Source organism: Epinephelus moara, chromosome 22, assembly GCF_006386435.1.
Source record: "Epinephelus moara isolate mb chromosome 22, YSFRI_EMoa_1.0, whole genome shotgun sequence".
Classification (NCBI taxonomy): Eukaryota; Metazoa; Chordata; class Actinopteri; order Perciformes; family Serranidae; genus Epinephelus; species Epinephelus moara.
This window is the reverse complement of record NC_065527.1, coordinates 9,930,120-10,001,311: the sequence shown is the minus strand read 5'-3', so window position 1 is coordinate 10,001,311 and position 71,192 is coordinate 9,930,120. Positions and strand designations below refer to the sequence as shown.

Below are 71,192 nucleotides of genomic sequence, written 5' to 3'. Positions count from 1 at the left end.
CGGATGGGTTGAGGCTGTGGATTTGACCAAGTTTGACCACTTTATCACTATTCCCTCTCACTTGTAGCTGTTTTTTCGTTATCTTTTGAATTTAATATGAATTATGGAACCGTTTTTGTTCACGTTTGTTTCCCCCGTTTCGTAAAATAAATTATTGAAAGTTGCTTTTGAAGTGCGTGACAGAAGTGCGTTTTGAGAACGACCGCAGACTGTCACCTGTTCAACGCATCAATATCTTCGGATGCCATTAAAGTAATAATGATTATAATAATAATGTCAAAATATTATTTACAGACTGATTTAACAGACGATCACTGCTGCCACGATCACTGGAAAGTCTGGGCGAGAGGCTTCCACAGAGGAGCGCCCAGTTTGCACCAGCTTTCTAAAGACATTATTTGCTTCACTCAAACTGCGTATGGCTATTAGCGCTGGTGTTAGTGAATTAGACGTTGTTTATCAATGAGGCTCATTTGCATAGAAAGGGGCAATGTTTGTGCCAAATATATGCATATTACCTCATTTCAATACGTGCAAATAACACCGGAGCACCGAGACACAATCTGCTTGGCAGCGCCGTTAGTGGAGCATTTCACCCTCTGCGCATGCTTTGTGAATTAGACCGTATCTGTTTGTTCCATTTTTTACCGGTTTAGCAGCCGCAAAAGCCACGCAATCCTTTTCATGAATTCGGCCCTGAGTGTTATCATACTGTCACAATGTTGAGCAAACTGATAAGTTCAAACCTCTGTGCAAACAAACTTACAATGTATGTGCAGCGTGGACTGAAGGCAAATGTTCCACAGGCATAGATGTGGGTGGTGTTCAAGAACTGCAGTACACGGATAAAATTGGGACAGTCGGCCTAGGAAAAAAAACACAAAAAGGACAGCAAGTTAGACGTTTCAGTAAAACCAAAAAAGTACAGCGAGCAGTGTGTGCCTAAAGCAGAGCTTTTGGATTTTTACAGATCATCAAGATCTCCTGTCAAAGTAAGTTTCACCCACTGAGAGCTCCCACTAAATAAAAGATTATGAGACACTTTGCTCCCAAACATAAACAGTCATTGTGTTTCTCCTGCTCATTAAAGGAAATGGAAACGTTAGCTTCATGTTAATGATAGACTTGTCGTGTTTGGGTTGGTATGCTGAGTCAAGAGGAGACATTTTGAACTGTGGACTTTAATCAGCTCACAGTATTTGTACATCAGTACAAACCAACTACTTGCCATTTTTTTGCCTTTCATGGAACATTGTTGAAGGTCTTTCTCTGAGGGGCTCCAGTCCAGCTGAAAGAAGAGGAGAGCAGCTGAGATTCACATCCATCTCAACTTCAAGATGCAGCTGAACAATAAAATACATCAAAACACATTGCAAACTTTACATTTATTGTGCAGGAGTGGGGAAATCAATTCAGAGAAGATGGCAGCTAAATGTAGCGGGTATTAATTTTATTAATTCATTTTTGATACTGCTGTGAATTACATTGAGAGGGATGCTACCCACTTTATGTGTGCCTTACTGTTCTTAGGGCTGCACGATATACAAAATAAAAATCATATTGCGATTATTTTGACAGATATTCCTACTGCAATATCAGTTGTATTTTAGTGGGAACGGTAATTTTGCATTTTATTGTCACTGAAAACAAATACATATATAGCTAACAATGATGATAATGTGATTTGTGCTGTGGTCTGTGCCAAACAAACATGTTCCCTTACATCTGAAATATTATTTGTAGGCCGGGGCATCTCTATAGTACCACAATGCCACACCTATGTCGTGCTATACCTTGCACGAGACTCTTGTCCATGAGTAGATGCCCGCTTCCTTCTACACAGTGATATGGTTAGTGGTTGTAGTTTGGTAGAAAGAAAATAGTTCCTACATGAAACTGCTCACAGCAAAGTCAATATATTATCTTCAGTAACCGGGTCGTGATTTCTGGAAGGAGTCATTGCTGTTGAGTTTTTCCAATGTATTTTTTTGGTACTTCAAGCACCACAAGCTGAGTATCATCTCGTTCCATTATATTCCAGAGAATGCAGACATCTCTTTGGCTGGTATCTCCAACACTGTGCAACTCACACCAAAACAATCTACATTGATAAACAGCACTACAGGTACGAGGAAAATATGTATTTTTGATTTTGGGTTGAACTGTCCCTTTAACTATGATGATTCTCAATTTAGGTTGGGCCTGCAGCTCCACCAGCAGTCGCTCCCTCACCTTACTCCTCAGTACGATGGCGTCCCTCTGGCTAACATCCAGCGCTAACACAGCATCCCGGGCTCCAACGTACAGCATGTCTCCATCCTCGCTGAGCAGCAGTGTAGTGGTGTTGCTGACATCATGGCTGCTGAAGCGGGTGAGATGTCTCCCAGGACTACCTGTTGTTTCACAGCAGTTAACACTGGGATTAGGCATTTTCATCCAATTACCAGAGACAATCAAAAGCATCCTGATGTACGCAGGCTGCAGTCCGCTAATTTCCACAGAGCATTCAACACCCAGATGTCAAACATAGTGACTTCCCTGAGCAGGGATTCAGGGAGAACGCCACCCCTTTTTATGCATAGTGCTATTGTCAGTGTAAAAATGACAAACCAAAATGCGCTGTCTACAACATAAAAAATTACCACAGCCTTTTATCATTTATAAAACCCACACTGTTAATGATTTGCAACTTCCATCATCTCATCCTTAGCTGCCACATTGCTACTTTTAAATACTTTCGAGTTCACCAGCAGCATAAAGGAAAACAATGTCTTTACTAACCTATAGGGAAGGAGACTCTGGGAGTCAGCCTAGTCAGACATGGGCTCAGAAAACCCAGCAAGGCCACGATGAAGGACAGCAGGCTGGGATTCTCCATTACAGCAGGAATCAGGGAGTCTGACCTTAATTACATTTAAGGTCAGAGGGCGAGCGGTAGGTCTGATGGTCATCCAGAGTGTCAAAGATTTGTTATAAGAGGTGGAGATCGTAGCTGAAGCCACATAATCTGGTTTCTACAGCAGACCATCACTGCATCTGAGACAGAAACACAGACAGAGAGATCATCAGGTTGGTTATGCATTCTGTGCTCCACCACAGATTTCTTTTACAAAGGATTTAGATTCAGATGGGACATTTTTGTAGCAGCATTCCCTGGGTACGTTTCCATCATAACTGCATCAATTACGCAGTGGTGATCATAGTGAACACATTTGTACACCAACAACTTAATGCAACCTAAATCACATGTAATCCTACTTTTGTCTCTAAAATTCTGAGATGTCATTTGTGTCAATAAAACTAAGCATTAAAGCCGATGTTTTCAGAGCATAAGTGTACTTTCCATGACAAAAACACAAAAATCTCAAGCTGTGAGCTTAAAGAACATCACAACATGCCTGGACGTAGGGGGGAGCAACAAAAAGAGTAAAAGCATAAGGATTTGTAGCAGACATGTTGAAGTCGTGGGACTTAATGTTTTTTAATGCTCCAAATATATCTTGCTCGTTGCTTATTTACCATTGCCGCCTACGTGTGTTCTGTCAGACACTAAGCGTGCTACAGAGGACTCTGTCCCAGTTGTTCATGCAAATCAATAACAGGCAGACATGGACCCAGGGGAGTCCGAGTATTCACAAAACAAACAGCTAATTTCTTAAGCAAAATGCAAATCATCCATAAAAGTTATGTATTGATGGACCACCAGAAATTTGAAATTTTAAGAATAATTTTAATTTCTACAGTTTCTGGCTATGATTAATAGTGTGGTTTTTAGGATTTATACAGACGGCATGCCTTTTAAACCCACCAGCAGGACTCTGGGTTTAAAGGGTATTCAAAATAAATACAAAATAAACCTTTTAAAGTTGTATGTCCATCCCCTAAGCCAAAATAAAAAAAACACAAGTCCCTCCCCAGTGCTTAATTTATTTTTTTTGACATGTCTCCCCCATTTTGCATCACCCCTTTCCGGCCCTTATAAATAACAAACAGTCCCTAAGCCAAAGCCATCAGTTGTGTATTAGACAACAAGTGTCCAATACTGATTTGCCCCTTAAAGTGTTTATATATACCTATATTTACTTAATTAGTTAGTTAGTTAATGCAATACGTTGGACCTCTTGTAATTGTTAAAAAATGCCAATATATAAGCTGTCATGACAATTTGTGCTTGAGGAAGGCAAGATCCAAATGGATTAAGGTAAACTGTGCCATTGTTGACTACAGGGTGCTTTTTAAGACTTTTTCAGGACCTTTTCTATCCAAAATTAAGAATTATTTATGGACAAATCCTCTTTTTCTTATTCAACCATTGCATGTAGGTATAAATATAAGTCCGGTGCAGAGGTAGGTTATATGTAGGATTACGGTTATTGGAGTAAATTGGGTTAATCTACATTTTGCAAACAGGTAAGTACAAGTATGCAGTAAAAAGACACTATTAGGTTCAGTGGAAGGTTTAAAGATTTGTGACATCAGAAATGTGGACTTTCACACAAAATTGAGCTTAACACATTTAGAGCTGCAACTAATTATTTTCTCCATTAATAAATTAATAGTTAATAAGTCAATAAAATGTCAGAAAACAGTGAAACAAACCCAATGTTGCATATTGAAACGGTTTTGTTTTATCTGACCAGCTGTCCAAAAATCACCCAGTCTGCTGATGTAGGCTGCTGACATGTGCCACTTGCAGATACAGTACTCACTGGCATGTTTAAACTGCTGACCTCTTCTTCTGGTGGTCATATAAATGCCACACATCAACAACACGTGCATGCATGTTCTGACAGACATCAGCTCCTACAGGTACCATTTCGCCATGTTTTGCCCACACTGCTGAGATTCATTAGGGGGGAAATACTTGAAACGCCTTTCAGTATGATGTAGTTGAGTAAATCACTACTGACTAAAAACAAATAAGCAACAAACATAGTTACATTCACATATATGTGTGTTGTCTGTTTGTGTTATTCATCTTAGCTTTGTTGTCTTTGTTTGGCTGCATGTCACTGATCTGTTGCAGCACTGTGTGTTAGGCACACTGCGCGCACACAATGTTGGGAAAGATTACTGCGCAGCAAACATTAGCTGCACAGCTGTTTCCTTTCGGCTAAAACACAGAGGCAGTTAACAGTTAACTGTGAACTAAACACGTGGTATCCGAAGTTCAGCTCCACAGTCAAATCCTGCTGCTAACACTGTTACAACCAACGCGTTAACATGCAGTATTAAAGAGACGTGCTGTGGTGGTTTATGTGCTGTAACTTACTGTTACTTCATCTTGATGGAGCCTGTGCTCAGATAGAGTCGCATTTCTTATCTGTGCAACAGGACGCTGTAACACTAAAGCCAGCCGTCATTTTAGTAAATCTTAGAGACAAACAGCACTCATCCAGCTGATATAGAGTTAAAGTGATCTTACATCCCTGCGGCTGGTTTCCTCCACCGATTCGTTTCCTCTCACGCTCGTTAAGAAAATCCGCAGTTTTCTGTCTTTGCACCGGTGGAAACTGGACAGAAGAAACGTGACCCGGTGAGGAAAACGCTGACCGCGGTTGAGCCTTTACTATAACAACAAAGCCTCAGAGCCTCCTCCCATCTGAAGGTCCAGCAGGCTCCAGCCTCCACCTACAGGGCGCCCACACACATTACAGCCAGATAAACACATAGGACAGGAGATCCATCCACATACAGCACGGTAGGGGCGGGAAGAGGAGCCACGATATGATATTATCACGATACTTAAGTCACGATACAATATTATTGCGATAAAATATGAGGCGATATGTTACCTTTTTTCAACTGTAAATTATGTCCCCAAATGAAAACTTTCTCTACATCTGATTTATCTAATAAGTTTTCATGCCATTTTCTTTGCAGCACCAAAATGTATAGTGGACTGAAAAAGTGATTGATTATATTTGTCGGTGAAGATTCTCAGTCATCCAGGTCATGGTAATCGTAAGTGCTATATCGTAGGCAACTGGACTTACTTGCATTTCTTGAAGCGGTTTCACGGGTCACGTGACCCCTACAACTCTGCAAGGGTTCTCACCCACACAGGGTTCATAGCCTTCAACTTTGTACCAGTCATTTAGAACTGAAGAAGCTTCTTGGATGAGAGGCGAAACGTCCTCAAGAAACGCAAGCAAGTCCAGTTGCCTACGATATAGCACTTACGATTGATTATATTAGTCTAATAGGCTACCTAAAGTTTAATTTATATCTGTCGTATTAATAATTTCTATAATCGGCCTATCATTCGATATGTAGCACCGTGTCATGATATGATATTGCTACAGAAAAGTATTGCGATACAGTGCTGTATTGATTTTTTAAAGCCCTACAGCACAGCACATAGATCAGGTGTGTCCAAACCTTTTTTGAATGGGGGCCAGATTAAATACGGTGGAAAAAAAACCTGAGTAGTGTGAGCTGCTTCTCACATTATATGGCTTATTTAAAAAAATACAAATTATACAAATGCAACTGTTTTGTTTTCCATTGTAGAAGTTGAATACTTTCCTCTGCTCCTGAAAGCAGTGGCTGTCACCGTCGACTTTACGCTTTTTTCTTTGTTTGCTTGTTTATCGTCTCCTTTTGAAAACACACCGTGTAGCTCCTACTTGATGCTTGTCTAACAACTGTACGATAGTCCTGCCATGAGTGGGAAAAACTGAAAAAATGCAACGTGTTTTTGATTTATTAACCGATATTGTGTGGTGGGCCACAGATAGTATATTTTCAAATCCAATTTGAGGCTGTTTTAAGTCTGTCTGAGGGCCATAATTTGCTCCCAGGCTGGACTTTGGACATGCCTAACATTTACATCTTCTACTGCTCACAGTGCAAAGTGATTCAAGCAGTTAATGTTTTTTTATTTTTACTTACTGTTGTTTCATTGCTGCACTTGTCCCCTCTTTGACCACAATTAGTCATAAGTATTGATTGGAAAGCATAGATTTTCCTTAGGTCAACTGTCATTTCTTTCATGTTATCAACATTAAGAGACATGAGGTCAACAACAGGGCTGGTATCAAGCCTTTCTCAGGCCACCAAGAGCAATCCTCAGTGTATTAAAGGTCCAGTGTGCAGGCTTAAGGGGCATCTATTGGTAGAAATGGTATATAATCTTCATACCTGTTTCATTAGTTTATAATCACCTGAAAATAAGTTTTTATTACCTTAGAATGAAATGTTAGTATCTACATGACTTAGGAAACCCTCCATCAGAGAATTAAATGACTACAGGCCCGTTGCCCTGATGTCTATGGTCATAGGTCACAGACTGGTGTTGGCTCTCCTGAGAGGAAATCACAGGCTGGACCCACTTACAGTTTGGGATTTGTGATCTCTCCACTGCTCCTCTCCTTCTACGCCAACAACTGCACCTAAGAAGACTGTTTAACTCCTTAAATTTGCAACACAACAGACATCTGCCTCATCTGGGACAGTGACAAGTATGCATATAGACGGGAGCTTAAACAGCTGGCCCTCTGGTGCAGTGACAACAACCTGGAGCTCAGTTCACAACTGCCCCTATTACCCTACTGAACCACTTTGTGTCGGCTGGGACCCATGTCTCCCAGGACACACAGTGGGCATCCAACATTAACTCCATCAGGATTAAGGTCCAGCAGAAGCTGTACTTCCTGCACCGGCTCAGGATGTTCAACCTGCCTCAGAAGCTGCTGATTCACGTTTACATTGAGACTACTCAGTCTGTTCTCTGCACATCCATCACTGTCAACAGACTGCAGTGGACAGTCAGGACTACAGAAATAATCACAATTGCTCTTGGACCTTTTCTCCTGTTTCCACTTTCCTTATCAGCCCTGCAGTTACTGCTCAGTTCATACAGCCCAGCTCCATTCACTGCTAGACCATCAAAGTTGCCAAGTGCTTCTTGCCTTTTCCTTGTAACTTCTGCTTTCTGCTATCTGTTACCTGGAATCTTTAATTTGTCACCTGCCTGTGTTGAACCTCTGCCTAGTTTCCCTGCCTGGCCCTTTGGATTTGTTTGCCTGTTTTGACTGCCTTCTCAGTTTGGCCCTTTGCCTGCCTCATGATTCCTGTACTGCCAGTAAACCCATATGCCTTCACCGAATCACTAAAGTCATCCCGTCTGCCTGATTTGTCAGTGTTTGGGTCCAGTCCCTCTTTCCTGTATTCAGCACGTTGTGACAGAAAGATACTGTCCCATTCCATTATGGGTGTATCATGTTTTTTGGAGCTAGAGCCATACTAGGGACTGTAAGTCTTTCAATATCTCAGTCTCTGCTGCACAGAGTTTGACCATTCTGTAGCATATCTATAATATATCTTTTGCAAGTCCACCAACTTTATGGAGTTGCAATACTAAATGGTGGAGTACTCCTCTGGTAAGCATGGTAACAGTAGAAGTCCAGTTGTGATTGTGTATATGGATAATCAAAAAACCTGCAGTTTTATTCTATATTTTATCTCTTCTTTATCTCTTCTTATCCCCACAAACGTAACAATGGTCCTTTTTTCATTTTGAGTGGACACAAATGTAGCCTGACATCACCTGACCAAATCCCAAATGTGAGTTAGCCTGGAACCTCTCAATTCATTTTTGGTTTCCACGCTGTAAGCCAGAATGCCTCTGAACACAATTAAACCAACAACCAATCAGAACAACAGAGCACTGAGCAACAGAAAAAATGTAAACAGACTACAGCATGCAGAGATGGGCTGTGATGGTGTAGCATCAATATGTCTGCGAACGAGTGTATCTATTTTTGCCATCAGAACTTGAAGATAAAGGGTGTTTTTACTCACTCGACTATAATACCTGAAACAATAGGAAAGGCCCAAACCATTAATTGACTTGTTGATCTTCGAAAATTCCTCAATGGCACTTCTCTATACAGTCATTGTCTCAAACACTCTCCGTATTAGATTAACGGTTGTGATTGGCTCGTCACATCTCAAGTTCTCTGGAAATCTGTCCAAAGCGGGGGCGGACCAGACGCATCTGCCAGAGCTAATAAAACACAAGCTCACAGATTCGTATGCTTCCCGGGCAAACACAAACCCACAGTCACACGATTTCAACATATATCCTACATCAGCTGACCAACACATCTGAAACATTTCTATTTGATTGAATTTGTCACTCACTAAAAACAGCTGCAATAAGATATTGGTACAATATAGCATGCAAAACTATCATACAGCAAGGAAAGTCTTTTTAAAGAGAGAAAGGTAGTAAACCAACATCTTAAGCCAGAAATCTGTGCATCTACCTGTTTGGTATCCGTCCTGATGTTTTACTGAAGAATCTTCTGATGTTCGGCTTCACAATCTCCACCAGGTTATCTCATCTGCACAGACTCCTTCACTTATAAAAATGCTATTGCTGCATCATTGGTCAAACCATACTGCACACTACATGCACAACAACTTTATGCACAGTAAGGATTTTGCTCGTTGAGACGGTCCATTTTTGGCTCTTCTTAAAGCCACCGCTATTTATCCTCCATCCAGCTTTAGCTTCCAGTTCCACTGTTGATCAAAATTCCTGTTTTACCTGTCATGTCACACCATTACAGATTAGTATAAAGCAGTAATTCCAGTACCAAATTTAGGTTTTAACTATGGCGTGTAAAATTAGACTACAGAATTAGTCATAGGTAGGTTTCATTGTGAGTGCAGTGGAGAAAGGAGCGGGTAAGATGGCTAATGAGGAGAAAAGAAGATTGGAGAGGATTAGCAGTGACCTGGAAACAGCCATGTGATAACAGGCTGTACGCCTCCCAGCGTCAAACATGAAGCTGCTGGCACACAGGTTGCTGTTGAGCAATGAGCATGTCATAAGACAAGGAAAACATGGCAGTGGCATTTTCAGAGGGTGATGTTATGAAGCTCTGAGGGCAACAGATGTTAAAGTAAGAGTGACTGGCCAATCTTGGTCTGACTGCAAGGCCATAGAGGCAATTCATTGAGTGCAACCACTACCTAATAAATGTGTCTGGGTGTTCACAGTAACTGATAGAATACTTCAACCTCCAGATGAAAATTTGTATATCAATTTCTCACCCCATGTTATGTTGAATTTGTAAGGAAAAATTAGTTTTTCTCAGTGCCTCTGGTAAACAAAGAATCCAAAAAATGAATTAAGAATTCTTGATAAATTGGAGTCATAGACATCAGTCTAGTTTTTGGTGTTTGACATTCTCCCATTAACAATGCTCATTAACTTCTTGCTTCTTCCCTGCATGTTTTGTATGCCCCCTGGTGTTTCAGAAAATACTGCAACTCTCTGGGTGCTTGTAGCTCATGTCATGGCCATCTGTAGAAGCCCGTGCCATGGTATCTTGTGCAGGCACAATCAAAGCTAAAGCCTCCTGGGGATGTAATTGAGAACTGTTCATGCCCATGGATTTCGAAAGAACAACAGCAAATGAGGAAACAGACCTCTAGAGGTTAAATTGGGGAAGGAGGATGTTGACTGTGAAACCCCTGGGTGGATGAGATGGGATGTGTTCATTTAATGTGTGAGTGTGGGCTTGGGGTTGTCTTTGCTGGCTTTTGATGTTTCCACAGTTCTTGTTGTACAGTCTGTATTCTGCAGTGTACACTGTACCTCATGGTCAGTAGGGTCCAAAAAGTTAACTTGTGCCCAGAGTACCCTCTTGGTTGAATCTCGTCCCGCGTAGAGAATCTCCTTCATCTTACTATAAAAGAGGTTTTTCCTTTAAGGGATGTGGGAAAGAAAGCCCTGGAACTAATTTTCACTGAACCGCAGCTCTGGTCCTGGACACACCTTAGATACTGTAACGTCCAACAATGAAAATTTGCAGCCCATGTTTTTGAGTGTTGTCATAATACTCTTAAAGGGATATGAATGAAACATAGGCAGTCTAATACAGTCAAAAGGTCCTGCAAGTTCTGCCCTCATGAAACTTATATTCATTCTTTGTTGATGCTATCAGATAAGTCTTAAGTTCTATGGACTTCTGACCAGGAGTAAGTCACAGATGTGCAAGTCACAAGCAAATCTCACGCAAGCAAGTCCACAGTGACTGTATTGAAAATACAGCAAGTTGAGTCCCAGTTGTAAGTCAAGTAAGACAAGTCAAGTTATTGCTTAGTTTAAGCAAGTCACATGTCAAGTCATATGAAATTCTGATGACCAAAGTGTTGCTGTTTAGGGTGAGCTTTCTAGCTAATGTTCAACTATCCAATAAGCTAATAAGATAGCTAAAAAGACACAATCACACACCTTTCTTTGTGGGTTTTATAATGACAGATGAGGTTGGATGTTTTGGTGGTCATGTCACTGATTTTTTGGGTTGCAGACCTTGTGACTTGTGTGCTGCTGTTCTCTTCCTACTGCCATCACCAACAACATAATCCTTGAATCCACATTGTATTATTTTTTGACAAGCTGCATACATGATGGCTGCCTTGTGCGTTGGCCTCTGCTCATCTGCCACGTCCTAGGAGGTTGCCAGGCTTGCTCGTATTGTACTAGAAACTACCCAATCATACTTCAAAACAGGAAGTCAATATTTAGAAAAACACAAATATTTAATTTTAAAAAAAGTCAAGTCCTTTCGAGTCATGTGTCTCAAGTCTAAGTCTCAAATCATGAATACCAAGTGAAAGTCGAGTCTTTTGTCACTGTTAGTCAAACAAGTCTAACGTCCCCAAATTTGCAACTCAGGTCACATCAAGTGGCTCAAGTCTCCCACCTCTGGTTTGAGGTAAGTGTCTGTCCATTTTTACATACTGTATGTTTAATTTAATTAGACTTTTAAATGTACCTAGTAAACAATTTAGTCAGTGTGGCTTTGCTGCTCTGCAACTTGGAGCACTGTGATAGAGCTGTCATTTTAATATTCCGTGACACACTTGCACCTAAAACACTTGGATGTGTGCGTACCTTTCTGTAATATTCAGTCAAACTGTGGACAACAATAATTCACAGTCCAAACAGAAAGAAAGCATGCTAATCTACATGTTTTACACATGAACCTAAAGTGGAGCAGTTAGACTAAGATGTTCACAGCCTGCAGTTCTGTAATGTTTAACCGATGAACTGTGCAGTCATAAACGTTATTTAGTCATTTTCATTCTTATCTAACCAAATGTGGATTAAGATATGACATGAAACTCCTGCCCGGTGACTTCACAGTGATCTTCACTTGACCAGAGAAACCATGTTGAAACCTTGTGGATTTTGTGTTGTTATCGTTCAGCTGTCTTTGACAGCAGGAATGAATGCTGGTAAGAACATTACACTTCTTTAAAAAGACACTAAAATAAGCTTTAGTTTAAAATAGACACAAATGCTCCTGTTTAGTCTCTTCTTATATGTGGCATTTTAGAGAAGGCTGTAGAAAAACCATGTGAGTCACATTTATGATGCCAATATATCAAAGTTGCCGGCAGAAAATGTTGGCATTGTGCATTTCTGCAAACTATATGTAACAGTTATGTTGCGTATGTAGCACATGAATATGAGCTGAATTTGTCATTGGGAGGTGAAGGGGATGGTGGCTGGTGTGAAACCTAGGTAAGACTGCTCCTAAGCAGCAAACTACTGTAGAGCATTTTTTGAGATCAACAAACAACAACCCAGAGTGTTTTTTTACCAAAACACTGGGGACTTTCCAGCTGCAATTGTGGCATCAAAACTGGGTGTTTTTTTTAAAGTGAGACATTAAGGCATTTCCATTAGTGGTTGTGATGACAAAACGGAGTACTTTAAGCCAAAACATGATCTTTCCCTAACTCTAACCAAGTGGTTTGTGTGCCTAAACATAACCACATGTGAACCACAGTATTGTTGAAATGTAGGGTTTCAACATATCCGCTCTATACGAAACAAACAAATGTTGCAGAAACATACAACTGCTAACATTTATTCTGGTGAGTAGGTTGCATATGCATACTAAGTGAGCTAAAGACTTAATCATATTCAGGCAGATGTGATGGTTACTGTGACCATCAGACAAGCAGCATTTTACACTAACTGCATGAAAACCAGTGGAGTGTCAGATAATGGCTGTCATCTATTAAGTTTGCATGTCATTACAGATTGGAGTGTTCTGAGGACTCCATTCAGCTCTGATGTAGGAAACAGGTGAGACACCACATGATGCAACAGACCGCTGCTTTTATGGGATAAACCTGACATGACTATGCAAATTATCTCTCAAAGGAAACAGCTGTAATATGCAACATTGCAATAATGCATTTTTTTTCTGCAAAATTGTCAATACTAACATAACTCAAACAGAGTAAAGATAAGTAGCACCAATTTCTATCAGTCACCTCTGACAAGTCAAATCAGGCACATCTTAGGACCCTGTCCTATGTGTGTTGCTAAACTGTTCCACAGTAATATGATGTTAGCCACTCCAGACTAAAATATCTCACCGACTATTGGATGAACTGCCATGGCATTTGGTACATTTCCCCACAGCATAATGTAAAAGCTTAAGTAATCCTCTGACTTGTTATCGCCATTATCAGGTCAAAATTTGTCCAGTATTTTGGAAAATGTAATAGTAGGATGGACGCTTATAAACATAAACTGCTTAACATTTAGTATGTTAGCATTGCCATTTTGAGCATGTTAGCATTTAGCTCAAAGTGCTAGTGTATCAAAGCACAGCCTGAGAGAGGTGCTAACATGGCTGTAGTGTCTAAGGGGGGAGGAGAAGCCATGATGGGTCCTGTAAGAGGCTCCTTTTTACACTGTACATTTTACATACAATTTATTCTACTATAGCCTATATTCTATTTACTGTGTACAAAGAAAACTATGTCAACTGGCAACAAAGAACAGCACTCAGTGTTAAAATCTACAATGGGCTGTCAACTTTTTAATTTAGTTTGGAGCAAGATTCTGTATTGCTGAATTCAGTGCATTTTATGAATAGGCCTTTTGTCGGGGTTGGGGTCATCAAAAGCATTTACAGATGAAAATCTTTGTCAGTAATCCTGGTCGATGATGAATAAGTATGGTTGATCAGCATACTTTCCAACCTCCAGACATCATAGCCTAAATTAGAAGACCAAACCAGCGTATCTGTGGATCTTCCCCTAGGAAACTGTCTATTCCCTGCATTCTAGTAAATTTATGGAGTCATGTTGTTGTTACAGTGTGAAGAAAGGCGGACAGGGGTAAGGTGGCATTAAAAGACAGGACAGTCAGGAGAATTCGGAGTGTCATCAAGTAACTACACCTATAGTAGCACTGTATGAAAAGTAAATGAAGGAGAATAACACTGTTCAAAGACAGCAGGTACTGCAGAATCATTTTGTTTTTTCAGACAACAAAGTAAATTTGATTAAACAAGAAAGCCAGCTGAGTGATAGAAGAAAGGGGAAAACCCCTTAGCTGAATTATTTGTAATGGTTTTCTTATTGATTATTTCAGAAGTGTTTTCAAACTAATAAGACTTGAGGTAATTCATCTTCTGACACATTACCAAAAGTTATGTCTGATAAATAAGTGCTAAGATAAAAATCAATAATGCTTTCATTAGATGATGGGCTGTGTAGCATATCTGCTAGACTTTAACTAGCCTAAATGGCTGTTTAGATGTCAGTAGACATCAGATCCACGCAAGATCATTATTGTCGTTAAAAGGTGTATGCAGAGACTATCAGCGCACTGAGTGTTTCTTCTCCTTCTGACATTGGACAGTCAACCCATTATATGAAGATACTACGTAATGCATTTGCATTACATAGTTTTTTAAGTGTTGCTGTTGTCTGTGTGTCAGCTTTTTGGATGTTATCAGTTATGAATTTGTTTTACCCTGCCTGACAAAATGGAACTGTGGCCTGAGAGCGTGAAAAGCATCAATTGTGTGATTCTTACAGTCAATGCCTGACAGTCCTGGTGTACAAACTCTCATCGGCACATTTGACTCCAAAAGACTGTAACTGAAAGGTCAACACAATAACACCTAAAGAATGTTCTTATCAAAGAGCATGCTACAATTCTTCCTATTTTTTTTCAAGTGAAACACTGTTATATTCAGGCATCGGCAACCTTTTAATCCACTGGCTCATTATTTATCCATCACCTATCTATTTCCAGGGCAAATCTTCATCCTGGAGATGCTGGAAAGTGGCCATCTGATTCTTACAGAGACACCAAGCCCAAACTAATTACTGGAATCAATAAACGTGTGGATATGTGGCAGGCAGAACGTTTGATATTCAGCTGTAATGACACATTTGAGACAGAAATGATGTCTAACCAACAACATATGATGGATAGGGAAGGAGGTGATACTATAAACAGCCACCAGACTATAGTTATCATGGAAGAGGACCCAGCAGTGATTGAGGCAGCCACTAACCTCTTTGAGAAGCGTCTCACTCTATCAACTTTGTTCAGGTACCACAAGGGGGTGCTACATATTCTCAGGGGAAGTCATGTCTTTTCTACTAGAAATCATGATGTCATACTGGTCGGCCATGGTAGTAATGGTTCCAATGGAACAGGTCAGTTAGCTGGTTATGGCCCAGAGGAACTTGCCAGATTTGTGTCAAGCCTAAAAACTGAAGGCGTCTTTGGTCATCTTGGCACAATCACCCTCATCGGCTGCAACCTTGGAAAGTATCAGCACTTTGTGTTGCAGCTGCTACAAAATCTCCGGTCTCTCAGAGTGGAAACAAAGCTACACCTACACAAGTCCTTCCTGTCTGTTAGTTCTGGCGGAGAGATAATGACTAGGACTGACGGAGTCTGGAGGTCCCATGACCACAGAGGAAGAGTCACTGCTGAGCTGGACCAAAGAGGAGGCCTGCTTACGAAAGTGGAACTTGGCTGCGCCGGGCCGGTGATTTCTGATTATAAAGGAAACGTTTTATATCTCCAGACACTGGAGTGGCCAAGCCAACCTCAAATGTTTGTTCCAGTGGAGCTGCGCAAGAAGTACCCTTCCATTGATTGCCTGGAGGGGCTTACTTGGAGCTTGTTCTATGAGGAGAATGAAAGAAGGCGTGCTCCTGATTATGTCTCAGACAAAAGACTCTTGACAGCAATTTGGCTTACAGAGCCAGGACCAGAAGAGGACAACATTGTCTTCAAGCATATCACTAACATTCAGGATCTGCTTGTAGAGATACGATACAATGCCAAAGAGGAAGTTGGATCAGACCTTTACTATGTTCTCAATGAATGCATTTACAAAGTACATGGGAAAAATCTAAGTGTGAGTCTGGTGGGCAAGTTCATGAGTCCTAGTAATCAAGCTGAAGTAGAAAATTTCCGTCAGAACTTCAGAGACCAGCAGGGTGAGTCCTCCCTGCAGGAGCTGAGACAGGGTCTCAAAGCATCCAAATTCAATGACTTCTGTCGCCAGACTTTCCAGTACCAGCAGTGTAACTACAACTGTGAGAGATGGGGTCGTTACTTCATGGCTGCGGTGTTTTCCGCATCTGTTTATAACTTCAGAACCTTCTCGCTTTTCCTCATGAGTGTCATAGGTTGTGAAGTAGGCCGCTCACGAGGGACTGACGGCCCCCTGTGCACAGCGTTTGTTGGAGCTGACCATCCCATGATGACTGAACAACCCTGGCCTGAGCATCTGCGACGAGGATTCTACGGCTGCACTGTTGACAACTATGAAATGGCACCGAAGGACAGACAGATTTGGTTGGATGAAGTTGTTGCAAAGGAAAATGCCCTGTACATCAAATCGAAGCAAATAATGAATGCTGTTGACCATGATGAGCAAACAGAGCTGGACATCTTCGGGAAGGTCAAAGTCATGAATAGGTATGTGTTCTCATCTTATCTAGAATTCTTTCGAGGTACACCTGAGGGAAGGAAACTCAAGAGAGGATGCACTCCCTCTTTCCATGAGAACTTAAATCCATAATGCTGGCATAATATGTGATTAGAGTTCATCTCATTTGTGTATTCATTGCATAGCTGGTGCTAGTATTCTTCTTAGCAGAAGGGTCTGACACATGTTGTATTCTGCCAGATACTGATATGATACTGCTATAAAGTGCTGCATAATCTACTGCTTCAGCTTGTTGGCTCGGCTATGTATTTGATTAATTGGCTAGAAGAATAGGAATGATCCAGATAATGTACTAAATTAAAGCAATAAAACAAAACTGTTACAGCAGATCTGTCACATTTTAAACTATTTTTTCTCAAGAAATCAATAAATGATTAAACATTAATTTACTGAAGTTCTGGTGGTTTCTTTGTATGTTTATTACATCATGTTTCTTATGGTGTCACACAGGTCAGAATACAGAGAATTACAAAATATAAATACATAGAAAATGCAGGTTCGCAGAGGGTAAAGCATTACAGGTAGAAACTTATAATGGGACTATAAAGTACACAATTCGTGTTTTATCAAATGATTGCAAAGTCAAACATAAAGACAGAAATTTAGCATTCTGTTGCTGACACGTGAATTCAAATTGAGATGATTACTGCCACATTTTTAAAGATCCAGACGTTGCTTACACTTGTAATGGCTGTAAACTGTCAACACAATAACACATACTGTGAATTGGAGTCAGCACAAAATAAGAAATTCTATATGTTTCAAAGCTTCTCAAACTCATTTTTCCTCAGTGTTTCTGAGGATCAACTCTGATGATACATGCTCTCATACTGATGTTTTCAAATGGTACTCGTGAGTTAGCATTTTTGTCATGCGAAGTTGGCTACACTATATTACAGTATAGGAACTATATTCTTAGCATTTATGTAGTTAACTAGTGAGATGACCATAAGAACAAGTCCTTGTTCCCTTTTATAAAATAGTGAATAATGCTGTCTCTTATCCAGAAGGCCATGCTTCCATTTGATACTATTTTCACAACTGTCACCCCTCCGCTTTGACCTATTAGGAAATATCCTTATGAAGTTTTGAATACCACAGCGGAGGGCCATTCATCCTCCTATTATCAGTGAAGTAAACATAAGTGGTTTGAAGGCACCACAAATCACTATTATACATGGAATAAAAATTGGAGCACATAAGGGAAAGTGACTATGGTAATGGCTATGACTGTGATAATGCCCAGTGCCTTTTGCACCGATAAAATTCAAAATGAGTACTAGTGCCTCTGCTTGTTGGATCACCTAATAGTGTCTGAAGGGTATAACATGCATCGTACTAATACTTTTATTTGTACAACCTCTGAAAGCAGAAGCATTAACAGCTGTTTTAAATGTCCCCACTTAGAAGCCTGCCAAGACAGAAAGTTGATGAAGCCGGTTTTCGACGCTGTTAGACAATCCAACAGGCACTGCTTTCGGAACAAACTGACACCTTTATATTGATGACACATTGTACGACTCTGTACATTTCAAACATACTGAAGCCTTTAGAGAGTAAATTTTGAATGCTGAAGCTGTGCATTTGTTTAGCTCCACCTCTACTCCCCAAATCTCCTCCCAGCTCATAGGTGATGTTTTAAACTCTGCCATGAATCAATCTTGAGTGTAATCTGGGAAGACATTTTGGGATGTGTGTTTTTCTTTTACTAATACAGCACAGAAGGATCACTAACATTCTGTGGCTAATAACATGCTAGACAAAATCAGATTGTCCTTTCAGGAACCTGAGCCAATATCAACATGTGCAATATGTAAAATAAAATGACATACTGCATGTAACTTAACTCATGATCACCAAATGGCTATGAATCAGTTACATTTTACTCAGTGTGAGGTTGAGTAGATGATTTCATCGTAAGATAGTTAAAAAATAGCACAAAGTAATGACAGCACAAGGCACAATGAAATGAAAGCTAGACTGAATTTGAACTTAAAATGGTGCAAAGGATTCTGGGCAGTTAACTGGCAGAAGCGGGATGTAGAAAACTGTCTAATAAGAGATCACAGCATTTAAAAAATGTAAAATTTTAGTCAGAAATGTTGGGAACCGCCAACTGTGTGCAGAGTAGACTTTGTACCTTTGTATTCTGTCTGACACCTGATTATGAGAGTGATGTGCATATGGTTACTCTGTTAAGTGAAACTCCAGGGTGGAAACAGGGTGGAGCTGATGTATTGGGCTGAGGGCTTGCTCTTCACAGGAGGATGCAGCTGCATGAGGAACCCCCAAACTGGTCTTTGAGGAGGCCATGCTGACTGGTGGCTACTTGCTGGATTAAGCTCCAGAAATGCTTGAAAGAGATGCCCTCGCCCTCACCTACGCCCATCTTCGACAGGATGTCACCAAGTCCCTGGTCTGAGCCAAACTGTTTTGTAATAAGGAGCAAAGAAAAAAAAGTGAGAAATGATTTGTGTGTTCAGTGAGAAAGTGAAGGTGCTGGCCTCTGAGAAAAAACTCACTTTAAAGGATCACTCTGGGTCTAACACTGTATTCATCAAAGTTGTGAAGAAATACCAAATCCATTACATTTAAATACAATCAAGAAATAAATAGATAATATATCAGAGTCAGCCTAAAAAACCCCACTGTGTGTAGTTTATGTGTACTTGTGGAATGGACACATTGTCTATGGGTTATGCAAAGGTGGTGGTGGTGACCTAAAGGTTAGAGAAGCTTGTTTGTGACCAGAAGGTTGCTGGTCTGATCCCCCGACAGGTTAGGTGAGATATAATAATGATTATATTAATATATGGACAAACAGTTTGTTTCCTCTTCTAAATCACTTTATTTCATCTGTTGGATTGTTTGCAACAAGTCACACCTCTTGTGTTTCCTTACCTGCCACACTTTTTTTTAGTGATGTCACCATGTCAAGTTATTACAGTGGTCAGTACAATGTTATCATCAAATAAACTAAAAAAATAAGACCTAACTTGTAATAAACAAGAAGGATCTTTCATACACTTCAAGTTTTCATATTTGCAATGTATTAGATTTACTGAAATGTCTCTTCACATTAAATTATTACTTTGCAGGAAATTACCTTGCACATAATTAACTAATAAAATCATGCCATATGTCAGGGTGTCTTCTGCAACAAATAACAAATTGATACAAGGACAGAGAAAATCAGCAAATCCTCACTCTGGAGTATGTGGAATATTGGTCTGTGGATTAAACAAGTCCTGCACAAGATGTGCTGCTGATGAGGTACGGGACTCCCTAAAAAACTTGGTATTTCACCCAGGGGCAGTGCCTAACATCCTGTGTCAAACAGAATATCGTGTGCCTGATGTGTGCTCTTGTTGGCTCGCATCAGGTTGTCTCATCACTTTTCGCAAGTGCTGTAACCTTAAACTTGTTTATTAACCTGATGTTTGCTTCAACCCCAAGATTAAACCTACAGGAGACCTCAAGCCTACCTGTAACTTCAAACAGAGATTTTTTTTGTGATGATTGATTTACGAAGATACACTTCGATTTTTGCTCCTTGTACTGCTAGCTCTAACTAACATTAGACCTCCCTGCAGGTTTCTAAATAAACTTTTACCTGACTAATGATAAATTCTCAAATTGACTATCATGACGTTCCACTGGAAAATATGTACACCCAAATAGTGCTAAAATATACTGATATTTAAATGGGCTAAATTATGTCCAACAACAGAAATCTACTCTAATAGGGGGTCTTTATTCTGATATAAATGTAGTACTTTGCGTAAATAGATACCCAGCCCAGACTTACAGGCAGACTATCAATTTCCATGTACATAGGTGAGACCAAATATACAAGTTATAGGAAAACATGAGTAGTATATTCTGTAGGCCATAATACTTGACACAAATCAAATCAAATTACCAATAACAATTAAAACTAGCCCGTAATTTGCCACTAACTCAACTCATTTTCATCAAACCAAAATAATCCATGGTTTTTGTCCTGAATTCTTACAAAGGTGCACACAGGTCATAGTGGAAAACTCATGGACGTGCCGTCAGAGCTCAGGCTAAGATTGTCACGGAGCTCGCTCACTGCTACGTCCTGCAAAACCACGCCCAACAGTCTGAAATACCAAGTCTTTAGGGAGTCCCATTGAGGCATGTCTGGTTTAGACAAATAGTTCTAGCCTCCTGCATATGTCAGTTTTATGTAGATAGCCTGATATCATAACTCACAGATTCGCCTCGTCTGTACAGCATGTGTCTGTCCCTGTAAATGACCAGTTAAAGGATAACTTCGGTATTTTTCAACCTGGGCCCTATTTCCCCATGTGTATGTGTGCGTATGATTCATAGGTACAACTCGTTTTAAAATTGGTTCAGTGTTGAGAGAGGCGGATGCAACCGGGAGCCGTGAAACGAGCTAAAACGGTAACGGGGGCAAATGCGTCCCGTATAAGTTTGCACGTGCTTTTTTTCGCCACTGACGGTTCAGATCGCCAGTGCTATCTCTGTAAATAGCATACTAAACGTTTCCCTTACCTCTGGGCTGTGTGACGTCATCTCGCGAGAGCTTTGCTCCACTGTGTCTGTAGCTCTCTCTACTTGTGGGACAGCCGTTTTCTTGAGGAAGAGGTGTTTCGGGATTGGATGTCTTCTCTTCTTCGGCTGGCAGTAGTCATCTTGGGAGAAGTGAGCACTGCAGACCCGGTGGTCTGCAGGGCGCAGTGTCTGGACAGGAGTGTTAGCATCCATTTGTAGCACAACTAGCCACAACTTCAACATCTCGCCGTCCGACAAAGGCAGCCTATGAAAGCTGTACGGGGTGTTGCGCGACATCCTGTTCTTGCAATTCGGATAAGCACAAACACGAACCATTGTTTTCAATCGATGCAGTAAAACTCTCAACTGTACTTCGGGACAACCAGCTCCACTCTGAACGGCGCTCAGCATGGCTCTGTTTTCTTGAGGCAACAAGCAAAGCTCTCGCGAGATGACGTCACACAGCCCAGAGGTAAGGGAAACGCTTAGTATGCTATTTACAGATATAGCACTGGCAATCTGAACCGGTCAGTGGCGAAATAAAGCACTTTTAATGCGCAAACTTATATGGGACGCATTTGCCCCCGTTACCGTTTTAGCTTGTTTCGCGGCTGCCGGCTGCATCCGCCTCCCTCAATACTGAACCAATTTTAAAGAGTTGTATCTATGAATCATACGCACACATACACATGGGGAAATAGGGCCCAGGCTGAAAAATACCGAATTTATCCTTTAAGATAGCAAGGTGCAACTTAAAGGTAAACATGCCGATTTTCAACCAGCTTGGTGTCATCGCAGTGTGCGCAGATGAACAGTGTATGCCTTCCCCCTGTATTGCTGGTGCCTGGAGCTCACCCCTCTATCTGTTGGCAGACTTTTGCCCACAATGCGACGACACACAGCTGGTTGAAAATCAGCAAATTTTTCTTTTAACTCTGCAGTCTCAACTCCAATCAGAATTTTCCAGGGACGTACTGGACTCGTTCACCCCTGGGAAAAACTATTCCTTTAAAAGAATACTCCACTGAAAATGCAAGTTTTGAGTATCAAACACTCATCTGTGGGCTGAAGTGTGGCTCTGAAAAGTTTGTATCTGGCTCTTTTCAAAGGATGGCAGCTGAAGTCCTCTGACCCAGTGACCCAGTTTCATGGCAGAGGAAAAAATCAAAACATCTATTCACAACATAATCAAGTTCTCTGCCTCTTCCTTGTAATTGGTGTGAATACATAGGTCGTGATTCCTGCTGTTTCACTTGCAACCAACATACATAAGCAATACATAAATAGTTATACATGCCACAAATATTACAGCCATCTTTCAAACCTTAAGAGATGTCGACATTCAAAGAACAGATTTTCAGTGGTATAGTCCTTTAAAATAAACATTACCCGCCTTAAATGTCAGTTAAACAAAGCTTAGATGATGGATTTCCCAACAGTCATCTGAGCCTGTGTAACCTTTAGGTCTGTGATGACTGATATGTGCATGAGCCCTGTGTGACTCTGCTGCTGAGTGCGTCTCTGACTGTCTTTGTGTGAGGTGAGTAAGGTGAGGTGTGCTGCCACACCCAAGTGTGACAGGAGTTTTACCTTGACCAGGTTTGGCATCTGGGAGCCCAAAAGATTTTTGAATTCATCAACTTTCAGCGTTCCACTTTTGTCACCTGAAGCAGAGTGGAACTGGGTGACCATCGTGTTGATTGCTTTCTCGAGGTCTGAATACTGGGGAGAAGGAAGACAACAGAAAAAGGATGGTCATACCTGGATCTAATTTCATGCTATGATTAGGGGCATTGCCCAAAGGTTCTGCACAGACAACAAATGCAGCTACTGGCCAATCAGCAGGGGAATTGCAAAAAATCTTCCAACCTAAAGGACAAAAATAAAATCTATCATTGCCTTCAAAAACATCCTATATGAGCATTCTGATATGCTCCCTCTGTGGTTACGGCTGCGTTACGTTTAGGCAACTAAAACTACTTAGTTAAAGCAGCTATAATCAATATTTTCTTATATCTATGTATCAAATGATGACATGACATGTGTTGCTCCTGGTGATGAACCTACAGAGAATGATCAGCTGAACCTGCAGCTCCCCTCTGCATGGCAGAGCTTTATAAAGACTTCTGTTGTTTAGCTGTCCAGCTGCAACTTTAAAGTTCTGTTTCACTTTTGGCAGCAACCTCCGGGGCTGAAAAATGATGCCAACGCATAAGTCCTAAAGACTGCAATTCCTTGAATGACTGCTTGAGGCTGGCTCCAAAAATGTCCTCACAGACACCAATTTTAAAATGCCCACCTCTACAGCAGAAATAAGGGTTACAACCTGGTACAAACACCAGTTTTGGTCTTTATCACTAATTTCAACATTTATCACAACTGTACAGGAGTGAATTTTTGTAAATCTGGCCCATTTACATTTTATTAAGACTTAAGAGTTATGCATAATTAAGGCCGTGGTCACTTTGAGTGACAGCCACCCCTCGCTCATCAACAGCTTCACCCACTTTTCCAAATAAGAACATTTCAGGCTAAAAAAAAAAGAAAAAAAGAAAAGGCCAAACGTAGGTCTACAAACCAATGGGTGACGTCACAATGGCTGCATCCACTACTTTTTTTACAGTCTGTTGTTCACTCTCACCGCTCTCACAGTGTTGATATCAGCAGCAGCTGCTTTCAATGAATAAGGACTTAGCACCGACTGCATACTCCCTGCTCAGCTGCCAGGCACAGTTAGAGCCTAGCTAGTGAACATAGTTAGCAACACAAGAGACAGATCTGTCCCTCACGAGTTGGTAGAGCCCAAAATCAGAGCTTCAAGAGAGTGTCAACTTAAAAGGTGATCAGTGTAGATGTATTCATAACTTGTGTCCACTACCCCCAAGTGGCCAGAAAAAAAAAAACACTTACTGCAGGTTTTAAATCAGGGAATGATTGGTGATCATTGGTGTATACTGTGAGACAATATTAATTTCTCTAAAGCCAGAGCTTTTGTCATACTGTTTACACTGTATGAACTCTGCCATTAATATCTCTGGTACTTGTAGGTGATGTTGCACATCCGTTAGCAGGACTGCTTAAAGGGAAGACTGGACTGTTATGTGGTTTTTCATCTGTTTGGTGAAGCACCTGCATTTGCCAGTCATTTGTTGGATTAGCCAAAAAGACATTCCTATCTGACTACTGTAACTATAAACAATGTTTTTAGTTAATTTTGCATATAAACTACTTTATCCCCACCAAATATATCAATATCAAAGTAGAACATTGTCACACGCAGCATGCTGGTAGAAGACAGGATGCCAACACCTATTTCTGATGGCAAGGTCAAATACAAAGAGGCAAATAGATCTCCACCTGCTTTAAAGTGAAACTTGGGAATTCAAAGAAGGATGGCGATGCAGAGAATCATTTAAGAGGACAGCAGGTCATCATATCAATTTCAGGGCTTCATGTGTGCTGACTCATGTTGCTAGGAGCAGGTAGAATAGATATGTTTATTATAACTTTGGAGCATTTAGAGACGATGAAGTTAGGATAACGATCTGTTAGTGTTCTCCCACTGGCTCTTACAGACTGACGGTACTTGATAGACAGACAGTTACAGAGCTGTTAAACAAATACCACATCTATTTAAATAAGGCCATGAACGTGGTCCGCCCTTTACCATTTGCCCCACCTGAGGTTATGCAGTTAGCTATATCTCTCATGGCTCTACGCTAACTTTTACCCCAAGGAGTACATTTGCTCCTAAATGAAAGAATTTCGGAGCACACAAAGAAATTTAGGAGCACAGTTAAAAATGTTTATTTAACACAGAGTTTATGAACAAATGTTGTATTACATATGTATTTGAACTGCACGTGTGCAATGTTGTGAAAACTAGAGGAAGACTACAACAGTATAAGACCCCAGTATTTACACCAGAGGTATTCAATAATTGTTAAAGAGGAAGCAAAAGTCTGAACCTCATAGTGTCTTAATTGTGTCCAATAGCCTCCCCTGTGATACTGAACTAACAACCCATGGGCCAAATCTAGCCCGCAATAGTGTGCAAGGTAGCCTGCTGACCATTTCCAAAATCCAATAATTTTTTTGTACTTTGAATGTAAATTAAATTCCAGAGTGCATTAAAAACATCAAAATAGAGCTTGTTCATCAAAAAGAAAGTGCTGGGTGAGGATCCCCAGACACCTTGACAGAGGTCCAGCCCCAAATGACCTCAAATCCTAGAAACAGCCCTGCATACACCTGACCTGTGCAGGGCGGCTGCAAATGGATTTGCCTCTTGTTAAAGATGAGTTGGGATAGCAAACCTCAAAAGGCTGAAAACAGGCAACTCATTTAATATATATACTGATAAGTATTATTAATTTTTGATTTTAACTGGTTTGGCTTCCTGTCTTTTTGCAAGTGACCCCTGGGCAAAGCAAATTGAGTTTTCCTGGTCTAGCTCTACGTCTATCAAATGAAATCAACATGAATTTCATTATCATTCCTAAAGTATTTATTGCTCATTTTCAAAGTAGGGTACTTTTAACATACAGACACATGAACATACTTGGAAAACAAACTGCCATCTTTACTAGAAAACAATATGGGTTCTAGCAAAATGAAGCTAAGGCCTACATATCAAGAAAAAAAAAACACAACATGATTGATTACTCATTTATTTAAAAAATTTTTCCTACGTCTTTTGCTGGAAAGAGAACTGAGCCTGTGACTGCACCGTTGGGTGAGGTTTGCCTTCAGGGCTTTCTGGCAGAAATGGAGTTCTTGGTTAAGGTAAGGGAAAAAAATCATGGTTTGGGTTAAAATTAAAAGATTTCTGCAAGAAAGGACTTTTTGGCAGAACCTTCCCCATATGCACTTGACACCAGCTGTGTCATCACAAAAAACTCTGCACTGATTGTGGTTTGTGGCATTAGGCCTATACTTGTAGTTTTTTTGAACCATTAGCAGCAGGGGGGGAAGGGGGAAACGTTTTTATTTTTACTCACACACTGTTCTTGTAAATGATTTTTCCGGTTTGCACATATCTATTTTGGGGGCAAATGTTAGGGAAATACTTGCACTGTAGAGCCTCTATTCTTTTAGAGTCAGTAAAAACGGTTGTTTACAAGTTTATAAAGTTTTATAACCAAGTTGACAAATCCATCTACCACAAGGTCCATTTAGTAGCTCGCATCACATGAGCTTCCTCAACAAAATGGACCTTTAAATCAAATTTTTATGACATTGCGTTTTTGTAGTTTTTTGTTTTTTAACTGTTGCTATTTCTATCATTTAGTAGTACAATTTGTAAGGAATGCACAAAGTATTACAACTGTTTAAAGCAGTACACATCCAATGCTTTGGGCATATTATCACCCAACATTCACTCGCTCTTCTTTAAGTCTCTACCAACTCCTGAGAAAAATTCTGTCTCTTTAGCTGCTAAATGCTCCATTATGTTCACCAGCTAGTCTCTACCTGTGTCTGTCTGCTGTTAGCTGCTGAGCAGGTATAGTGGGGTTCAGACCTTTTTTTTTTTCTGGAAACAGCAGCTGCTGGAAACAACACTGATAAGGGTGTGAGACTAAACCAAACATTAAATGTGTTCTGAAGTAAGATTATGAGCTTAAAGTTTAAAAAGTTCTGTGGATTTGCAGATCTCACCATTGTGAGCAATGTCGCTCCGATTACACGCAGCCATCTGATTCATTGTTAGTGTGGTTCAGAGCAGCAATAAAGATGGTTGTCTTGCTACAGTTATTCGGTGCATGTGGGCCAACAGCTTTGTCAAAACCACACCCTTTCTGACTGATGTACACATGCTGCTGCAAGCCCACTTCACCTCAACAGAAACTATCCCACAGACAGACATGGTTCAGTGTTTTACTACTGTAGAACACTGAGCCAACACCTTATTATTTTCACTTAACTATTACATAAAGATTATGTCAGCCTAAAGATACCAAATGAGTCAATTAGTCTCTGAAATACAAACAGGGGGCTTTAGTTTAGTTTGTTGGCAGAAAATAATTTTCAAAATATGCCACATTTCTTTTAATATTCTTTGGAAAGATCAGTAGTGAAGAAGCGTTTAGTGAAACAGTTAACATGAGAACAATTAACGACAGACTGTTTTTTGTTAGAGTGCCCATTACCACACCCAGATCCTGACATTTCTTTCCCGCTCATTGTTGATCACTGTTGAACAGTGAGGTGAGAGATAGTTGGGGGAACTGGGCTTGTTTGGGGGCATTATCTTGACCACAGGCTGCAGTGGATCATTGCTTGTTCTCAACTGTCTCTTATCATTTATCTTAAGTGACATTAAGTTTAGTTTAGTTTGCTTTATCTGGTCATTTTCCAACTTATGCAACTCAATTACACACGAGAAAAACAGTAAATAAACAGCAATAAGTCGTTACTTAAACAAAAGCAGGTTTGGCTGACCGAAATGGTGTTGACTGTAGCCTTAGCTTATTGCAAGTACTCTCTGTACATTGCTGGGATTTGTACTGTTCCCTTTATTGTTACAATGAAAATATATGCATATTATATACCCAAAAATCCCAAACATTTTCCGTTTCAAAACTGTTCCACAAATTAATTGACTGTTATGCATCTTTGTTTTGCATTTGTTGTAATATAGTGATGTCACCAATTGTGGCCTATTGTTTAATAAGGGCTGGTCCTGTTTTTAATTTGGGAGGTGACACAGGTTCCCACCCATTGTGTCCCCTTCCCTTCAAAGTCTTAACATATAAAGGTTATCAACTTGTCAGTATTACTGAAGGAAGAGCATGTGGCACAATGAGAAAGGCCCTATAATAAAGAGGAAGCCATGTTTTATATACCACACATAGACAGGTGGATGAACTCTACCTGGGCCCTACATTCAAACTCAATCATATAAAATCAAAGCTGCACAAATGCTCTCTGTAATGTATGTCCGTGCTTAGCTATAATATTGTGTGTGCAGTGCTTGAGAGGGTATCACGGGACTTCTGCTTCAGCAGGCCAATGCCTCTTCTCAGGGAGGGGCAGCACACGTTTCCGTGAGAGAAGAGCCTAAAACACGGAGGCTGGGATGCGCAATGGCTCCCTTATCTGTTTGGTAAAACTCGAGTGGTTGAACTGGATTAAAGTATCTCCTTGGTGACTTTTTTCCAGGCCTGACGTGAGAAGCAGGAAACCCTTTTATAATAACTTGCTACACTCTGTCTAAATCCGTGTGTACATGTCTAATTTCACAGCGGACAAACACTTGGAAACTAAAGTTTAAAAAGTCGACATTGCGAAACTGTGTCGAGCTTTACGCAGGTTTTTTCAGTTCTGGCTAATAAAAGAATAACTTGCATTGTTTCTTACCTGAGACATGTCGACTGTTTCAACTTTTCTTCCTGCGTGTCTCGCGCTCGGTCTTGCTGCGTGTCTCGCGCTGTGTGTCAGTGGAGCATTAACTTTACTGACAGTCACCAGCTGGCAGCGTTCCTGGATCCTCCCTCAGCACGAGAGAAAAGCCAGGAAGAAGGAGCCGAGGCACCACCTTACATCCACCTCCACTCAAACAGCACTATACTCTTCCTTTTGTCATATTATGGTATGTATATACAGTATGTGTGGGAACAAACAACGTGTTAAAGTGGGATACAGTATAAAGAGATGTGTTGGGATTATCCACTGAGACGCAGCTCGCATTCAACAGACAGCTCATTCCACATCTGGAAACCTTTAGTCAAAGTTGGACGCTGTTGTTTTGCGCAATAACTGCCTGCAAGTTGAGGCTGGTATTCTACTTTTCCTCCACACTGTCACAGTGTTAACCTCTTCATTACCAACTGTTAGTGTGACACCAGATACTTTTGATAGGTCAGGTTTTTATGCGCACTTTATGAGACTGTGAGAAACGCCTTTAAGTTCTGTTGGAGGGGAGTTTTTTTTTTTTTTTTTTAAATAAAAACCAAGAGAGGGAGAGACAGAGAGGGTGAAGCAAACAGGCACAACCACATTCTTTCAATCCGGTTTTATGACTTCAGACAGTCAGTGGGGTGGGTGTACAAGTGAGGGGAAAGCTGAAGTTTGGTTCAAATGAACCACAAGAATTTGGCTAAAGGGGAAAAATCTGCAGAATTCCAGCAGACAGAGGATCTTTCGGCCTGAGCTAAAAGAAGAGCTTAGATAGTAGAGAGCAGCTGATGTCCTCGGGGGGAAGGGTGTGTCAGAATATATGATTTCAATGATTTACATGGTCAGAGTCCCACCCCCACCCCTCCTTCTCCTCCAGGTCCCTGAGTATCTGACTGGGAAGGGTTGATGCCACACCCAGTCAAAAGAAGCCACACTGAATTGTTTCGCTATGAAACCATCAACCTTTGATTTTCCCACAGCGTTTCTGCACTGAACTGCTCACAGATGCTTTGCATAAACATGCACACAAACATGGATGCACACATACTGGAATACATATGTGTTAGTGATTCAGTTTAAATGGTGTTCCCTAAAACTTTATTTCCAAAAGTACTTTTAGGGAACAAACTTACAAGGTGGCCTGTTTATCTCTTCACAACACAAAACATTCGCAACAAATTAAGTTAAGTCTGTGTCACAAGAGTTCCTTGTATGAGTCAAACTCCAGAAACACTGCGATCTTGATTTCCCATAATGCATCTCTTTGTTAGACCCTCCCTGCCTGGTAAACACCCGCAGCTCTCCAACTCTTCATGTCCAGGCTTTCTTTGATTCATTCAAGCTGAGATAACCCTGATGACAACATCTCAGCTCCTTTAGAGCCACAGAGGGCATACAACTGTTTTCACAGGCTGAGTGGGACTAATCACAGCCAGATACCACATCTTGATATGTAAAATCAGTGGAGACAGAATTTAAAGGGATAGTTCAGATGTTTTGAAGTGAGGCTGTATGAGGTACTTATCCATAGCCAGAGTGTTTCATACAGTAGATGTTGGTGGGCATGCCCCCAGTTCGGAGAAGCAGGCAGGAGTACAAGATAAACAATGTACTGCTCTGTGGGCGGCAGCAAAATGTATTTTAGCCAACCGGAAAAAAAGTCATACCTAAACAAATCAATGTCAGTATAGATGTGCACTTTGAGACTATTTTTACTACCTCACCTTGCTGTCAGACAGCGATTTCTCCGTCAGGGAACTGAAGGCATTTTATCATTTTCTACAAAGCCAGAGCCCACTGAGAAAAACAGTAATTTAACATAGTTGAACATGGGAGCTGCTGGGGCCGGCTGCACAAAATACCTTAAGTTAAGATTTTCCTTAAAGTCCTACAGATAAGGTTTCCTCAAAATAAAATCAGTTGTACAAAACACCCTTAAGCCACCTTTAGAGTTTCCTTAAAATGTTCACTTAAGTATGTTTTAAGCATCTTTTCTCTTATACTAAAGGAATCCCTAAACCGATGCACAAAAGACCTCAGCAACCAAAGCAAAGTTAAAAAAAGAAGTAAGGTACCTCTGACTCTATCTTAACTGCAACATGACCAAGTTATTGGTGATAAATGAAAAAAAAAGGAACACGCCCTGAGAACCCAATGGATACACTTATGAATCTACACTATAGATCTGACTTAATGAATTGTCGTTGCAGTTTATTCCTACAATCGTTTTCTGTTGTCTGGTATTGGAGGATCAAATTTACTTTGTAGTATGTGCTGTCTGATTGTATTCCTCTGGAAGTATGATCTTTTCCTCCACTGACCAATATGATTTTCTTGTCCCCTTTTCTTCTGCCATTTTTTCACTAACTATAAGCCAGCTTAATGAGACAAAAACAGGCATCGTAAGTCTGAGTCCAAGCAAACAAACAATCTCCATGGAAGTTGTTACCACTGTAAAATCTCTTTCAGCAAAGCAAATGAGTTAATGTTTTTTTGCTTAACTAAGGAAACCTTTTAAGGGATTCTGTGCAACTGTGTAGGTCCATCAGCTAAGAAGAAATTAAGCCTCAAGTGTCAAGTTTTTTTGTGCAACCGGCCCCTGGTCTATTGCTGCCTCATACAGTTAGTTTGTACACAGCCCTGCAGCAGATAAGTATGCTTCTCTATGTGTGTTTTTTTTTTTGGTGTGTCATGTTGGATGTGAAATTTTGAAGCCATTTAAAGTAAATTATATTAATGTATCGTTTCACCTTGAAACCTTATGTGTTTTTTTAAAATCATGACAGCGTACTAGAGTTTCCACTTCAGCCATTTTAACCCATTGTTTTAATGTATATGAAAGTGAGCTTAGTAATATAGGATAGTCATTGATTGTACCTATATTATTAAAAAAAAATAGTGGGGGCAGCTTAATCTTTTATTTCATTCCAGAACTAAACAAAAATTTCAGGTATGATTCTTCCAACAATGCAAGTACTTCTCAGACAGGTTATGGAAATGACAATAAAAAGCTTTTGAAAAGCTGCATGCAAAACATCTCTGCCTGTTCCATCGAGAATATTAGAGCAGTTGGCACTGAGACAGTGTCCATAATCAAACCACCAATGACCCATGCACCACCAAAGGAAAAACATCATCTCCAATTTGGTCCAATTTTAGTCCATCTGGTCTCCACAATCTTTGGTGGTCTCTGTATCAAATTATCAAACTCAGTCCACTGTTTATTGCCAGAGAAAAGTAACCTCAGCTTTCCCTACCACCACAGCCACATTCCTCTGTCCTAGATGACACTGAAGTGTACTACTACAGTAGCCTGGCTGTCACACAGTGTGCTGCAGAGCATATAAAACCCAGAGGACAAAGCAACAGCAAGACCTGGCATCAAGTACGAGCTAAAAGACTGACATCATCATTCAAGAAAACCTGTTGGTTTGGCATCCAACGTGATGAAACTGTGCACACAAACTTAAAGCAAAAGAAAGAGAGGCCTAAAAATAAAGCCAGTTGGTGACTACAAGGACATCACTGGAAATGAAGTCAGCCCTTGCAGATTTGTGACTTACTCCCATGCTCCACACCTGGGTGCCTCGCCTGACAGTAAAGTGCGTGACCTTAGTGCAGCACCCACATATAGACAATCAACCATCCAGACAGGGACAGCTTCAGAGACTGTGCATATTTGTACTGCAAGGCTGATGGCACCTATGCTTTGAAGACCATATATGAGTACCAACTCTAGATGGTTGGACCCGATGGGTGTAACTGATATGGCATGGTGCCAATACGACAATAACCTGGAGCGTGTCTACTTAAACCCTGAAGAATATGAAATCCAAACTTGACATTTTGTTTTTGATATACTTCCTGCCTGCCTTGTGCCAATGTATGACATGAAACACGGAAGTCTCTGTTTAATAAAAGTGCTTTATTTTTCCACTGTGGAATTCTTTTAATTTCTATTCACTGATACACAGCTGGCCCATAGGTTACTTTTGATGCATATAAAAAATTAATAAATAAAATCTTAATTGTAAAACAGCCTGACAGAACTAGAAAAGTGCACTCAGTTGATTGCAAATCTCCATTAGGTGTGTCTGGGGAAATGTGGGTGGGGCACAGGCAGCGCATGGCAGGCTGTTTGCCCAGCACGTATGCATGACAGTAATGGAATGACAAAGATTTGAATCTCACTCAATAGTCCCTCTCAGCTCCCTTACAGGTAAAATGGTGGCAAAGATAAGAAAAACTGGGATATTCTTATCTCGTATTATTCCTAACTTTAGTGGATCATAACATATCGAGTATGGAATTAATCTAATTAATCTATTAATTTTATCACCCCTCTCAGTTAAAGACAGGATCCCTGATTGTCTTATCAGTTAATGAACCTGCATACAGGTCACTGACAAATGTCATTTCCCATGATGGAGAAATGCCAATTAGGGTGGTTTAAGGTGATAGTACCTTTGTAGTGAGAGTATATTTCAGAGTTGCAAACTTTTGAGCTAGGTCACTGCACATGTATTTCCATACAGTCTGATATAACTCTTGTAGGTGGGTAATTTCTTTGCAAAAAAAAGGAGGAATATACTCGTTACAGTTTCTCGTAAAGGCCAAATATTAAGTGATCCATGAAATGTAGGAAGTGTGTCCAGGTGACGCAGACCCTGCTTCCAGCTGACTGTGACACACTAAAGCCTTCCTGCTCAGGAAAACCTTGCCTCAGGTGACAAAGAAAAAAGGAAAAACTGGTCAATGACACCAGTTTCAGAATGATAAACCCCTGCCTTAGCATTTCCTCACCAGCCTGCCTTAATCGCTGTGACTACACCCTGCCATGTTTTCACCTGCTTTGAGTGTGTTGTAATCTGGAAAGACTTAGAAAACCACGATGTCCTTATTGTCGCCCTGAAATCTTGAAAGGAGAACTTGCTCATCTTGATGCTGCTATGCTCGATCACTGATGGTGTTGTGGGCTTCCTCAAGTTGCTTGACCAGTGGTAGGGGCCATTCAATATAATCATTGTCAGGGTGTGGAAGGGTCGTATCTTCACTGGACGGGAAAGAAAATATAGAGGAACACATTTTTATTGATCACTACAAAGAGGTCGACTACTTCTTGAAAGTTTTGACCCCAGATAAAACGAAATATATATTTGGGTCTAAATTATGTATCACTCTTAGATTTTTTTCAGAACAAGTAAGGGGTGAGTGCTGGTCCCCATGAAAATTGATACCCTTGATGTGTGCAGTTGGATTTCCTAAATATCCTAAAAATATAAATCTGGGAGGAACTAAAAAGTGTTCAAGTGCCAGCAGAGATATCAATCACCCAAAAACAATGGCAATCAGATAATATTAATAAAGCACTAGGGTAGGGAGCACATTTTTTCTGCTCAGGAATATACTTGTCACTTACCTCAACTCATTGGAATTTACACCAACCTGCAGAACATTGTCTTGTGGTGGTGGTTGCATGACTGAAAAGTATTAGCACTGAAAATAAGTAACATGAAAATCAGTCACAGTTACATATTGTGTACTGAACAGAAAAATACCTTGTAGTTCCTCTGACAATAGTCCTCCTTACAGGCCTCACAGTGCTGTCAGTCCAGGCAAACAAAGTTGACACAGCACAATTCTTCAGCTTTCACTTTCTGCTCAAGGTCTTCAAGAAAGACTCTTCTGTGAAGTGATATGAACATTCTTTTGTGTCCATGTGGATCTGTGGCATTAGATAAAAATAAAATTGCTGTCATTGTTTTATAGTTTTTTGCCTGACTTTGTCCATTTAAGCAATAGTTACTAAAACAGGCAAATGTCCCCTCTTGTTTTCACTCAGTTTTAAAGGTCTAGTCTGAAGGATTTTGTGGCATCTAGTGGTGAGTTTGCAAATTGCAACCAACTGAAACTTCCTGCCATGCGTGCCATGTAGTGCTATGGTGGCTGACATGAAAATGCCTAATATAAACAGCTCATTATCCAGTAACAAAAACACAACAATTCTTAGTCTTGGGTGATTATACACGAATGAAAACATAGTTACAAATATTCTAGTCCACTTCTGCCATATATATTCTCTTAAATCCTCCACACTGGACCTTAAAGACCACAGAAGGATGCTAGCTAGCCAGGCTAGTCTCAAGAACTATGAATTACCCCAGATAAGCCCCTTAATTGTTTAACCTTAAAACAAGAGCAGGACTGGTTCAGGGCTAATGGAACCTTAGAAATTTAGCTGGACCAGATAGCTGTCTTAGCAAGCTAACTCTATTATTTTTATTTATTTAACCTTTATTTAACCAGGCAAGTCATTAAGAACAAATTCGTATTTACAATGCCGGCCTCTATGCTAATGTCTGCCTATATAGCTTGCCAGTTAGCCTTGCTAGCTAACATCAATATGGCTAGCCCAATTCACAGTGTCAGCTAATAATCGACCTAACATCTTACCTTGAAACAGCGATCAGGATCTCTTTTTATTTTGTAAATCCATTCACAGCGAAGTGCAGGATCTTTGGGAAAAAGATGGAAGGTTTGACCTCTACAAGATTTCTTTCTTTTGGAAGAGGTATATTTGGGAACTCAGCAGTGAGGCTGCATTGCTGGTACCCCGAGTTCCAATGTTACTTCCATCCTCCTCGGCCTTATTTTGGTTTAAGATGGTGACACAGGTGAATAAGGCGAACAGCACAGATGAAGAAAATATATCAGGCTTTGATACACACACAGTACTTGTTCATAGATACATTTCCTGTTGGTTTGGCTCTACACAAAAAAAAAACATTTATCCATTCATTTTTATCTTTTTACCTAAGCACTGAATCTTTTTCAAGCTTCTTTGAAGGAACTGCATCTGACTGCAGAGCTGATTCTTTAGTGTTGTCATACATTCCAGAGGCCAAGCATCCTGTGAAATACAAATTTAGGTCCACACAACACACCGCATATGCTGGCAAAATAGCCTGGAACAACTGAATCATTCAGAAAACAAAGTGACTCCTGTCAGTTTATAAACTCAGTGCTCAGCTGGAGGTGAAATCCTTCCAGATGTTCTTTCAGTTTCTCCCTCACATCTTCTCCCATTGCCACTGGTGTAGTGTTAATGACAGAATGCTGATCACTGTGATCATCATCACAAGTCGTTTCAGCTCTAGACAGACATTCGCTGTTCTCCGTCATATGCCCTAAGTCTGCTTTAAGTTCTGACACAAGTATGGTCTGCGCTTCATCAGCGACTCCGTCCGTCTTGAGCAAGCTTTGTAAACCATCTTCAGCAGGGACAGGCACCAGAATGACCTGTCCCTCGGCACTGTCCTGTATCCAAAAGAGCTGCTGCTGCTGCAGGTCCAGGTGATGCTCCTGACCAATACTTTCTGTCTCCCCTTCACACATGTCAGAGAGCAGCAGCTTCTGTTGAGAGCCTAAAAAGTGCAAACTCTGCTCATGAGTATCGGACAGAGACACTCCAGCTGCATGTTGAAAACCTTGAGTTTGGAGCAAGAATTGGGAATTTGTTACATTTGAGTCACTGGTTTCTACTCTTTTTCCAGGTGGTCTTTCCAGCCTGACTATCTGTATGTCTTTGGCATTTTCACTTGTGTCACAATTACTAGTTTCAACACTTCTCTGACTCTTCAGAGAGTCCTCGTGCAATGTGGGCTGGACATCTTTCCCAGTCTTTGTAACTCTGCAAGCTACCTGACCGCCAACCTGCCCTCTTCCACAGTAAATGCAGTATCCCTTCTCCTCCTCAGACCAGCTGTTAGTGTCTGCAAGAAAACGATCTCCCAACTCCATCTGATCCACACATCTGTCCTCAAACATTCCCGTGTCCTCAGATTTAGCATCAGTCTCACTTTCCTCCTGGTTAGAACCTCCTTTGCCTCGTCTCTTCTCCCCACCTGGTGTCCAGCTCCCTCTATTTTTACAACCATCTTGTGACAACAGCAGAGTGTGCTTCAGTCGTTTATCACGGAGCCTCAGCACAGTGCTCCGCAGGCGGTTCTCCCTCCGCCTGGCTGCGTGCAACTGTCGCAGGGCCTTCTCCAAGCAGTCAATAGCCTGGTCGTAACGTCTCCTCCACTGCAGCGGGCAGAGCTGTGCGTAGCTGTGCTCCTTCGACAGGTAGAAGCCTGGAGGAGGGGGCAAGCGCCTCATGTACCGTGATGGGGACAGGGGACGTGGTGCTGGTGATGGACATTCTTGCTGCAAGAGCTGCTCAGCCCCTGATGACTCTTGAGAAGATGCAGGTATGTTTTCATTAGTCTCATCAGCTGTACCCACTGACCTCTGAACTGTGGGTTCTTCTAAGGTTTGGCCCTTGTCTGTATCCTGCTGAGCCTTCTCCTCGTCAGCAGAGCAGGGTTTCTTCCTACAAAAAAAAGATGGGGACAAAGGTCTTTGTTCCATTAATTTCACCTTCACATGACAGGAAATACAGCTGGGTGACAAATAAAAGCTTTGCACATTAAATTCTCATCATGCTTATTAGCACTCAAGCTAAGGCTGTAAAGTTCTTCTGCACGAATGCTAACATTAGGTCTTGTATCTTGCGACTGTATCATTGTGTATGGGGAATGTTTGTAAGTTGTTTTTTATTGAGAATGTCATTTTCTGTCCTTTCTTTTGTGACTGAATTTCTCTTTGGTAAAATAAAGTTAATCAATTGAACTCAAGTCCAGAGAAGCCAAGGGGAGAGGAGCAAGTAGAGATGTCTAAGGAGCGATAAGTGTTCCATGAGAGCAGCCTTTGCAGAAGTCATTTGCTGATCAACATGCCTTCTTATTAAATATCAGTTGTTAATTACACACTGCAGCTGATCAGATTGATCTGATACATCACAACATCAATGGAGTTTCATTCCAGAGGGAAGACAGATAAGAGATTAAACTGAAGTGTATGTATTGTTTTCTGATTCACCATCTAGTTAAAAATCTGAACAAGAAAACACACACTAAACACTTTCTTTATTAGAAAGATTTTTCTTTTCACGATCTGTTATTGCCCTCATTTATTTAGGAGACAATTTAAGTCAGAGAAAGTGTGTCTAACATCACCCGTGAGGCTGATATTTCCTGAACCTTGGATTTGATGAATTGCAGAATTTCAATTTCCCCAGAAAATATATAATTTCCAGTGTTCAAAATGCACCACAATCATATTCTGGCTTATTAAATAATGAATTCACATTCAGAATATCAATAAACACAGATGCAAATAATGAATAGGCCTAAATCGTACAGCAGTCTGTGACTCTGAGCAGGACACAGTAAATTACATTACAATATGCGTGTGCAGACACAAACTCCATTACAAGTTTCTACACCTGTTAATAAAGCCGACCGACAGCTGACGCCATCAGAAACAGACGCTGCATCATGTGATGCTTCAGAGGACAATACGTCTCATTTCTCCAAAGACATATCTCCTCATTTCCTCTCACCTCACATCTCTCCCTGCATCTTATGAGGGCAGAGCTAAGACGCGAGGAAGAGACGCAAGTGAGGGAAACATGGATTCGAGATAAGGTATTTGGATAAACCCACAGAGTGCTGAGGTGGCTCAAGCCTCCATTTCAGCTCTATTCTGCTTGTTTCAATCTTCCCATTTCCCTCTGGATAATTATTACGGTCTATCCATGAATTACAACCATTACAACTCTCTGATTTACTGAATACTAATAGGAATAGCTGCACTCTTCCGGTGTTTACTGCAACTGCTGCACAACAATTTCCCGCTGGATGAATAAAGTTCTTATCTTATCTTACTCCCTCTACTGGAGGGATAAACAACATTTTTCCAAAATATATTCTCTTATTTAGTGTTTTGGTTGTGGTGGAGTTGCTGTCCTAACAAATGGCTCTGAAATCTTCCATGGGTGTTAGGTTGGATTGTGATCTGGTGACTGTGAAGGCCAAAGCGTATGATTCACATCCTTTTCATACTCATCAAACTAGTCAGGGTGGCCTGTGACCTGTATACAAGCATCTGCATCCAATATGTTTCTACACTCATTCATCCCAGTTGAATTTGTTACATGTAGTATACTGGCCAACAAACGGTTGGAGAAAGTTAATGTTATCTCAAGATAAAGAGATCCTTTTATTATGTCGGCCTTATCAAATGCTGTGGTTTTAGTTTACATAGCAGCTGATAACATTAGCTCCAGTAATGCAGTTTAGTTCATTTCTCCAGTGTGTAGGCTAACACTGTATGTGAAGCTGTTGGAGGTAATATCCAAATCAAAGCATTGCAGTGATCTTGCTGATATTTTTTGTACGGGAGGTTCAGATCAGCTGCACTGCATGGTGTTAACAACATTTAGGAATAACTGTGTTTACTAAGCCTACCAAAAATAGCTCATGTCATATGAACAACGCATATTGCATTAAACCAGTTTTTTCCATGGTGCCACTCTAATGCTGCTCTTCTCACTGTCAGTAAACTCAGTAGTCATACTGACAGTCAGGTAACAGAGCAGAGACTTAGTGCCTGTGCTTGTATTGTTTACTTTTAAACCATGTGGTCTATTGTTCTGCAGATGGCCTCTACTTTTTAAGGCATAACATAAGTCACCAATGCCAGGACTGGGAACAGAAGAATAGACAATAATGTCTAAATGTTTAAGTCTTTACTTTGTTGAAACTGACATATCCTCTGATCATTTTTTGTTGTCTATAGCTGTAGACAAAAAGTCGCGAAATCCTGTCTCAATGTCATTTTACAAGCTCATAATCCTTTATGTCACGTAAGCACATAAGTTAGGCTCATAAGCTGCAGATCAAAGGTTGGCAGACAGACACTGCTCATGACCAATGACAAAATGTGACTCTGTATCGATTCAGTGTACCTGACTGGTATGTCCTCTTGTGTCTGCAGTGCTCCTTGTCTTTTGCATTTGGCTGAAGAAGAGGAATCAAACACTGTAGGAAATGCATCTTCCTTTAGTCTTCTGATCCCACTGTGAGTAAAAAGGTCAAACACATTTTAGGCTGTTATCCAAACACCGTCACCAGTAAAGAAATATTTTGCATCAATGGTTAATAACATAGAGTACTGATAATTATCTCTTAATGTCCTGATTGAGTCGACAGACCTGCATCCAGTCAGTTCAAAGCTCTCTGGGGTGAAGTGTTTGGAGCAGAAGTAGACAAAATCAGTCTGAGGATCCCAGGAGTCTGCACGGTGGGAGTTGGTGATCCAAAGGTTCCTCCGAATTGCTCCTTTTGGTAATCTGGCCATTACAATGCCAAGTTATTATTAATGAAAGCAATGTTTTGTCTCTTCAATACCGTCGTCATGTTTGTCACTTCAATGCAAAAGTTCAAATTAAGGAAAGCTCTTTTTTAAACTGAAATCAGACTCATTTACTCTCAGTCTTCCACAATACAAAAATACAAATTCTTCTCGTAAATATAAAAAGGTAAAAGAAAATTGTGTTTATCTAAAAGCTGCTACTGAAGATACTCTGTCATTCAGAGACTTGTGTCATGACCGTAACCTAGATGAAAAATATGTATATGGGAGACATCGTTACGTGTGTTGCAGATGTTTTGTAATCTGTAAGCAGTCGTTCGCATAGGCTGGAATGGCCAACACCATGTTTCCATGCTCTTTTAACATGTTCATGTATGACATAAGAACATCCATCACAGCATGTAAATAACAGCTCTGGAGTTGTTGGAAGTTAAAGTAGTTCCAACAAGATCACTGTTCTGTCAACTGACTCGTGTGTCTTGACTCATCATTTCAGTGCTCTCTGAATGCTACATCAAAACTACATTGATAACATGATGATTTGCAAAATACTCACTTATGAAAGGTGATACCAGCATTACGTGTCTCACGGTTGTCCCGGGATTTGCAGCCACCCGCTGAGCAATGTCTTGGCATCTAAAAGTGACACAGTGAAGAGAGAGAGAGAAAAAGTACAGTTATTTATTTTGACTGGTATCAATTATTCAATCATGAGAAGAATTTAATGCCCGTTGGGAAAGTTACACTGTGCAGTCCTTCAACTTCTCATTGTGGATATATGTGCTTGTACAGATTAATGACAGGCATCAGGTTTAAGACCATGAATGTTTTTAAGCAGAAATGAAGCAGACACTTATCTTGGTAATTTGAAGATAACTAACATTTTATAACGACCACAGTGGTTTCTGATTAGTGCCAGTTACTGCTCTGTTGCTGCTGAGTTCAAAAGCTACATCAGGAAAGGATGAGTTAGGCTATGAGATGACAGGCCAAGGTACAATTATGAAGGCTGTGTTGCAGCTTGCACCACCATATGAATTAATTTATATGAAAGAAACTTGTGATTATACAGCTGCCTGCAACTACCTGTTATTTCCTGATTACTTTCTGTAATCATTATTTCATCCATAAAATGTGAAATGAAAAATAACAATCACAATTCCTGGGGCACAATGTGATGTCTTCAAATGTCTTCTTTTATAAATATAATGGTTCTTCAGTTCTTCCACACCAAACTGGGAAAAGCATTTCTTTATGGTGCTGCCTATATGCACTGGAGCATCGGACAAGTCTGTCCACATACAGTCCAGCATGGACTTGTTGGAATATGGATGAGCTGGAGACATACATTGAACCCCTAACAGCTCGCAGCGACTACAATGCCACAGCCCCATTCCGCTGACATCTGACAACAATGCATGTCTCCAGATCCTGTGTGTGTTTGTACGTATATTTAAGGCCCATGAGTGTATTTAAAAAAAAAGCATAAAAAACATGAATGAATGTATTCTCCAAGAACATTAAGAGAAAAGAAATAAATCAACAACTTTATCTTATAATTAATAATAACTAAAAAAAACTATTAACCTTATCAGAGGCGGGGCCAAGTCATTGTTTTGCAAGTCACAAGTAAGTCTTGAGACTTTGCACAAAAGTCTCAAGTTAAGCCCCAAGACTGACAATCTCAAGTCCTGCAAGTTCTGAGTCCTGATGTGCTCCTCACCATTTTCAATGCCATTTTATGAATAATAATATATTGAATTTGCAAAAATCTTGAATGCTTTAGAAAAAAATTAAATTATTGGTAAAAACGAGTGCAACAGAAAAAAGTAATTTGTCCTGTTGCATTTAACTCATCTAATTTAGAAAAAAATGTCTATTATCTCTCTTCCCAGAGTGCCTTGTGGGAAAGAATTAAGTATTTTCTAGTCAAAAGGCTCAAATCCAGGTGAAGTCACAAGTCATTGGTATTTAAGTATAAGTGGAGCTGCAAGTCTTTTTTGATTTTGTCAAGTCTAGTCTACAGTCATCAGATTTCTGACTCCAGTCCAAGTTATGTCCTTACCATATTATACATCACCTGAATTAATATAACAATCAATTCACATTCACAAATGTACATTTACAAACAAAACATTCAGGTCTGTGATTATTAAACAATATTTATTGCATTTTTGCTGCTCTCCAACTATCCCCTATTTTTTTTTAGGTGTAAGTTACTTTTATTTCTTTTTTAACTTATTTATTACTCCTTGTTTTGATTCTTTCTAGTGTTGCTGGCTTGCTTGTAAATTCTTGACTTCAGCAATAAAGTTATCACAGAGGGGGGAAAAACGCCGACACTTCACTGTCCTTCTATTAGCAAAATGTCTGAGAAAAGAAAACAGACGCAATAACATTAGATGTTGACTTTTGCCCATTCTGCCATTCAAACGTTGTATTTTCGGAGCACTGTGTTGCTGGGTGTAAATCCCACTGCCTCTTCGTTACGACTGACTTTTAAACTATTAATTTATACGCATCGGCTTTGAGACATTTGTATGAAACAGGGAAATATTAGTAACGTTACTGCCACAAGCCGCTGTCTCATCGTTTCCCTGATGCTAACTTTGGGCTATGTAACAAGCTAGCCAAGGAGCTAGTAAATAAGCTAACCCATTGAAGTTCCGGTGTTCAGCTGCTACTAGAGTTCAGTAAACATCGGGGTACACGATGATTCATAAATACTAAAGATATTACCCCTGCACTGCAGATTTCGACCTCACGAAAATGGCTGATCTTCTCTTCGTCCACCTTCTTCCTTCTTTTCCTCGTCCTTCTTTTTTTGTATACAAAACTTTATTCGTGCGTCTTCTTCTGTGGTTGTACTAGTGGACTAGAAACCAATGTCACAGGCCCATACCGCCACCTGCTGGAAGAGAATGTAACAACATGACCGTAGAAAAAAAGTTACAGCCTAGATATTGAACCTGCTTGGTTTAAATTAGGGCTGATCAGGGACTGATCTTTATTTATCAACTATATTTTTTATTTTGATCCTTTCTGAGGCCACAAATATTATTTTTCCTTGAGCCTTCTTGAGTGACGGGTGGAAAATGCATGACCCTCCCCAAGAAATTATAAGATATTAGATTTTTAAATATCAGTGTTTGATAGTTAAAAGTTAAAGATGAAATCCTGGGGTTGATGCACGCTGGTTAGTTCATGCAAACAGTTTTTTTTTTTTGCCAAATTTTAAATGAGACGTAGAATAAAGTGATTTTGAGGAAGTATCTCTATTTTAAGATCAGATTTGGTTCTGGGGTTTTTTTCTGACAGAAGCATTCATCTCACATGATGTATCCAAGGACTGCCAGAAATCTGATTATCCAATGTTAATTTCTGTGTTTACAGTTTCTGGCTATGATAAATGGTGTAATTGTGAAATAAAAAATAATAACATGTATTCCATGGCATGTTTTCTTTAAAAAACTGATGGTAAAATAAATACAAAATACAACCATTTGAAGTTGTATGCCCCTCCGCCAGCCAAAATAAAGATAAAAAAAACCCTTCCTCAATGCCTAACATTATGCGTATGGTATGTACAGTATGCACAGTGTCCTAGCCTTGTCTGTTAGCTTATCTGTTAACATTCAGTAAATCTACTAATTTAGTGTGGGATAATCCACCAACACGCTTTAATGCACATGGAATTTAGTTAAGATGTGCTAATAATATAAAATTTGAGTCTTTAGTTATCATACCTGTTGAAAGTGCATCACAACCGGGACTCATCCCAATACCCCTCCTCGACTCCTCAACTCCTCTATCCTCGATCACTTGACCCAGAAATCGATTAAGACTTGCCATCTTGAAGGACATCTCAATTCGATTCTAGTCAAGTCGACAAGTCTTCTCACACTAAAAATCACAAGCACCAAACAAGACAGATGTGAGGAACCTGTCAAGCTCCCCAGGCAACGGTTTATCTGCTCTCCTGTGGAGTTCATCTGCAGCAGGCATCATCTGGAGTACTAAGACAAAGTCCGCAAGTATCATCTTGGCAAGAAAGAGGTATTCTTGTTGTCTGTCATGAACTACAGACGGTTCATTTTCACGCTCATCTTCTCTGTGAAGACCAATGACCTGGCACTCTCCCTTAAGTACAATGGGGACATGATGGGCTTGTTCTTCACATTTGATAGTCAGAACTACTCCAGGTAATTGTAATGAACAAAGCTTATGGCACACTTAACACTCAACAACATTATGCATACTTCGTCAGGCACTTGGTCTAATTAGAAGTTTTCCTCACCAACCTTAAACAGACTCATCTTGGTGTTATAGACCTCATCCTTTTAATAACCTTGACATTCATGTAAGATATAAAGAAACAACTGTGAAACAAAATAGTAAAAGTTATGAGCTTAAAATGTGTCATTTGCCAATTTTTCCGAATAAAGAGTGGTTGTAGCATGTCAATGACCCTTCCATTTGATTCCTGGTTTCCAAATTATATGAAAAGCAGGTATATTTGTCTTTATGTTGTCTGGTTCAGGAGTATGAAAATCGGCGTTTTCCGCCATTACCATGGACATTAAGTCAAGATGGCCTCCCAACAAGCCCATGGGCCATGAGTTGACCTTGCGGACAGAAAAATTCTTAACTAGTCACCATTAGGATTCTAAAAAAACAGGTTACAAAAAAATGTGATGCAGGTGCACAGGACCCCGTTTCTCCTGCTAGACTATAAATTCTCCACCTTGCACATTATTGGAGGGTCCACTCTCTCTATGGGCCCCCCAACTCATGGGCCCCAGTGTAACCGCACTACCTGCACTGTCTATATTTACGCCCCTGGTGTGTAGCCTACTTTTCTGAAATGTTGTTCAGGTTTTAAACGCCTCTTCTGGGGATGAATACATTTGAATTAAAATTATTTACATTTCTAAAAGTAAACCATTTTGACCAGTAAGCATTAAGCGACCCTGCCCCTCCCCCCATTGAGAGGCGGGCTCTGAATCACAACACACACCCATCAGTCTGCTGCTCAGCGGAAGGACCCGTAGGCAGTAACGGAGAGAGTACCAGAGTATGATGAGATGAGGATCCATGCACAGCACGGAGCTCCGGGGGCGTGATGTAGGCTGTGTGCTCGGGGTGGGCGCTGACAGGCTGCTGGACCGGTCGCTCCTCTCCGGCCCTCTGCAGCCGGCTGGCGGCTCAGCTCTCCGGCATCCCGGTGCTCCCTCCTTCATGCAAGACAGAACGGTCCCGGGAAGCTCCAGTAACGCGAGCTCCAATGGTTTTTGCTCCTGTATCTGCACTGGACCCCAGAAACAGGGCATGGATATATGTAAGTCACTGTGTTATTTTTTTTAATGAATGTAAAAAGTGTAAATTGAGATGCTGTTTCTGACTGATGCTTCTATTTTAATTACTGCGCTGAACTATGTAACGTCAGTCCAGACCCAGGAGTTTGGAAAAGATGAGGTGATGTCTGCCGGCCGGCTCCATCATCATCGGCTCATCCCTAGTTTGTCAGTATTTAGTATTTAGTGGATTTGTAACATGATATGAGAAGTCTCCGTATGGGTGAAGTGAAGAGTGCTGCATTGAAGGAATAGCAGCTTACAAACAGCCAGATGGCTGAGAGACGGCAGGGTATTGCTCCTGGTCGGTCTGTCTGTGTGGACAGGCCGGCTGATGAGGCATCCACCCTCCCCCACATCATCTACTTCCCACCGGCAGACTGCTGTCAGACAGCACAATCCCTGCAGCACAAAGACGCTCCTGGAAACCAGTGAGGCATCACTGGTGACAAGTATTAGAATGCATGATGATATTTAAAGCTACAGGAGATCTGATGTTGTATTTTATCTGCAAATTTATAGGCGCACACACGATTTTTCCAGTAATCAGTTTTATGCAAATGAAACCTGGAAGGCCAGGGGTCAGTCTGATTGACCTGCATGTTATGGTGCATGTGAAATGAGGCTAAGGAAACCCAGTAAAGGTTGTGGGGTGGGGGGACATAAGGCATGAGCATGAATTTGGGAATAGTAGCTTGACATAATCTTAACTCAAAGTCAGCTTAGTTTATTCATTGCATATTGACCTTGTATGTTAGCACATGGTTATAATCAGGTCACATGATGACAACTCGTCCTAATTAAGGTAGCCAGAATCCTATTTTCATTCATAATGCTACATTCGGCCCAGACTTCATGTCTACCATTACTACACAGTAGTATGAATTTATCATCATTTGTGGACACCCAGACAGTTCTGACCAGTCCACTTATGTCAGTGTTAGACTGCTTTTTTTAGCACCCATATCTAATGGTGCAGTGATACTCAACTTATGGCCAGCAGGCCAAATCTGGCCCGTGCTGGGTGCCAAGTGGCCCCCCAACCATTTTCTAATACACAATGAAAATAACGTGATTCACAATCAAAACAGAGCTTGTTTAGAAAAAAAAGTGCCAGAGGAGGATCTTCTCGACCCCCTGACAGAGGTATGGGCTAACCCCCAGTGTTCTCAAATCCTAGCATCACCCCTGCATACACCTGACCTTTGTGGAGCTGCTATGAATGGCCCATGCCCTCCTGTCATTTTGCATAAGTGGCTCCTGGGTTAAGCGTCTGGAGCATTCATCCATTAAGAAAAATGGATCATGTGGTCGCAGATGATGCCCCATTCGGTCCAAATTCCATACACCAAAAAAGGGGTTTTAAGGCCTCCATAGGAACAGCCCAGTTCTTCATTGTACCCACAACATTGACCAAATATTGCCTAAATGCATTTTGGAACTAACAGCAGGTCATGGTATTCCTGCAAAACGCTGCTGAGAATCAATATAAATTTATGGAATAGCTCGCGTTTTCATTTTAGTAACTGCAGATTATTTTTACGAGGTCCATGGCTCAGTTGTTGGTTCTTGTAGTTTCCTGTATTCTAATGGAGCATGATGGGGCCTTCTGCCATACCTGGAGCAAACAAAGGAACAGAAATGACTTGTGTTGTTTGTTGCCGATACTAATTTATTAGAAGTGTGCCTGGCTCGATCCTGTTCATCCCTACACCCACACCGACCTCTTTGTCTCGATGTTATGATCATAGACGAGGAACACAGACAGCTTGAGTTATAGGGGGCATTAGGGAAGGGGGTGTAGAGAAGGGCTGATGAGACGACTCACACAGACACACAGACACACACACACACACACACACACACACACACACACACACACACACACACACAGGTTTATTAGCAATGCACCAGACTCCTCATTACAGCCAGCTGCTGTCTCTGTTCGCTCCTCCCCAGGGTCAAGGGTGAAAGGTGAAGGCCTGTCAGTCACCGACAGTGTCTGGGCCTTTGTCCTCTTTGTTCTTTGTCATGCATGTGCACACGTTCTCCAGTGTTCCATGTTTTATTGCCTCTGCTCCAACCTGAAATAAAAACAATTATATGATAAATACCAACATTGTGCTACATTGTGTACAGTGTTGGTATTATGATATGAGGCTTTTTGTGGAAACTAAAGTTCTAACCTTTTTCCAACACATCAAACTACTGTAAAAATGGATGTGTAGGAGGGCAGAATATTATTTGGGTACCTCTGGCATTAATATAAGACTTACTGTGTGTAAAGCAGGCAAGATAACCATTACACTATAGAGCCACCTTTTAAGAGCCAGCATTTTCTTTTATGTCATGACTGTAGACCATTAGTCTTGCTAGTATTCACTTAGTATTGTTACCAGTATTAACTGCAACAACTCAACTAAGAGTCAGGGGTGGTTTGCACAAGGCACCTTAAGTTTGCTCCTTAAGTATGACACTGAAGGTTTAGTTTGTACTTAGCTGAGGAAATTACTTAAGGGTATTGCACAGGGTTTCCTTAGTGAAGGAAAGACATTAAGTCATTAGCTTTCATTGCACCGAAAGAGATTTTACAGCAGTAAAATTATACAGTTTCCATGGAGACTATTTGTTTGCTTGAACGTGCGCTTGTGATAGCCAAGGCTAACTTTGTATCCTCTCACAAATTTGGCCTGATAGTGAAACAAAAATGGCAGACAGTAAGAAGACACAAAAACCAAACTGGTTGGAAGAAAAGAAACAATCATACTTTTAAAGATATTCAATAAAAGAAAGAACATACCGAAAAGTAAACTTGATCTGAAAATAACAGCAAACATGAAGCAACGAACGTGGGAGGAAATTGCAACATTTCGAGGCAACACGCCATTGACTTGTGTACATGAAATGCCTCACCAATAGCTGACTGGAAAGATCCTGTTGTATAAAACCGCAGTGCAATCATTTATTGTAACGAGGCTGGAAGAGCGCAACTTCAGAAAGTCTAGTGATCCAACTCCAGGCGTTGAGACAAATCATAAATTGACTTTTGGTCAAATTTCTAATGCAAAATCAATTGCCCATCATAAAGGGTGTCCATCAAGTTGTCTTCTTGGGATGCCTTCATTTTCCTCATTTATCACCATAAACTCACACAGTCTCACAGACTCACATCCACACTCTCATCAAATGCAATTCTAAACACCGTGGCTTTTTTAAAATCATCTGTCTGATGTACTTAAACATTTTATTATTATCACACTTATTGATAGTGTGCCATTGGTTAAGCTACCACGTGACCCGTGCCTGAGAATGAGCCGTTTATACCTACATATGGAGCCGGTCCTCTTCTACGCAAGTTCGCCATGTTGTTTCTACAGTAGCCTAGAACGGACAAATCAAACACTGGTTTGAATAGGGCGTTTGCTACCTCACTGCTAGATGCCACTAAATCCCGTACACTGGACCTTTAACTGTATTGGGAGTACTGGTGTGGTCTGGGCGATATGGAGGAAGTCAAATATCACAATACCTTTAACCAAATACCTCGATATCGACACTGTGACAATATTGTAGTACTGTCTATTGGTGCTTTCACAAAATATTTACACAATGACATTTTGATAAGTAATCATCAGTAATGTGGATATAATGACTAAGTAGGTAAAGGCAAACAATAGAACAGCAAGAACAGTCTGGTAAGTTCATAAATTTGTCACAGCCCGGCTCTGAGGCAGCGACAAAGATGGGAGACAAGACGATCACTTTACTGTAATGCAGCCTGCAGGAAAAGACAACACTTTTAAAGTCTACGATTATATCTTATAAATATATATAATTAGTGTATTTAAAGTCTTGGAGAACTAATAAGTAACCCCATGACAGAGCCCATCAAGGAGCGTCCTCAGTAATATGTAAAAGCTGTCTTTTCTCATGTCTCCGTGTGTGTTTCTCTCCATCTCTCTGTGTATGCAGCTGAACTGGAGTTTGTTCAGATAATAATAATCCTGCTCGTGATGACCTTCATGATAGTCGTGATCATCTGCCTACTCAACCACTATTGGCTGCCAGCCCTGGCTTTCCTCAGCAGGCTCAGCCACACCCAGCGAGACCAGGCCACACAAATAGTAGGTGACACTACCAACACACTCAGAGAGGCTGGGCTCATCGAGAGATTGTTCCACTGGTCAATGAGTCCATTAACAAGAACACAGATGCAAAAAATTGGGATTGCAACTAAAAAGACTGAAATGAATGAGCACTTTAACTCGGATTTGAAGTTATATTCTTAATTAAACACTTGAAAAATATCGCTCAACACATACTGAATTGTTTAGGCCAGTACTAATATTTAGTTCACCACTAGTGTGGATGAGGATTAGTTTTCATTGACCATCATGGTCTCCACTGCTTTCAATCCCTGGTGTCTGTCCTCGGCCCTCCATCTTGACATTGACAAGTTACCGTGACAATGTACTACATCAGAGTAAAGTCTGTTAATAACTTTATAACTGATTCATCTGTAGGGGCCATTTATCTGATTTTCTCCCTCTGTCTTTCTCTGTGTCTCCCTGTGTGTCTCAGGATGGCAGTGTGTGGTCAGACAGTGTCCTGACTCAGCAGAGAAATGGTGAAGTAAGTAATGCCTGTTGAACCTCATGTGACCCATTTTATTTAGAAAGCCTTGAGGGAATTAAATGGTGTAAAGTGAGTCACAGAGTAAAGTGCTACTCGGGTAGAAATCACCCCAAACCCAAACCGAACCCAACACGCATTTTGTTGTTAATGTCCGAACCCTAACTACAGCCCAATGCAGTTAATGTAACGTTACTGTGTTGCATTCATGTGTTGTCATGTAAATAACAAACCCCAGCACTGAGTAAGAAGTAGTCCAACACAGACAGTAGGTCTGTCATTTTCAGGCTGAACCCGAACTTCATTTGTTGGTCCGAACCTGACCAAGCTTGAATTGATTAAGAGGAGAGAAGTTTTGGCAACAGTACTTCAGCACCAACCTATTTAACGGCAGCAACAGAAAGTTTGCAGATTTTTCTTATCTTAAGCTTGACTTTATGGTTGAATAGGCTAATTGAAGCCTGGATGTAAAATAAATGATTTTCAAATGACTTATGATGCTCATCCATATTTGTGTCCATGTATCCGTAGACAGGTCATCCACTCAAACATTAGAGTTGCACCATGGTAAATACAAACAACAACACCATGACAGCTTCTTAATATGTTATCAGACTAAGTCCTCATGGTTCTTCAGATGGGGTTAAAACTAATTCCGAGTCTTGATTTTTGCTCCTTTGGTTCTTTAGATCTTTGAATTATTTGGTTAAGAAGCAAGCTGCTTTCCCCATATTAGACTAAATAGTTCCAGGAACTAAGAATCACGTGTCGTACCAGCCTTAATTGCCCGTGTCTGGAAACTGAAACAGGTTCCTTTGCTCTGTGTGTTTGTCCATGCTAAGGTGATGTGTGGCCATCTGAACAGCAACCTGCCACCCTTCATGCAGCAGCAGCAGCAGCAGAGACTGTGTCGCTTCCAGCCCACCTACCCCTACCTGCCGCAGGAGATCATCAACCTTCCCCCCATCATCTGCCTGTCAGATGGGGAGGAGCTGCTGCCCTACAAGGGTCCCTGCAGCTTACAGCTCCGCCACCCAGAGCAGCAGCTGGAGCTGATCCGAGCCTCCGTGCGCGCTCCCCCGAACCGGACCGTCTTTGATGGTGACCTCATAGACGTTTATATACACAGTAAGAGTGTGCAGGCCCCCAGCAGTAACTCTGGAACCGGTGATGCCGATTCCAGGATTGAGGGTCCCCCACCCTCTTACAGTGAGGTGATGAAGGACTACCCGGGCTCTACAGCCTGTTACAGCCAGTATAGCAATAATGACCGCCCAGAGACAACAGGTTAAGACATGACAGCCCACAGACACTATACAACACTGGCAGCAGTGGCCCTGAAAGCACAACAAAGGCCTCCACTGAATTCGGGCCCTGACACACCAGACCGACTGTCGACTATCGGTCAATGTCAGGCTGTCAGTGAGCGTTCATCGCTCTACTTTTTGCCGTGTGTCCCACACCATTGGCCCTAGTTGGCCCTTGTTGGCGGCTTTTTGGCCGATTCAGCACGTTGAAGCCTGTTGGTCAGTGAGATGCCTCTGATTGGCAGTTCACTCGAGGTTCAAGGTTCAAAGTTCGGTTTATTGTCATTTTAAGGTGTTAAAAACAAAGGTCTCCTAAGTCCACAACCATCTCCTTAGTCTTCCCCCCAGTGATGCAGAGACTGTTTGCTCTGCACCAGTCCACGAGTTCTTCCACCTCCTGCCTGTACACAGACTTGTCGTTGTTGGAGATTAGTCCAACCACAGCCGTGTCATCTGCAAACTTCACTGTATGATCGCTTGGGGACCTTGCAGAGCAATCGTGAGGAGCGTGTACAGCAGGGGGCTCAGGACACATCCCTGTGGGGAGCCAGTGCTGAGTGTGATGGTGGAAGACTGTGGCCTGTTTGTCAAAAAGTCCAGAACCCAGTTGCAGAGAGATGGTTTTAGTCCCAACAGCAGCCGTTCAGTGCACGAGAAGAGAAAGGGAAGTGAGGAAAGTAAACAAACAACTAAAGTCAAGAGGGCGTGAGATCACAACAAACTCTTCAGCAGAAGTGGTTTGTATTTGTTTGTGTTATTGTTCGCTGGGGCAGAGTTAATACCCTTTGTCCTTTCAAAATCAGGTTGTGTTGCTAATGTGCTTCTTGGCTAACCAGCATTTTGAATCCATCCTGTTGGTCTTCCGCTTTTCCTTTTTTAATGACGAATACAAACCACTGCGGTCTGCTGCTATGAAGAGTTTTGTCCTCTCATGCAGGTGCAAAACATACATGCTGTCCTCTGGCCATTGTCTTTGCTGTGAGTTCAAGTGCAACTTTTAGGCCGGGATACAAGGATGTGAGGCTACGCAGCAGTAGGCCTTCATTGCCACTAGTTCTTTGATGTCGGTTTGGTGTGTCTGGGCCTTTGAACAAGCTTAAACAGCTAAATGAAGTATGAGAGAGGAAGAAGAGGAGCTGATATATGCTTAACAATTCTTCAGTCACCTGAGGGGAGAGCAGTATTTCTGTCTTAGCTTTACTGCCACACCAAACATGAACTAATTCCAGGAGCTGAACTGTTTTTATGTAATATTAAAGTTGCAAGATTTTTTTATTAGGTAATATAAATGTATGCTTCGGATGTCTAATTTTTTGTCCTTTTCATTTCTACATGTTGACAATGTTCTGACTCTGTTGCAAAGAAGACAGAGCCCAGTCATTTGACAGTAGGTGATTTACTGTTTAGAGTTACCAGACCTGTGCACAAACCCCTCATAAATCCAGAAATGAGTTACCAGTCATGGGCACAGACTGTAGGATGTAAGTTAAGCAAAACCTAAGTTGCACTATAATTTAAAAGCAGAGAGTGTTTGTGTTTTAGAAGCTCCTAAGATCAGAATATTTTTTTCCTACAGATTAAACTGTGAGCCATTTTTCTCTTTCTGTTTACACTGCTGAGAACATGGTCCATGTGCTCTTTGTTTGGATGTCACCTTTTGAGAATGGACTGACACCAGGGCTGAAACAATTAACCATGAATGATTCTTTTTTATTATTGATATATCTGTTCATTAGTTAGTCAGTTGTATTCCAACACCCAGGCAAATGATTAACAGCTGATTATCAAAACCGATTAATTAACTTATTTTTGTTTCAGCACAACTGCTGTTAGCTTGCTAGCAGTGTCAGGTTTCTGTACAGTTCTGCACTTTAATGTTTTTTTGTCAGTACAGTTTGCACTTACTGTAAGACCACATCGAAAACCTCGCACTGTATAGCTACAGTAATGCACTGAAAGATTCAGTTTTAAGATTTTAAATTCAGTATGAGCAGAACTGACCTCATTACACACCCTCCAGCTACACACCGGTGCACATAGAATTTAGGGGAGCTTCTCCTAAATGATGTTATTTTGAAATTGGCACTCCATAAACATTCAGAGATATTTTATATATTTGCTGGTAACCAGAACCGGTGATTTATTATTATAATGTTTTAATATTCTGTTAACAGATATGTATTTCAAAAACATGACGTTTTCATCAAAGCACTCAAAACGCCTGACATCATCAGCAGATGATGATAAAGTTGATAAAGTCTTGCTGTCATTAAACATGTCCAAAGTTATTTAAATTCATGAAGAAGGTTCGTCTGTTTACTGTGGAGGCATGTGTGAAACAATTACGTTTTCTTTAGTTCTCCATGAATTCAAGGTAACACGTGGTGATTAACTGATATACAAATAGTCATTTTGTGGTATTAATTCCTTAAAGAAATCCCACACACTTTGCAGACTGAATAAAATCGCAATATCTTTGCACATGGACAAAATGCTTTTTTATGCTTTTAAGACCTGATGTTATGGAGCCATGCTTGTTTGTGGGATATGCCTCGGATGCACCCACATAAAAATATGTATTTTATATTTATTAGATGCTGCAGCTAGAGGAAACATTTGGCAAAGCCTGTAATAATTTCTTAACGTTGGAGCAGAATTTGAATTTGAACCACACTTGAGGGAGTTTTACCATAATCTCCCAGAGTAGCCTGGACTGAGACTTGATGCTGTGTCTGTCTTTATGTGTCTGATTCAGAGAATGAAGGTTACATGTTGTCTTTACTGCTCCGGCTACATACATGCTGCAGCTGTCAGTGTTAGTACTTTTCCAATTTCACGTGTTGAAATTATTTAGGAAAAAATATTGAAAGATGACTTTTGTTCTGTTTTAATATTTCCTTTAAAACAAGCTCTTTTGCTCTTGTAATTTCCAGTTTACAGTTTTTCTGACTTGTTTTCAGGAGGGTTTGCATGTTACATGAATATGAGCTAACTCGGTGCCTGATGGTGACAACTGCATCAGCCACAGGAAACCACTTGCACTTAAGAAAAACCCACCTCTGTTGTGCCTCACTTCCAATGGTGCTTTTTCAGCAGTCTGACTCTTGAGTCTTGATCTGTAAAGGACTGTATATAAACTTAATATATTATGCACATGCTCTACCCAGGAGGTAGAAAAACCACAAGAGAACATGGTTGAAACTGTAATGATGTAAACATTAAAGCAAAGGGAATGCATACAGGATGTGTTGTGTCTTTTTTATCCCTGTAGAGGAAACAGAAGATGTTGTTTTACAGGCATGAGCTGGAGAAACTGTACATTTAGCGGTTCAGACCTTTGTCCCATAAACTGTCCCAGTTTATCATGAATACTATACTAATAGCTTGTTTTGAGGATTTTGTTACTGTCAATTTGATCTGCAATACAGGATTGCAGATCAAATTAAAATATTTAAATTAGATGGAAAATAAGCAATAAAATAGACAATAAAATGAAGTTTACGTAGTTGACAAAAGGTTATACATTTACTAATTTCATATCAGTTGTACTGAGGAGCCATTTTAGTTTTCAAAGTTGCAGGATTTCTCCTAATGCTAACCAAAGTACTCATTTTTAAACCATAATGTTATTTAGTTATGATTTATAAGGACTTGATGGAACAAAAAATAGGTTTATTAAATTATATTTCCATATTCTTATGTATCCACTTGCTGATTTATTAAACCTTTCCTTGTCTACTTGTGAGTTACCAGCTATCTGGAAATCAGTACACATCACTCCAGTTCATAAAGTAGGCGATGTCTCAGTACCCATCCCTAGCTGGGCCACTCGGAGGCTGCTTCTGGGCCAGATGTGGCTCGTGGGCCACAACTTGAACAGGTCTGACTCAGGATGTGATCAATATGTGTCATCATTACAGGTTATCTCACAAGCAGGTTTGGATTAGAGTTTGTCGGTTACCAGAGATCGTAATTGTTAATCGGAGATTGTGGTTTGTCTTTATTCTAATAAATATATTTGAGCACATCTGTATCTCCACAAGTTTTTCTTCAAATGCTACAAAACCTGATATTCTTTGGATGGTAGGTAAGTGTTTTAAATAGCGTTCAGATGTGAGTCTGCAGTGTCAGTGTGAGTCAACAGTGAGTCTGCAGTGACATTCAATATGTTGTAATTTGTTCCTTTCTATTTCATCTAATTTTTAGCCACATTTCACCAAAATATTTGCAATACACCTGGAACCAGGAGAATGATGTGTGATGTCCTCCAAAGTTTTGTCACTGTGGCCACTGTACTCTAGAAATTTAGTCTTCCCCTGATCTGTGCCTGAACACAATCCTGTCTCTGAGCTCTGCCTTCCACTTAATGGCTTGTTCTTCGCTCTGACATACCTACACTGTCAGCTGTGAGACATTATATAGACAGGTGTGTATGTAAATGTGATATTCCAGTTTTTTAAAATTAAATTTGCGTTTTTCTAAAATCCTGTTTGCCTAGTTGGGGGAAATTAATTTTAGCATGAGATGATAACAATAATGATAATAATAATAATAAAAAAACAACAGATAAACATGTTTTTAAACTTTATTCATGCTCCCACAACAATCACTATGAATAATGACCAACAAAACGTTTAAAATGACATTAGAGGTAGGAGTCTAAAATAGCATTTGAAATGTTAAAAGGACTGTTAAGGGTGCACATTAGGATTAAAAAATGTGTGCTTTTCTTTAAATCCCACTCAGTTTAAATGTTATGTGTTGTCTAGCTTCCCAACCATTACAGTTTGTATGAATATGATATAAACACAATTTCCAAGTATTTACACGATGTTGACAAAAGCATGTATTTTCGATATGCAAGATGTTTTTCATTCAAAATAGATTTGATACACAACTGGATCATTTTTGGTCAAGGATGAAAAAATATAATCCATCAACAAAATAAATTAGATGAAATGTTGGAAAAATATTGATCATTCTGATTTTTATGTACGGTACAAAAATGAGAACACCATTTCCAAGTAGGACACCAGCACACTTAGAAGAATTTGGTAGTGATTATTATGCATAATATGCAAGTCAGCATGTAAAGTCATAACGGTCAACAAATTGCAGGACGCCTCAAAATGTCAGATGAACAACTTGCAGCAGGATAGGATACGAGGGCAGAACATAATGCTGCATTCAAGAGGTGATACAAAGTGGGAAATTCTGACTACATGATCAAAAATGACCAAAAGGAATTCTAACAGTAATAATGACAAAAAGGCCCTTCATGATTTATTGACCAAAAGGCCTCAGTGGTCTACACTGTCTCTTATGTAGCTAAAACAATTAATATTCTGAAATTTGATTTCCAAGACTTCAGAGAGGTTTTATTGTTCAGTAGTTGATCGTTAGTTAATTGTGGGGGTTTTTCCATTTCTCTGTTCAACAAGAATAAGCTGTCTTTAACATATGTATCTTATTTTCTTCCATACAATCAGGGATTAAACTAATAAACTCTTCTCATCTGTAACTGAGTAAAATGCAAGCAAACATATTTTCTTAACTGTTGCCCTGATGAAGGGCTGCATCTAACAATAAGTTTAATTATCAATTAACCTGTCTGTTCAAAAACCCAAAGATAACAACTTACAATCACTTACAGAGAAAGAAAAGGCAAATTCTCACAATTAAAAAACTGGTGCGTGTTTTTGTATTGAAGCTAATAAAAGAAACAATTCCTTAAATTATAGCAGCCAATGAATTATTAACATTGAAATTTGTACACCACTTAATTCAGAGTATTGCAATATTTTACTTTGAAAACCACACAACTAAATTTGTTCTAAATTCACTTCTGAAATTAAAATGAATAATTCAATGTTCACAAATTCTGATCCAAAAATGTAAATTTCAGAATTAAAAAAAATGCTCAAATTTGATTACTCAAATTCAGATCTAAGAATTTCAATCCTATGAATTCAGTGGTGTTTAAATTTCAATATTAATTATTATGTGGCTATTAAAATTGAAATATTATATCTCTTGTTTGCTTCCATAAAGTTGCCAGTTCAGAGATGGGTCAAGGATGTGACACCCTCTAAATTGATAAATCCTCTTGTAATTAAAGAGTGATGTCATCCAGTCTAATAAGCTTGCTTATACTGCCAACTAGCGGGTGCCTTAGTTTTTTTTTTTCCACGCCCTGCATGGCATTGATGTAGTGTATATCTATAGCATGGTCACACCAGAAATTGACACAGTGAAAATTCCTGGACCTGGCAAGCTAAGAGGAATTTTCCATCTCTACCTTTGAAATGGAGTGCAGGAGACGTTCCTTCATGACAGTACAAGTTAAAGACAAAAAATACAAATGTAAGTTATCATAATGAACACCCAACAACTAAAAACCAAAGCAGTAGTCAGTAGTAAGTGGTAGTAGGTCAGCAGATTGTACAAAATTCAAAGCAAAAGTGCAGTCAGAGAGAAACACTACAGTATGTACAACATGAGCTTATCTCAGAATCCAACACAGGCAGCGGTATCTGAATTCTGTAATTACATTACAACACTTTTTTTTTTTCCCCAAGGAGCCCAACACTGGTAGAGGAATAGGCTTTCGAGAACTTGGGACTGCTGATAAAGTGGGCTATTTAAATATATACTTATAAAGTGCATTATGGTTCGGTAGGTAGTGAAATACATTTATCAAGTTTTCAAATTGTTTATTATTCTGTGCTCTCTCCTCTTGCATAAATAAGCATAAATAATAAATTGTGGTTTATAACACGAAGAAACTCAAGAGCGGAATCTATGAATTAGTGTTGTTACGATAACTGAAATGATGATCCGGTCCAATTTCAAATCATGTAACAACTATATTCATCACGTAAGGCAGGAATCAGAGCAGTCATGATAACTTTTTAAGTTAACCTCAGTGTTGAAATATCGTGCTACTTCTTTTTGACGTATCAAATATTGTTTTGTCATTATCAGGACCGACGTGTTTTTATCTCAAAATAGCAGGAATTTAAACTTCATGGTATGGCTAAAAAAGTCATCTTACAACTGTTCTATCTTTACAAAGAAGCATGCCATAGAGCAGCAAAAATGATTGAGCAGTAAGCCTAGTATCCAAGAATCAAACTTCAATATTTCTGGATTACTGGCATCGCCGATACTTTCAGGTCTGGCATATTTTGCTGAATGTAAAAAGATTTGCAAAGAAACATATTTATATTCCTTTAACTAAGGATTGAGGAATGTGTAGGAATGTATTTGAAACCAAAACTATAGTATCATTTTGGCAAAGACACTGAAAGATTTCAGACACCCTATTTGAATGAAATGAGTGGTTAAGCAGTGACCTTTGGATCACAATCTTATGAGATACTTTTAAGCAACACAAAAACATAATTTGCTATCCTGACAATATCAAACAATTCAGTGATGCTGACAACAAACAGTCTGTTACCTCCAGACCAGAGGCCTTAAAAATTTATCAGCAACTATGGCTGCTTCCAGAGAGTGGCGTGAGATAAAATTCCTCATCAGCGTCACCTCAAAAGAGTGATAACATACTCCCTTACAAATACAAGAAGAGGACAAAGGAAAAGAAATGGATAGTCAGAGCTGCAGCTGGTCGAGCAAACATTGAACTATGTCTGCAACTGAGGAGCAGTTAAACTAAACTAGCTGAAACATTAGGACACCTTAATGCTTTTACTTTGACTGGACAAAAATGCACAGATTCACACTGCATTCAGCAAGAGAAAAAAACTGGAAATGTTATCTTGTAATCATTACAAGATCTATATCTCATAATCACGATGATATCATGAGATCATTTTAAGAAACTGTACTCATAAATAAGTTATACGTCTTTTAGTTAAGAGAAACATATCTTTAAATTATGATACAGATCTTCAAATTATGAAATATTTGTCTTGTGTTTCTTGCAACTTCAAGGTAATTACCTAGTTTTTTTAACTGGTTATATTCTTGTAATTGTGAAATACGTATCTCTTTATTATTAGTTTTCCTATAATAATGAAATGTAAACGACACTGACAACACTGGGGAATTTTTTAAATCATGAGATTGAGATTTTCTAATTATGGGATGGTTTTCTTACAGTCATAAGATACAAATCTTGTATTTATGACACATGTAATTACAGTATAATGATCTCATGATTAAAAAATAGTTTTCTTGTTATTACAAGAGATATTTATGTTGAAAGTCTTCTTGTAATGACCAGATACACGTCTTGTATTTATGGAACATTTTTCTTGTGATTAAAAGATCCGTATTTCATAATTATTAAACAGTTTTCTTCTGATAACGAGTTGAGGATCTCATAATTATATTAATTCTTTCTTACAATTGTGAGATACACATCTACTAAGTATGTCATAGTTTTCCTGTATTTAAGAAATATAGATGTCATAATTTGAGATACGAACTACAAGACAGTATTTCTGTAACTATAAAAGAGAAATCTTGTGTTTAGAGGTTTTCCTACAATCATGGGACACAGGTCTCATGCTACGAGGCATGCAGGCAATGAAATACAAATCTTATTATTGTGAGATAATTGTGCAGCATTAATGGATCATTTTTTTCTTTGCTGAATGCAATGTGCTTCCATAAGAAACATAATTTCTTATCTTAGAGTGGATTTCTTCTGGTATTGATATTGAAGTAAACATCATGGTATGGTGGCAGCAGCAGTTTCCTAGACACGGCAGGTGGAGGAGAATGGAAAACACAGTGAACCATCTAAGGCCAGCTTCCGGGGCCCGAGTCAGAGAACAGTGTTGGGGTTACTCAGCAGGATGTGGGATATTGAATGGCTTGGTCATCGCTCTGATAGAGGTGGTGTTCCCTCCGCAGTCCACGTACTGGTACATCTCCTGAGACACCTGCTCCGCATGGCCAAAGTACGCCGTGGTGACAGTCACTCTGCAGAGGGCGGAGAGGGATGAGGTGAAGCCACAAACACACACTACACACAGTCAGCTCAGATGTTTAGATTAATATGAAAATAAATGACAGTGTATCAGAAGAACTCACTGCATCATGACGACAATGTTGTGGACCTTGATGGTTTGCAGAGTGCAGTAGTCACTGGAAAATAAAACAAGTGCAGGTAAGTGTGTGTTGTGGACTGATTAAGAAATGGCTGACAATGCTTACAAGCACTAAGAAATTCCTTCTCAAGCTGGTTTCTCCGGGTGTGGGATGATTACAGTAAAAAGACAATAAAGGAGTTGAAACAAACCATGTCGAGTGATACCCTCAAATTCACTGATAGGGGCGTTCCTTATATTGTTCATGATAAAACTGACATAATTCTTCAAAAATAAAATTTGTCATATAATGATATAAACTAGGGCTGCTCCCTAACAGTTGACTAAACCGTAGTCGACCAGAAAGTTCATTAGTCGGCAAGATTTCATTGCTCACTTAGTCGCAGAAATAAAAAAAAACCAAAAAAAACGTGAAACTCTATTAGGAGCTGTGCCTTGTCAAAATAAATCAAAACGTATGTGACTGGACCATGTGGGAGTTTAATATGAAAGGACAGACACAGGAAGTGTCCACGCTCAGCTGTCAGGTTACAAACCAATCACAGCAGACAGATATCTTTCTCTTCTTCTGCAAATATTATAAAATATATCATATTATAATATAGTATATGTTATATTATCATATTACATAACATATAATATCAATATAATTTACAGGGCTGGTACCTGCAGTTATTACACAAGCTAGTTAAAAACATGACGTATCATCTGAAACACGGAAGTGGCTACATGCCCATTAGCCCACAGCGTCATTAACAGGCGGCTCGCTCAGTGTGTGACGAGCACTTGTAGATAAAATATAGGCCTATATTAATGAAGGTTCATTAGTACGGTTTGTATTTCTCTGTAATGTAGCACAGTGTTAACAATGTTACTGATACTATTCTTTCTCACACCTTCAACTCAAACCATTGTGTTGCCCCGCCCAATATATATAATTTAATAATTAAATTAATATAATAAACATGTGGGCGACTAGTCGACTAATGGCCCTAAATGACGACTATTGGTCGACAAGGAAAATCTTAATCAGGGGCAGCCTAAAAAATAAACAGTGGTTCCAAACTGGTCCAGCCACAGGATCCAGATTTCTCCTTGGTCATCAGTTTAAGGTCCGCACAGTTTTATTCAGTGTCATACTTGTGTTTGGCCCTGTTGTTCCGTTAGTTTGCTGTCTCTGTCAAGTTGCTGTCAATTAGTCACTTAGTCTACCCCAGGAAACTGCACTTAAAAATAAAAGCTCTGTGTCGGGAAGCCACTGTACTTAAAAATAAAGTGTATTTTTTTCTAAACTAAACTTTTTCTAAACCCACTTTTGGACTGTGACCCATGAGCTGGGATAAATGAAACTGAACCCTGTAATCTTGTAACAGTACTTACTACATGTAGCTCATCTCATCTGCAATGATGGTGGGGACCATGTAATCAATCTGAAAACAGACACAGTGTAGGGTCAGAGTTGTACCCACACGGACAAATGGTTAGGCGATGAACAGACACTGAACTGTACCTGTTTCATGTCCAGAGGACTGATGGCAGTGATGTTACTGATGCGAGATTTACCGATCACAGTCTTGGCAAACTGCACCTGAGCTGTGATGTTGGCCACCTCCACTGAGTAATAGTTGTTGTTGGTGATACTGAGGGTGTTCTGGAAGAGAACCGACATTGGAAGAGTTCATTAGTATTGATAAGTTTCATACATCTGGCAGAGGCCATGTATTTCCTTAACTGTTAATACCCCAAAAACACTGTGTTATATATATGTTATATTGTGGCTGGGTGTTTGTGGGTGAGGGAAGAGCCACACGATTTGATTTAAAGTCAAAGTGTGTGGGACACATATGTACATAACACAGTACTTTTATCAAAGCAAAGACATTAGAACATAACTGTTACATCTTACAGACGATCAGTAGGATTTTGGAAACAACAAACTCACTCCTCAGCAACACAAATGGCTTGATGGCTGGTTAATAATGTTAGCCTCACCTTAGATCATAAACCAAAAGCTTTACTTTGTGTACTCCTCCTACTTAGGTAATGTGGTTGCTCCTCTCATGCTTTTGATAACAGTAATCCCAAACTTCAATTCTTCTGTTAAAATAGCATGCAAGATTGACCATTGCACTGTTGTGTTTCAAAGTGTTTCCCACCTGTCTAGCGCTACTGTCGAAAAGTGACTCTGTATTCCGTGCACTACTCTACTCAAAATATCCCTAATAATGGCTGTAAAAACAATACTGTCAAAGAACAAAACATTTTTACAGTAGTTCAACGAGGCTCAGTGCACCAAAAACAATGATCCACTAACACCAGCAATACTAGCAACTGTCAGAATGAGCCTGTCAGATATACGCTACTGACATCTACTGGATCTAGACAGGAACAACAGCAGTTGGAAAAGGATCCAAATTAGACACGAGCAGAATGCAAACAATATCAATATACATCAAGAGTGATGTAGAGGGAGCCAGGACTGAAGCCATGACAGTACAGAAGACTTCTGCTTTCTCCTTTGCTCCCTTCAGTATCCTTCAGTATCAGCCTATTTAAATAACTCCTACTGGAGAACAAATGAAATGAGTCATTCCTGTGACGTCACCACCTGGTTTGTTTAAAGATGGCTGTGCCCTATTGGTGAAAAAGTGAAATACTATCTAGTTTTCTAGCAAATCTGAGTAAATATCAAGTTTGATTGCAGTGCCATATCTTATTTTAAGTAAAACTTAAATAAGCCACAGTCATATCGTTCAGTGTTTTATCTCTTTTTAAGGTCATAAATCCAATAATTGTTCATTTCAATTTTCAGCAAACCGACTGGGCTCAATGTACAAAGTGACATATCAAACAGCACTTCCAGACAAGCAACCTAAACATGTTACTCTGTGCCTTTGTGAGGTTATTAACTGCCTATCCACAAGGGGGCAGCAAAGACAACTTAAAATAATGCTGTTATGCAGGGAGGATTTTAAATAAGGGATGCTACCGAGGGATGTCTACTTACTTTTTGGGAAAAAAAGATGAAAAGGTGGTTAACATATCTTTAGAGGTGAAAAATACTGATGTAGAATACTTTTCGGATTGATCTCCCCCACACACGATTTACACAAGTTAGTGTTGCATGGAAAATTCAAACTAACCTTTTTTCTAAACAAGAACATTAGATATATTCCTTGTGTTGCTGCGTTCTTTTGTTTGTCGACTAAAGCTGAAGCTCACCGTGATGTTCAGATAGACGCTGCGCTTTTCTTGGTCGTAGCTGACGAAAACAGACTTCACCCCAACGTAGGACACATCGATGGAGCGAGGGAAGAGGAAGAAGACAGCCAGACTGGACAGTAACAGGCAGACCACCACTGATGCCGTTACATACAACTTCCTGAGGTGGAGACAAAATAAACACATGATTCTCTTACTAAATGCATACTAAATGCACAGTGTGAGCTAATCATATGTAACAGTGCTGACTGATCATGAATGACACTGACTGATGTGAGTGGTCTTTATTCTTTCTAAACCTCACTCAGTATTTTGATATCAGGAATATTATTTATTTCATTGACATTTGTTTCCACTAAGATAAAACTGACTTCATATATTGACTTTGCTTTTGTAAACATCGGTGTTGCTGCTCTAGAGACATTTAGTTATATCTAAAATATTCAGCTGTAATCCTATTCTGAATTTCTTCTTCTTTTTTTTAAATAACATACTTTTGGGGCACCCATTGGCTCGCCTGTAGTACAGGCGCCCCATGTACTGAGGCTGTGTCCTTACCACAGTGGCCCAGGTTCAATTCCAACCTGTGGCCCTTTGCTGCATGTCATCCTCCCTCCCTCTCTCTCCCCTGTCCTGTCCCTCTTACGTTGTACTACCAAGTAAAAGCAAAGACCCAAAAGAAATCTAAAAACAAACAGTCCTGGAAAGGAAACACAAAGATATAATCACTTACGTCCTCCTGGGTCGCAGCCTTTGGTCACTGTATGGAATCAATGCCACAAGTTGATTTTCTTGTCCTGAAACAGAGGTAACAGTCAATGATGAGTCACTGTCAGCTGTTCTGGAAACTAAGTCTCTTGTGCAACTAAAGCCTCTTTCACATCATGGTCTGCCTGGTTTACTTTAGGATTACCACTTGATATTGTAAAGTCATGCGGCAATGGAAGGCAACTAATTTTGCCTAAGACTACTCCATTCTGACTGTTTTCACAGTGGTGTTACCTCTGGGGATCCTCCCAGTGCCCTGACACGTGGGACATGTCACACTGTCCCGTCCTGTGAACTCCACATAAGGAAATTGGGAAACATCTCCTCCCTTTCCGTCGTCAGTGTGGGTGTCCTCCAGAGGAGAGGTCAGGCTGTCCTGACCCTCGTCATGGCCTGTCTGCTTAGCAAGGTGGGAAAAAGACTTCCCCATAGTCACACCTGGAAGGCAAACACAAGAAAAGTCTGTGATTCACACTGTCTGATGGATACATCCACTAGCGATCATGTCTGAGGCTTTTCACTCATTAACATGGCTGTATGCTCACTGTGAGGTTTATTCAACAAGTAAAGACAGAAGAGAAGGAAAAAAAGACAGAAAAAAGACAATATACTGAGGATTAATCTGACTGTACAAAAAATGGAGAAGCTGGTTTGTACTAAGCCCTGAAAATCTTGACTTCAAGGCATATTCTCTGCAAAATAAAAATAATGTAGCTCTGAGAACCTGAAATTATATTTAGATCCTTCATGTGTTGTTTATATTCTCAATTTTTCATGCCTTGATAGTTCACACTTAAATTTGATGTCATGGTACCTTCTTTTTTGTGTGTGTTTAGCCTATCTACAAAATTGTTCAAATGCATTGTGATTTGAACAATTTATTTTATTTTTAAACACATCTTTCTTACTTACTGGTCTTGCAAGCCAAAAGCTCTATGCTGGCCTCATTTTCTATCTGACCGGCTATTTAAGAATTTTGGGAGCTCCATGTAGAGGACAATCATTAAAAACGCAGGGAAGTTTGGCTTTACAGGCTCTGAAATAAAGACAAATGTTGACTCCTCAGAAAATCACAGCAAAGGCAAACAATACAGTCAGATCAAACTGCACCACTTTGTAAACTGAGTTTGAATGTCATATCTTGAAATATACATTAGACCAATCATTGCTTATGATTGGTTTTACAAAAACAGTATTTGGAGCAGTTATTAAAAATATAAAACTAACAACATGGGGTTTTAAAAGTGACAACTGACAGTCAACAGGCTCAAAGGACCAGCCATCAGCTCCGCAACTTTCTCAGTTGCATTGCATATGTAGCATTACAGGGGAATACTTTGTGCCCAAAACCTGATGGCATCATCTAAACTGAGGCCAGTCTATTGTAGCTAATATTAACACCGCTAACATTAGCTTAGTTTGGGCCTGTGAACTTAAACCTAACGTTACATCTAATAGCCACGAAGGCAGCTTATATTAGTAACATTAACACAGTTGGGGAGTGGTTACCCTCGCTGTCCATTAAGCTACACACTTTCTGCAATCAACTGAAGTGAACATACAAGCTGTCAAAATGCCTCCTTCAAACATAACCTCACCAAGCTGATAGAGCGTATTAGCTAACGCTAGCTATCTGACTGCTAACAGATTCCACAGTGGCAATTAGCCGCGGCGATAGCTAGCGTTAACTCAACTAGCTAGTTTAATATCAAACACAGCCTGTCTATCAGAAGTTATTATTTGAAACGCTACATAACACGTACTTCAAGTGAAATAAGACCAGGGAAGATTACCTGAATGCGACTCTTTGTTAAACGTTGACAGATTACTGCTGCTGATGGCTCATGTAGTTTTGTTTATCCTTTGAGAAACAGACATGCGCCCGTGTGATGCGTTCATAACCATGGGAAAGCCCGGCATTTGAGTGCTGCTGGGACATTAGTATTACAGTCGCTAATTGTTTTAGGCTGAGAAAGGGGCTATTATTTAACTTTATGTGTGTGTGTGTGTGTGTGTGTGTGTGTGTGTGTGTGTGTGTGTGTGTGTGTGTGTGTGTGTGTGTAACAATGCCGAGCTCCTACCATCGAAAAAATATGAATTAGCAGAATCTGTTACATTAGACGTGTCAAATTTACTGTATTTCTTGAGCAGAACCTGAAGGTTCTTGTTTCCGTTATGTTTCTTTTCCCTACGTTTTATTTATTTGTTGTAGATTTTAATTATTTTTTACATGATTTTTATGTTATGAAATATATTTTTGATTTTTTTTTCCAATAAAGAGTTTATTTTAAAAAAGAAAAACGTTTCTAACTCGACGTAGTTAATTTTTGTAAGCATTGGAAATAGTTAAGTCAGGTGCTAGATAGATAGATAGATAGATAGATAGATAGATAGATAGAAAGATTTTTCTTCTTCTTCTTCTTCTTTCACACAGTGCTGATAAGCTTTCTTAAAGCCCAACACCCTTGAGCAGCACTTTAATATTATCATTAATTTGTAGTTTATTAGAGAGAGAACAGTTTCTTCTAAAATTCAACGTGAAGTTGTTATTTCACGTTGCGACTGCAATTTTAGGATTCATCCACTTGGTGGCAGTGTTTATCTAAATTCATTAATGTGGGTAAGGCCATCCATTTACACATTTGGCAGTACTCACCTGGTTACCTATCAAGAGTTTAAGTTATGTTGTGCCAGACATCTAGATGCCTGATAAGCTGGATTTTTGGCCCCATAAATGAAAACAAATCTACAGAATGCACTGCAAAAAAAGGATTAAAAGTCTTATTCTACCATGTTTCAAAATAATAACACACTTCTTAATGCAACAATATTAGGAGAAATTGAAGGAGGGACAACTTGAATTATGTCAACCCATTAGCAGATTGTTTTCATTTAATAACAAACAAGACATCGAGCCCTGATATAAAACTGAAAAGGAAAAACAGTTCCTAAAGTGTGATCTCTCACTTCCAGTAAGATATAAATTTAGGACCTATGTGCTTTAAGGTGCTAGAAGAAGAAGGCTACTGGTGTCGAGAAACTGAGAGACTTAAACTTAGACTGGAAATGTAAGTGCGATGACATTCTCACTGAGAATTAGAGGTAGCTATTTGTCTACATTTTGAAAAGTTCTCACATTATGTGGTGCTGATTACGCTCTCAGTTGCCATAAGATCCCTTTCCAATAATAACATTACTCCTGCTCAGTCTCTCATGCTTCTTGTTTTTTGCATAACCAGATTTCATAATCAGCTCATGAGATAAAGAGGGCATGCCAGTGCAAAATATCCTCATGATCACTACTGATGACATGTTCTGAAACCAAAAATGTGTTGTCAGCCTCATCAGCTGCTGTAAGCTCTATAGGAGACACCAAAACCAGCGCACCTCATTGTGGATGATCCTACAAACGGAAATTTCCACCTGTAGCTCTCTGAATAAACGACCGGTTGAACACAACGAATACTTCCATAAATGTTATGAGATTCCCTGGATGGTTTGATGAAAACTATGTGAATCATCTGCCTTCACAGTCACCAGATCTCAACCTCTGGGAGAGACTTGTCAGACAGTGCTCCCCAACCCTGTCATGCACACTACATTTTTACAATAAGTGGTTTCCCGTATTACCAAGAGGCCGCTGACCAGCTCCCAGAGGAGGGAATATGATCTTGTTACTTTCACCTTGAACTGAAGCCACACACTTTCGATCTTTGTCCCTCAGACCTGAGTGCCTCAGTGCCTGCTGAGTGGTTATGATACATCAAACTTTCAGTATACACAAAAAAAGTAAAAACCCCAAGTTGTTCTTCAGTTGGTCCATTCTATATTAATGACAGATGTGTTATTTCACACAAAATTAAGTAATTCAATTTATTTTTTCGTCATGTTTAAGTACATTATTTAAATCTCATTAATGGATGGGTAATGTAAGAAAAACAACTAGTTCGTACATGTTGTTCAGCATCATTGGCAGAGGCGTAGATTACAGGGGGACACAGGGGACATGCCCCCCTCTACATTTACATGAAAGTAGCAAAGGAGATTTATTTTAGCAAAATTAAAAACCTTTCCACCAAAAATTGAAAAGGTACAAATTGGTGCAGGAAATTGTGTTTAATGCTCGAAATTGTATGGCAGAGGATCCTAAAACTCCCTGTTCTACATGTGCCCCCTCCAAATGTTAAAACTAAACTCACGCCCTTCCTTGTATATAAATGTACTTGTGTACAATGTAGCAGTTTTGTTGTAATTCATACTTGTTTAGACAATGTAAACATATGTTTCCTGGGCCAATAAAGCCCCTCTGAAATTAATTAAACCCCACTGTACTAAAAGGCAGTGCACTTGCATAACACAGCAAGGTGTTAGAGGAACTTCTGCTTTCGATTTAATAAACATTTTGCCATATTTTATCGGGGTTGAACACAGCCCTGTTCATGTGCCCTCTAGTGGTAGCAAGAGAGCAATACACCAAACCATGTAAAAACAAGATGGTCGACAGCCGATCTCAACTCAAAAGTGGACAAGGTACAAAACCTGAGGTGGTGGGGGGGGGGGGCTATCCCATCTGNGGGGGGGGGGGGGGGGGGGGGCTATCCCATCTGATACTGGGCGAAAGGTGGCGTACACCTTGGACAGGCCTCCAGACTATTGTAGGATTAACACATAGAGACAGACAACCATTCACACTCACATTCACACCTACGGCCAGTTTAGAGTCACCAGTTAACCTGCATGTGTTTGGACTGTGGGAGGAAGCCGGAGTACCTGGAGAAAACCCACACTGACACAGGGAGAACATGCAAGCTCCACACAGAAGGGCTCCGCCACCCTGGGGTTTGAACCCCTCACCCCGAGTTCAAACCAGAAACCCTCTTGCTGTGAGGCAACAGTGTGTACATTTATATATGGCTATATTGCCCACCCCTACAATTTACACATTAATCAGACACAGATCAACATTAGCAGTCATTTGGAGTCATGTTTGTATCTTGCTCTTTAGTTGCTAAATGCTCCACAGTGCCCATCAGCGAGTCATTACCTTTGTCTGTCTGCTGTTTGGCACTGGACAGAAAGTGTACTGCGTTCTCACTAAAAACAGCCTTTTGCTATGGCTGGAAACTATTACAGTGTAAATGCATTAAATGTTACCAATATAAGTACCGACAATTACCATGCCTCAAGGGGTTCTAAAAGTATGCATCCTAAACACATGAATTGGTGCAAAAGATGAATCTATCAGAAATATATTAAACAACAAAATTGAACTTTTGTGAAATCCACCTCAAGGCACCACCCTTGAAAAAGGAAAAATGATAGCCAATTAATGAATTCAGTCTCAATTCTGGAGGTTACAACTAAGTTCTTGGCTGGTGTACAGAGACCAACTCACTACAGGCTATTTATGATATATTAAAAATGTATTCATAAATATTTCCTCCAGACATTGAAATACCTCGCTTTGAGTAATACTTTATGTGATATGAATAGTAATCATGTTTTGTCCACAAAAAAGTTCAATGACCTTGTTAAAAATTCTTAAAATTACACCTACTCGTTCTCCATCAAAACCCCTCAGAATCTCTGAATACGTAAAGATTGTTCACTTTCAAAGTTTAACTGCCTGACACAAAATCTCTCCCACTCAGTCCCATGGACCGAAAAGTCCACTCTGCGTTTGTGACCTGGAGGCTTCAAGTTTGTACACTGTCTCCAAACTAGCTGTGATGTCACAAATCTTGCTGAGATTCAAGATAATTCTTTATAAGGTGTTTTTCATCATGTTGTCTTCTTGTCTATTAAGAACTTCCCTCTTCAAATATTAGTACTTTTTTCTCAAAAGTTACAAATATGTTCTTGAAATAACAGCTTTGTTCTCATCATATTACACCTTTTTTCTTTAACTTTTGACTTTGTTCTTCTGACTAGAGGACTTTTTTCTCAAAATATCTTAACCGAATTCTTTCAATCTCCGGTTGTATCACCCTGACCCTGGTTGTCGTAAGTAAGGCACTGAGAACCGCAACATTATTAGTTTTGTGTTTAGCGCTGCAGCCTATAGGGGCCGACGGTGAGGTTTTTGACTGTTAATCTTGTTACTGAATGTGTTGCTGGGTGGTTGCTGCCGAGATATCTCCACTCAGCCTCTGTGTTGTGTGTAGAAATGGGAGTGGTCCGCTGCTCCCCTGCCTCAGTTGCTGAAGAAAAACATGGCTGACCCACATTCTAGGAATATCACCCTTCAGTACAGAACCTGAATAATGGATACTTTGTCATAAAGACACATGGGACGCCGTGTGCATCCCATACAGAACTAGATAGCATGTCTGCACCTATAGAAGCATTTCAAAGCCACTGAGGCAGATCAAAGACAAAATTCATAACAGCTTGTTTTTATCTTGTATTGCCTCTTAAACACCTTCTTCCCTGTTTCTTAAGCCTCTTTTCCCCTGTCACCCGTCCTCCACGATGCTCCTGGATCCTGCCGCTCTGCAGCAGCAGACCACACTGACTGGCATCATGAGCTGAGCGCTAGTTAAGAGCATGACATTTCCAAAACAACAGCCAGGCCATTCGGGAACATGAATTACCTCTGTTGATAGCACACAGAAACAAGTGGCTCCAATTAACCCCGCTGTGTTCTCACAGCCGGCCCAGTGCTCACTCATTTCCCAGCATCCTCTCTGAGATTGAGCAGTAACTCAGTGTTAAACCTCAGTCATACACTCAGGAAATAGCCAGTTCTTTTTGTATTTCAACCAAACATGTTATCGATTTCATCTCATCTCATACTTTGTGATGCAAGAAGTGTGCTGA

At 40.1% G+C, this 71,192-nt stretch overlaps 5 protein-coding genes and 1 long non-coding RNA gene across 10 annotated transcripts in view; 2 read left to right on the top strand and 4 right to left on the bottom strand.

Annotated features, from left to right (window-relative positions):
* Positions 1–5,414, bottom strand: part of sema4ab (sema domain, immunoglobulin domain (Ig), transmembrane domain (TM) and short cytoplasmic domain, (semaphorin) 4Ab) — an 18,895-nt gene extending 13,481 nt beyond the window's left edge. Inside the window, 6 exon segments of the mRNA XM_050034387.1 lie at positions 767–865; positions 1,229–1,288; positions 2,233–2,393; positions 2,782–2,899; positions 2,901–3,036; positions 5,273–5,414. Coding sequence (XP_049890344.1) covers positions 767–865; positions 1,229–1,288; positions 2,233–2,393; positions 2,782–2,899; positions 2,901–2,951 — 489 coding nt within the window. The 5' untranslated portion in view covers positions 2,952–3,036; positions 5,273–5,414.
* On the top strand, positions 853–2,323 carry LOC126383744 (uncharacterized). The gene is made up of 3 exons (XR_007569183.1): positions 853–992; positions 2,042–2,125; positions 2,196–2,323. It is a non-coding gene; the product is annotated as an uncharacterized LOC126383744 (long non-coding RNA).
* An 11,789-nt stretch (positions 5,415–17,203) lies between the features above and the next one.
* On the bottom strand, positions 17,204–28,872 carry s100v2 (S100 calcium binding protein V2). The gene is made up of 3 exons (XM_050034147.1): positions 28,713–28,872; positions 22,944–23,075; positions 17,204–19,236 (listed from the first exon to the last, which is right to left on the bottom strand). The coding sequence occupies exons 1-3, from the start codon at positions 28,719–28,721 to the stop codon at positions 19,066–19,068; spliced, it is 312 nt and encodes a 103-aa protein (XP_049890104.1). The 5' UTR covers positions 28,722–28,872; the 3' UTR covers positions 17,204–19,065.
* A 2,675-nt stretch (positions 28,873–31,547) lies between these two features.
* Positions 31,548–42,872, bottom strand: thap7 (THAP domain containing 7). 4 transcript variants are annotated; one of them, XM_050034144.1, is made up of 9 exons: positions 42,750–42,872; positions 40,567–40,646; positions 39,850–39,987; positions 39,604–39,714; positions 35,565–37,125; positions 35,205–35,397; positions 34,310–34,476; positions 34,171–34,231; positions 31,548–33,804 (listed from the first exon to the last, which is right to left on the bottom strand). In XM_050034144.1, exons 2-5 carry the CDS (start codon positions 40,644–40,646, stop codon positions 35,757–35,759), a joined length of 1,698 nt encoding a protein of 565 aa, XP_049890101.1. In that variant the 5' UTR covers positions 42,750–42,872; the 3' UTR covers positions 31,548–33,804; positions 34,171–34,231; positions 34,310–34,476; positions 35,205–35,397; positions 35,565–35,756. The 4 variants fall into 4 exon arrangements, with proteins under 4 accessions (XP_049890101.1, XP_049890100.1, XP_049890102.1 ...); XM_050034143.1 differs by having other exon boundaries at positions 35,205–37,125; XM_050034145.1 differs by having other exon boundaries at positions 34,310–34,436; positions 35,205–37,125.
* A 2,172-nt stretch (positions 42,873–45,044) lies between these two features.
* On the top strand, positions 45,045–54,540 carry LOC126384082 (protein TMEPAI-like). Its single transcript, XM_050034963.1, has 4 exons — positions 45,045–45,348; positions 49,337–49,488; positions 49,946–49,996; positions 50,839–54,540. Exons 1-4 carry the CDS (start codon positions 45,105–45,107, stop codon positions 51,286–51,288), a joined length of 897 nt encoding a protein of 298 aa, XP_049890920.1. The 5' UTR covers positions 45,045–45,104; the 3' UTR covers positions 51,289–54,540.
* A 1,334-nt stretch (positions 54,541–55,874) lies between these two features.
* On the bottom strand, positions 55,875–66,298 carry LOC126383591 (transmembrane protein 106B-like). Of its 2 annotated transcripts, none has more exons than XM_050034130.1 (8): positions 66,167–66,298; positions 64,608–64,811; positions 64,339–64,402; positions 63,606–63,765; positions 61,894–62,034; positions 61,764–61,813; positions 60,367–60,420; positions 55,875–60,255 (listed from the first exon to the last, which is right to left on the bottom strand). In XM_050034130.1, exons 2-8 carry the CDS (start codon positions 64,801–64,803, stop codon positions 60,117–60,119), a joined length of 804 nt encoding a protein of 267 aa, XP_049890087.1. In that variant the 5' UTR covers positions 64,804–64,811; positions 66,167–66,298; the 3' UTR covers positions 55,875–60,116. The 2 variants fall into 2 exon arrangements, with proteins under 2 accessions (XP_049890087.1, XP_049890086.1); XM_050034129.1 differs by lacking the exon at positions 66,167–66,298 and adding an exon at positions 65,286–65,540.
* Between the last annotated feature and the right edge of the window lie 4,894 nt (positions 66,299–71,192).

Excerpts from the sequence above, each read along its gene's own strand:
- s100v2 (XM_050034147.1), bottom strand. Across the intron at positions 19,237-22,943 it reads AGATGCCAAACCTGGTCAAG|TTTGGCTCAGACCAGGGACT; the intron begins GTAAAACTCCTG and ends ATTACAAAACAG.
- LOC126383591 (XM_050034130.1), bottom strand. The coding sequence starts at position 64,803 with ATGGGGAAGTCTTTTTCCCACCTTGCTAAGCAGACAGGCCATGACGAG. Across the intron at positions 60,421-61,763 it reads GATGAGATGAGCTACATGTA|TGACTACTGCACTCTGCAAA; the intron begins GTAAGTACTGTT and ends TTTATTTTCCAG. Across the intron at positions 60,256-60,366 it reads AACATTGTCGTCATGATGCA|AGTGACTGTCACCACGGCGT; the intron begins GTGAGTTCTTCT and ends CGCCCTCTGCAG.
- LOC126384082 (XM_050034963.1), top strand. The coding sequence starts at position 45,105 with ATGCACAGCACGGAGCTCCGGGGGCGTGATGTAGGCTGTGTGCTCGGG. Across the intron at positions 45,349-49,336 it reads GAAACAGGGCATGGATATAT|CTGAACTGGAGTTTGTTCAG; the intron begins GTAAGTCACTGT and ends CTGTGTATGCAG. Across the intron at positions 49,489-49,945 it reads GAGACCAGGCCACACAAATA|GATGGCAGTGTGTGGTCAGA; the intron begins GTAGGTGACACT and ends TGTGTGTCTCAG.
- thap7 (XM_050034143.1), bottom strand. The coding sequence starts at position 40,646 with ATGCCAAGACATTGCTCAGCGGGTGGCTGCAAATCCCGGGACAACCGT. Across the intron at positions 39,988-40,566 it reads GCTGGTATCACCTTTCATAA|ATTACCAAAAGGAGCAATTC; the intron begins GTGAGTATTTTG and ends TGTAATGGCCAG. Across the intron at positions 39,715-39,849 it reads TTTGAACTGACTGGATGCAG|TGGGATCAGAAGACTAAAGG; the intron begins GTCTGTCGACTC and ends TTTTACTCACAG.